The sequence below is a fragment of the Magallana gigas genome, chromosome 1 (genome assembly GCF_963853765.1).
Source record: "Magallana gigas chromosome 1, xbMagGiga1.1, whole genome shotgun sequence".
NCBI classification, from domain to species: Eukaryota; Metazoa; Mollusca; class Bivalvia; order Ostreida; family Ostreidae; genus Magallana; species Magallana gigas.
This window is the reverse complement of record NC_088853.1, coordinates 25,736,923-25,809,011: the sequence shown is the minus strand read 5'-3', so window position 1 is coordinate 25,809,011 and position 72,089 is coordinate 25,736,923. Positions and strand designations below refer to the sequence as shown.

The 72,089-nt window shown below is 32.0% G+C and overlaps 6 protein-coding genes and 1 long non-coding RNA gene across 9 annotated transcripts in view; 3 read left to right on the top strand and 4 right to left on the bottom strand.

The window, feature by feature from the left end:
- The window catches only part of LOC117685115 (uncharacterized), a 7,857-nt gene extending 3,713 nt beyond the window's left edge, over positions 1–4,144 (bottom strand). Inside the window, exons 1-8 of one of the 2 annotated variants that reach the window (XM_066089247.1) lie at positions 3,754–4,144; positions 2,856–2,936; positions 2,122–2,234; positions 1,699–1,879; positions 1,310–1,400; positions 663–757; positions 448–550; positions 38–253 (exon numbers count right to left, since the gene is read on the bottom strand). In XM_066089247.1, coding sequence (XP_065945319.1) covers positions 38–253; positions 448–550; positions 663–757; positions 1,310–1,400; positions 1,699–1,879; positions 2,122–2,234; positions 2,856–2,918 — 862 coding nt within the window. In that variant the 5' untranslated portion in view covers positions 2,919–2,936; positions 3,754–4,144. Of the gene's footprint in view, positions 1–37; positions 254–447; positions 551–662; positions 758–1,309; positions 1,401–1,698; positions 1,880–2,121; positions 2,235–2,855; positions 3,006–3,753 lie in introns of those variants that run through there. The other variant, XM_066089246.1, reaches the window with a different exon arrangement.
- LOC136276653 (uncharacterized) overlaps positions 1–8,118 on the top strand; it is a 15,278-nt gene extending 7,160 nt beyond the window's left edge. The window contains exons 3-4 of the mRNA XM_066089251.1: positions 5,952–6,206; positions 6,601–8,118. Of these exons, the coding sequence (XP_065945323.1) occupies positions 5,952–6,206; positions 6,601–6,830 (485 nt within the window). The 3' untranslated portion in view covers positions 6,831–8,118. The remainder of the gene's footprint in view (positions 1–5,951; positions 6,207–6,600) is intronic.
- An 8,001-nt stretch (positions 8,119–16,119) lies between these two features.
- LOC136273577 (uncharacterized) lies at positions 16,120–19,551 on the bottom strand. Its single transcript, XR_010711747.1, has 4 exons — positions 19,131–19,551; positions 17,011–17,101; positions 16,592–16,771; positions 16,120–16,285 (listed from the first exon to the last, which is right to left on the bottom strand). It is a non-coding gene; the product is annotated as an uncharacterized lncRNA (long non-coding RNA).
- Positions 19,552–26,534: 6,983 nt separating this feature from the next.
- LOC117687105 (uncharacterized) lies at positions 26,535–28,438 on the bottom strand. Of its 2 annotated transcripts, none has more exons than XM_066078295.1 (3): positions 28,337–28,438; positions 27,496–27,652; positions 26,535–27,308 (listed from the first exon to the last, which is right to left on the bottom strand). In XM_066078295.1, exons 1-3 carry the CDS (start codon positions 28,400–28,402, stop codon positions 26,773–26,775), a joined length of 759 nt encoding a protein of 252 aa, XP_065934367.1. In that variant the 5' UTR covers positions 28,403–28,438; the 3' UTR covers positions 26,535–26,772. The 2 variants fall into 2 exon arrangements, with proteins under 2 accessions (XP_065934367.1, XP_034319175.2); XM_034463284.2 differs by having other exon boundaries at positions 26,546–27,311.
- Positions 28,439–35,721: 7,283 nt separating this feature from the next.
- On the bottom strand, positions 35,722–38,182 carry LOC117687773 (uncharacterized). The gene is made up of 3 exons (XM_034464895.2): positions 37,939–38,182; positions 36,479–36,638; positions 35,722–36,297 (listed from the first exon to the last, which is right to left on the bottom strand). Exons 1-3 carry the CDS (start codon positions 38,077–38,079, stop codon positions 35,750–35,752), a joined length of 849 nt encoding a protein of 282 aa, XP_034320786.2. The 5' UTR covers positions 38,080–38,182; the 3' UTR covers positions 35,722–35,749.
- Positions 38,183–54,679: 16,497 nt separating this feature from the next.
- Positions 54,680–57,313, top strand: LOC105320222 (uncharacterized). Its single transcript, XM_011418082.3, has 3 exons — positions 54,680–54,777; positions 56,367–56,523; positions 56,699–57,313. The coding sequence occupies exons 1-3, from the start codon at positions 54,712–54,714 to the stop codon at positions 57,241–57,243; spliced, it is 768 nt and encodes a 255-aa protein (XP_011416384.3). The 5' UTR covers positions 54,680–54,711; the 3' UTR covers positions 57,244–57,313.
- A 10,606-nt stretch (positions 57,314–67,919) lies between these two features.
- On the top strand, positions 67,920–69,849 carry LOC105320221 (uncharacterized). The gene is made up of 3 exons (XM_011418080.4): positions 67,920–68,052; positions 68,324–68,483; positions 69,161–69,849. The coding sequence occupies exons 1-3, from the start codon at positions 67,987–67,989 to the stop codon at positions 69,706–69,708; spliced, it is 774 nt and encodes a 257-aa protein (XP_011416382.3). The 5' UTR covers positions 67,920–67,986; the 3' UTR covers positions 69,709–69,849.
- The last annotated feature ends 2,240 nt before the right edge of the window (positions 69,850–72,089 follow it).

Genomic DNA, 72,089 nt, shown 5'->3' with positions numbered 1-72,089 from the left:
ATAAAATCAACCTTTTGTCACACAGATGTATACTTACTCATCAAAGAAATTATGTTTCTGCTAGCATCAGAAATGATTTCCCATATAACAAGAGGAGAGGCAGTGAGTAGATGTTGTAGTCCTCTGTCAATGAGAAGCCTTTCCATCTTGGAACTGTGCCTGTCAACTTCCCTGGAATCGCCTACTTCCATGTGTATTATGGCCTTGGTGTTAGAATCCATAAATACTGCAGTTGATCTACTTGCACAAAATCCTGAAAGCATAATAATGGACACATTTGTTTGGGATTTAAAATTCTATCATTTGGAATTTATTGGGAAATACCTGATCAAAAATTATTAAACACAGTTTCTCAAAAATTTAAAAATGTACAACAGGCAGACATTAGTTTGGCACTTCATCCTAAGTTGTTGTAAATGTTTGTAATTTATAATTTTAAAAATTTACCAGGTGAGTCAAATCGTACATCTACAGCCACACTAAGTGGTAAACCTCCCAACTTCTTGTACACCTCTGAAATGTGCTTCTGGAACTTCTCCTCTATTGCAGTCTGTAAAAAGCATGTATAAAGGATTTCTTTGTTTATCTGTTTAGATGTATCATTTTATTCTATTAACTTCAAGATCAATACTAAATTTATTATATCGGTAGTTAATATTTACCCTATACTGAAGTTGCATCTTGTAAAATTGGCGAGAAGATCCAACAACAAGGTTTATAAATTTTGCACCTAAGGCAAATTTTTCCCAAGAAGCACCTAAAAAATATTCACAAAGAACTGTGAAAAAAAACCGGTATTATTATCCATAAAGTAATCAAGGATACCCTGACAGACACTGTGCATATTCTTTATTCCTTATTGACAAAAGGAGCCATGTGACTCATAGGTACATGCATATTAACAGTAGAATGGCAGAGGATTCAACATGGTATATATATCATATGGGCTAACAGTGTACAATATCATTGATTTATAATATATATGTAAATAAACATGACAGATATCATAAGGAATTAACCATATTAAATTCTCTCTCAGCTTCAAAGCTTTTAATAAATATTGACAAAGTTTCTGATTAGATTTGAAGTTATCATGAGTTCACAACTGTATATAATGGCCTGTCTGATTTATGCATCTGCAAATATGGTAATAAACACACATTAGGCAATTAGAAATTGTAATGGTAAAAAATGGTTATTAGATCCTATTTCATAATAAGTTTTCTAACACAAATCTCATATGAAACCAATGTCAAAATTTAAAGCACAATCAAGAACATATACATATTAATATTAATTAGCTCCCTACCCGTAAGAAGCACCATGAGTTGGAGTAAAATACTAATGAAGCTTCTGCCTCCATAAAATGGTGTGGAAATCCATTTTCCTGGATGGCCATTCTAAAAATTAATATACATAAGGATAAACATGTACATGTGGTGTCTGAACATAAATAATTAGACATTTATTCATAGAGTAAAAAATTTCATCATCAAAACCTCCAAACCATGATAAATACGAAGACTATCAAGTCATAAAAAACTTTTAGAAACTTTTGTATACCACAACTATATTTAATTGTGCATTGATACATTTTGTATCAATTCAAACAAAATCAAAGAAATGAGTATGACAATTCAGTTAATGTAATCAACAAATATTAGAATTTTATCAATAAGGAGTATTATGTAATCTTACACAGCAAATGAATTTGTACTTCACTCCTGCTGGTATCTTTTCTCCTTCGACATCTGTTGATGGGTCTATGGGCTCCCCACACTGCTCACATGTTGTCCTCTTGATGAGACTCAAGAGAGCACCCTCACCAACAACAAATCTCCTCTCTCTCAGAAGAGAGTATTCATCTTCATAGTTTTCTCTAGAAATACATGTATTGATACAGTTTTATATAATCACATGTAACTTATGATATTTTAGAAAAAAAACATGTACTATTACACAACTTACTGAATCATGTTATAATGGGTTCATTTATGGTAATTTTAGCATACATTGTAGCAAAATAAATATTTCTATATGTAAACAAATATCAAGTACATATGAATGCTAAGTCCAGGTTATTATATCTTCTATTTTTGTATATTGATACATAGTTTATACCGTGTCTCATTCCACATTTCATTTCCATCTTCATACTCCTCCTCATGCTCCTCTTCCAATGATTCTTCATCACCAAATATCTCTCTTATCAATTCATTGACTTCATCCTCCTCCTAGGGGGAATATACATATAACATAACAGCATCTCCTAATAGCCTATTGCACAGAAACTAATTTTCAAAGATCTTATATTGGTTAACTATATTATCAAAATTTGATAAATTTCATTGAGCCAACTAAAAACCTAATTAGGCATTCTGAGATTTGTACATGTATTACGATTTATTTTTGTTTGAATAAAAAGGGTATATTCCCTATGAGAGAGGAACAGGCACATTCATATAACAGAAGCATCATCACGCATGAAGTATATCACATGTAAATTTGCCTTTTTGTACTATTAAATTTGTAAATTCGAAAAGATTTCAATACTATAAAAGTAAGATGGAAATATCATGACAGACGAGACCAGGACTAGAACCTGGGACCCTGAATCTACTGGTCATGTGATCTACCAATTGAGCTTTCTGGTGTGTGCAACGGTAGTAGTCTAACCAGAGATATAAATAACATTCATGTTATTTATGTCTCTGGTCTAACCATCACACTCTGCAAAAACGCATCATAATTAAAAAATATATAAATATTCAATTCTGTTATTCACATGCTGTATAAATACATTGTTAAATGGCTTTTGGCACTAACCATCTTCATTTAAATTTAATAATATATACCTCTGAGCTATAATTACATGTATCTTCATCTATCTCCATATTCTCCACAAGTTGGTCTTCCATGTTCAAAAGATGAGAAACCTGCAAAAAATTTCTAAATCGGGTATATGATGTCCGGATAAAAGTCATTATAAATATACTAGCATAGGCTAATAACAACAATTTCTCACCAGTGCACCAGTGCATTGTAACACAACTATTACTCATAAAATAACGTGCTGGAGTGAACCTATAGCTACAACCTAAATACAAACAAAAACTAATTGTACATGTAACCATGTGGTATAAGGTCAGTTTGATCCCCTTCTCCTACATGCGACTATACATGTATAGGTGAAGGACTGATCCAAGGCCAGTATATATAGTTTTAAAAAGTATGCTTCGAGATCGTAAAAATAATATAGAATTAGTAAACATAGCTTAATCAAAGCTCACGTTGTAAGTAACAGCATTCATTTAAAATTAAATGCATAGTCAAGACGGCAATGAATGCACAGCGCAAAACATGACAGATATCATATAACTTATAAGCAACATTACAAATTACATGTGAATCGCGTAAATTGAGGTGGGATAACATAAATCTTATATATTATTTCAAAAGCAAATAATAAGAAAAGATGTTATTTTATTGATTGTGCATTGGATTTCACGCTAATAATACATAAAACAATTATATGTAACTTATCTTTTTGCGTTTGGGACTTCAAAGAAATTTCCCTGTTTATAAATTACTTCTCCCCTATTCGAACTTTCGGTTTCAGAATACCGGTCTTGCGCAGTGTTCACTTTATAGCAGTTCGACCACGGATAATGGCTGCATGACGAGTTAGTTTTTATAAACTAATAAACATGTGGAAATTGTTTAGTAATAGTGTCGGAAACACTTCTTACTTACTTTGTATCGTATTCGGATGCTGCAACTATACTCGCTATCTTTTGTATCGCCAGGAATCCACGCAATGTACTTTCTTCTATAATTCGTCTACCTGTGAACGCGACCGTGTTCGAAAGAAGGAGAAATGGCCAGTGTATCTCTTTATATACACTATGTCTGCACGAAATTCATGTTATTTTGTGGGTAAGAGTGGTACTTGTTAATTTTTTGCTATTCAGTTCGGAATTCCCCTTTCTTTACTTTTGACACGTACTCCCCGAGATGTTTACATCTCGACCACACTCGCCTAAAATCAGTCACGCATATCGAACCTTTAGAGTAACCCCCGATTTTAGGACTCTAAGCGGTATTGAATGTTCTAACTGGCTATTTAAATCGCGGCGCTTCAGCTTTAAGGATGACGTTTACTCAGAATGAAAAAAAATCCACTGATGATAATGAAAAACCAACTATTGTGTGTTATAGACCTTTTATTGTAGTGTTATTTTTCATTTTCAAGAAAGTAGGTCAATGACCTACTTTTTGAGTTAATGTCCATTGTATATTTTTGGAAAATTAAAGGAAAATCACTGAAAATTTTATACTATGATTGAGATTTTCTTAATTGTGAAAATTATACAAATTGCTCAACACTTTTGAAAATGAAATACAATTTATGAATGGCTGTGACACTAAATACATACAAAGCATTAAGTTTTCCTTCACAATTTTTATAAATATTCCAGTCCGAATTTCCTCTATCACTTTTCAAATTCCTACCCGGTTTTGATCCAATTTTACAAAAAATTAAATGATAATAATACAAAAACATTTATAGTATTAAACTACTTATATTGATCTTATTCTGTTGGCATATAATTTATATGAGGTCAATGATCAAAATTTTGAGATATGGTGTCTTTTCTCGTTTTTAAGCATATTTCAATATTTTTTTAATTCATGCCATACGGTAATTATAATGAATAAATGAGGTAAACCTACCAGAAAATATGCAAAATTATATAGACTAAAATATAAAATCTTAGCTTTTAATATAAGAGTACTTCCTAAAATGTTTTAGCAGAAAACAAAATCTGCAAAATTTAGTCCGAATTTCCTCTGTTTGGCTAAAAGTCTATTTTTGTTCTGGCATAATTCCATAATATAGTAGAAATATCGAATGTTTTGTCAATAATAATTCATTTCACAGATACTTTTTTGTGTTTAGAACAAATTTTACTCATGACATTGAACTTTATAACAATCTGAATTCGAGAACTCAAACCCTGAGTAAACAACACCCTTAAGGTAAATGAATTGATATAAACTGAGTAAAATGTTATATAAATACTAAACCAAACTTATGCAAGCGGAATGTGTGCGCACGTGGAAGCATTTGCCCGATGCCTCATATCGACACAATAGTGATCGGCCGAAGCCGATCACAAAAATTATAGAGAAAAAGAAAGAAATAACAATAAGGTCTTCCGTTGAAACGGAAGACCTGAATTAGGAATACAATCATGAACTATAGGTGTAAATGAAAGCACAGCAGACACAATTCAATTCATGGCACCAAAGTCCTGCTTTACAAGGACGACAACTTTACATGACATTGGAACTTTTCTTTAATGCAAACTGTTTGTAAGACATTGTTTTCCTCGCATTATCGCCGATGTGAGATCGGTTTGTTCTGTGTGAGACAGCAGCGTGTGATTTTTCTGTCTTACAGTGTATATTACTACGCCGCTGTAAAATGTAACAAATATCGTATGCTGTAAAGATATGATAAATGATGAAATGATCTAATCTATAAATCATTGTTTTGTTTAGTTGACTACATTAAACATATTTTCATTGATTTGTTTTTTATTGTAGGCTCTCTTCCTCACTTGCACTATTTGTAGCATGATTTATATAGGGACAAACCGAAAGTAAAGTTTCAAAGTCGAAATAGAAAGTTGTCCGACAGTATATGTTTTAGACCCGTAGGACGTTTTTTATGTAAAATGATGCCAGTATAATAATCAGTCATCACACATGCTCGTTTGGGATAGTGAAAGTCCGACTCGGGGTCAAAATTTACGGTCTAGAACTCGGCAGAGCCTCGTCCAAGATTGGTCTCCTCTTTAGAATTTCACTATCCCACATTCGTTATAATATTCTATTATCCCAGCTGCATAAGTACTTCCATTTAAATAATTTTAATTTTCTTTCAGGTTCTTCTAATTACCTCACAAAGTTCGTTCTAGGATTCTCGGTGTACGTCTCCAATACAACAGACAGACTACAGGGAAGACTGTGTTACAAGGACGACAACTTTACACGAGAGACAATACCTGCTGTCTTCACCACCATCTGTCCTGTACATGGACAGTACGTCATCTACTACATCGAAAGGCTACCAGGAGTTACCCATCCTGACGTTTACTCTGAATACGCTGCCAGTTTACTCTGTGAAGTGGAGGTGTATGGTGGGTGCTATATTATACTTTTTTCAACTTCTGACGAGATATTAGTAAGAATACAGTAAGTGATACATCAATTGAAAATTGATTAATTTTTATGACATCAGTCACGTGTATTTGTTTATGATGGCCTCACTGATTGAATTTTTCTCCCGCCTGATAAGGATTAAATCGAAATTGAAAAACAAATATCGTGCATTAAAGTATGCAAATGACGATCGTTTTATATGACTGCACGTTGTGATCTCGCACATTAATTAATAAACCATTTAAAAATAGATTACTTTATAGCGTATAACCTGTTCAACATAATTAATTTGTATCATTTAACAAAAAAAGTAATAGAGGTAAATCACATTACCAGGGATATACTATTCAGAACTACTGATTTATATTATAGGCTGTCCTGCTACCGGATATTTTGGGTCCAACTGTTCCATATCCTGTCCAGACGTTAACTGTCAGTACTGTCATATAGAGACGGGCACCTGTCAGGGCTGTAAACATGGGTACCAAGGTCACCGATGTAAACTAGGTAAGTTGCACATCTGTAAATCTGTAATTCTAATGAAAACAAATATATTAAAATTGTACGTTACAATTTCTTGCACACCGCAACCTTACAAGTGATGATGTGAAACGTGTAATTCAATATCGTTATAGAATGTGTAATTTAATATCTTTATAAAATACTTCTACAAAATTGGAACTTAAACAAATATAATATGGGAGTTTCCTAGGTTTTCTTTTCGATATGTTGCAGACAAAGTATAAGATACAGTCATGGCTTTTAAGTAGTTTAGATAAAAAGATTAATGAGTCATTAAATTGTTTTTATACTTTAAAAATTACCAATAATGCTATGGTCATCTATTTCCGTGGCGTCTGCTTTGTTTGTAAACATTCTGCCAAAATGACAGAAGCCGGAATTCAGACGAAATCAGTGAGAAAAGGGGATGGGATTTGTATAACAGCGAATTCAAATTACTTACAGACTTTGTAGAAATAGATATAGATAAAATTAACAGTAAATAAACGAATACAGTCACGAACGAGAAAAAGAAGAAAGGGAAAACATCACTTTGTAGGTTAATTCTTTGGAAAATGCAAATCGGTCTATAAAATAAAACAAAACACTTTTTACCTTGCGCAAAGCCACTATTGGTAGTGAGGGAGAAGATCGTCGATTTCTACAAAGACTCGCCTGTATTTAATAGGTTAAATGGATTTGAGACACGGTCAGCTGCCACTTGTAAGTAAAACCTGACGCATTATTTAAATAAAATTGAAGTAAGAATTTGTTTCTTTTTCCAAACGCATTAACATAATTGTTAAGATATAAGTAACGTAAACCTTATAAGTAGATCTCATTGAAGCAGTAAGAAAGAAGCAGCTATAAATCGTTAATTTATCAGTAACAATACATGCAACTCCGGGAACAATTACATCGAATTTTTGTATCATATACTAATTGACCAAATGAATTCAAACAAAAACGAGTGTTCCCCTCTGTGAAAAATTTGTTTACAGCAGTAGAAGACACAACATTATATTTTCATGCCGCTTCTATGTTGAATCATAATCACTTTTCTGGTCCAAAAAATTTAAATATCCTCTACACGTCCCTGAATACCCTTTTTCAACTTTTAAAATCCATTAATTTATAAATCATTTAACATCCGATCCGAACATGTTAAACTATATTCATTTATGCATTCACAAAATGACGTCACGTATGAGACCACCACCTTGGGATTATACTTGTGGTGAATATCAAGGTGCCGATTTTAACATTTTTTTGCTATAAAACAAAAACATAAATAAATTTTACAAAGAAAATAGGTTAGATCACCCATGGTCGGAATATTTTAAATGAAAAAAAATATCATGCTATACATTCAGGTTGGGTTATGGTGCCCTGGTGTTCTCTCTCTCTCTCACCCCCCCCCCCCCAAGTTGCATTATAAATCATGTGCATTTCATATTTATTTATCTTAAATAACTGTAACAGTGCCTTTCTATTTGGTTTAAAAGACATTTTTAGTCTTAAATTCACTTGCATTTTCTGACTGTTAGTAATATACGTATTTTTAATATGCAGAATCTACGTAGACTATTTTAAAATACGAAATAAATTCGTAAACCATTACAGACGAGAGCAACATAGAGGTGATTAGCTGCCCTATCTTGTGTCAATTTTGACGGGATTGCTGATTTCAAGTGTTCAAGAACATAAAGAGAACCAGGTCATCGAATAATTTTGTGAGCAGGCGTACAATGACGAGAGTGTAGGCACTGTAATAACAGAAAATCTACTACATGTACTGTCAGTACAGCGAGACTAGTATGGAATCATGCATTGGGTAATAATAATTCTCGACATAGTCTTTGTATTACAAATATCATATATGCACAGTGTCAGCATAGTAAACAATTACCATACTTAATTTTCGATAAAGATATTTCTGCTCCCCCCTTCCCATTAAGTGAAACTAAACTAGAATAACAAAAAATTGTGTTTCACTTAATGGGAAAGGGGGGGGGGTAACAGCAGAAATAGCTTTATAAAGGCCTAACCAAAGTTCATTCAGATCACCTTTTGTCATTTGTTAAAATTCACCATATCAAAGGTGTCTTATTAATGCTTAGTTACACAAAAGTTAATGTAATAAATTACTATTTATCAGAGTTTGATTTCATTAAAAGTATTCATTATTAATAATCAAATTATTGATATATTGTAGGATTTCCAAATGTATCTGTGTGTATGGATGGGACTTTCATGAAGGTCCAAAACCCTTCTGAAAATGAGACAGATTATGCTAACAGAATATGATATTTTACTCTCTAAATGTCATGGTAAATGCTAATTCTGGTACATGCATGAGGCATTATATTTAAAATGAATATATTTCGATTAAAATCCAAGAAAACAAGTGACTTATATTGAAAACTCTCTATGTTGATGGTATATGTATAAATCTCTCGTTTTGATTTGGACAAGATTTGACAAAACAGGTGGTTTATCAATATCTAATACATAGAAAAAAAGGCTAATACGGGCTGTACGTGCTGCTTAATCCTATTCAATGAAAACTTAAGTTATATTGAATAAAACAATGTTTAAAAATAGAAAAAAAAAATCCAATATTTGCTTTTGTTTTTTGATGATATGTGACAACAATTTTTTAAATAACCAACTGTGTGGCGAAATGTCCATGACTAATGGGTATTCAGAGAAAGTACTTTATGTCATCAGTTTGAAAATAGTAGGACATTGTAATACAATAGTGTATCCCGCTGAACAAGTTACAAGTTAAAACGTTTGTGACCCATTTGATAGTCTATAGTTTTCAGTCAAACACCCAATGTCAGCAAGTCCTCATGGAATTCTTTTTGTCAGCAGAACTTGCGATCCTGTCAAATTGGTTAACTGCCTTCAAAATTCTTAGTAGATATGAAAAATTAAATACAAATGTGTATATATGGGCATACATGAAAAATATTCAGATGGGAATAAGGACTAAAATTACTTAATTACATAACTAACATGCATCACATAATTCATTTACTTCCTCACAGGTCAAAACATAATCATTCGTCCATTTGATTGATGAAGTTGTGGCATGATGAAAAAATATTTAAATTATGCATCCAGTACATATTATTTGAAATTTTTATTTCTTTAATTTGATATCAAGTAATTTTAGGTCAAGGTGATGAATTACTGCTAAGTGACTCTTGGTATGTTGCTAAACATATCTGATGACTCATTCCAACATCACCAAAAATATGAGATATCGGGAGAGATACAACACAGCCTTATGCCGTACACGGGTACTTGTAGAGCAGACATACGGAATCCTCAAAAGGAAGTTCCCCTGCTTTGCAGTTAGTTTGCGGACAGACCAAGGAATAGTATGCCAGTATGTTGTATCTTGCATGGTTCTGCATTGTGTTGGCACCCTGCGACATGACATTTTCACACTAAGCCTTGTTGACCTGACGATAGCCGGACCGGACATCCAGGACATTGCAGACCCAGCCAACAACAACGGCTTTTGTTACAGAAAGTTCATTGTCGGACAGTGTTTCGATCATTGAACTATTCTTATCAAAACATTTATCAGTGACAAAATAAACATGTTTCGATTTACTTGTATATTCAGAATTAAAAGATTTTTATTTTTACCCTGAATATATTTTCCCTTTGGTGCATTTGTGTTTCTTAGTAAAACACTGTTGCTCTTAGGCATGGATGTACATGCATTTAAAATATTACCCGTGATCTTTGGTTCACTATGACAAATAATCATTTAGTCCATTGTTTAATAGTTTCTTGCTGATATTACATAACGCTGAGACAATAAGTGAAGACCTGTCGTTTTTTCATTAGCCGTTAACATCAGTTTAGAGACTTTGGTAAATAGCCTACGTCTCTGCCTTTTTTCCCTAAAAGTAAAGTCCAGTCTCTCTGAATTCTCCGCTCAGCTGACATATCCTTTAATATATAACATAAGTTGTGATATATAATATATCTGTAATGTATTACATATCCTGTAAGATATAACATATTCTGAAATATATAACATATCTTGTTACAGTAAAACTCGGTTATAGCGAAGTCCTAGGGACCAATGGAATTACTTCGATATATCCGTAATTCGTTATATCCGTATAACGGATTCGTAATAATATCTACGGCGAATTCAATATATATGTTTTCTTTCATCAGACTATGAATTTGCTAATTGAGGCTTAAAATAGAAATTCATTACTCTGATACATTCAAAAATCGTATTGTGAATTGAAAAAATATATGAAAATAAACTCAATCAAATTATTTTATCAATTGGTAGCGCAAACTTTTTAAACTATAAAGAAATTCGTTATAAAGGTGTTAAATATCATTATTACTCACTTCTACGGAACTCAAAATCAGTTCGCTATATCCGTAAATTCGTTATATCCTAATTCGTTATAAACGTAAAATTTTGCAAAGATTTGTTAAGAATTGTTTTAGATTTATTTTACAGTCTATAGGTTTTAAAACTTTTTTTTCTTAAGGTATTTTGCAATGGAATGTGAATACAATGCAAAAATGTAATTTTTTAATGCAAAATAAATTGAAAGAGGAAAATGTATTGGTCTATTGAAATGACACCGAAAGGTGAATATCTTTCGTGAAAAGAACAGGTTCCGATTCTTTTCAAGACATTCCTAGTCCTGGATTCATCGACATAGCGACATCACAACGGAAAGAAGCTGCGCTACTGAAAAAGTCCTGCAGTCATTGTCGGCGGTGGCACGAAGATTTTTAACCCCCTATACATTTGTGTGAATTGATGCACTAGTCATCTTGAAGAACTGGGTGGTCATCGGGGAAAAGAGTTTCACTGCGACAGGTAGAATTGAAAAAAAAAACCTGCAGAGTTAGTCGGTGTGTGAAGAAAGGAATACCGTTCCCAAAACATTTCACCAGTCTGTTTCAGAGATGCTCAAATCCAAGAACTATTGGATATTCATTCAGCATTATATCATCAATCAGCTGCAACTATTGTGTAAAAAAACATTATTAGAGAAGATACGATCGACTATAAAAATTTATTTCGATTAGACTGGTTAAGATGTGGGCGATGGAACAAATGTTAAAGAAAAATAAATAAACAAAGATAAAACAAATCTTCACTAAAGATTTTCTTAATGATCCATCTTTTTCATTTTCACTAAAGCGTTCAGTTAATGGTTCTTTAATGATCCTAATTATATTTTTCTCGCTAAATACAGAGGGAGTAAAGCTATTTAAAATATAAACGGCGTCTTCGTGATCCGCTTACATTATAAATGATGAATTGCCAATATTCGAGAGAAAGCAGTATAGATTTTGAATATTTGAGATGAAAACCGGGACGGACTTAATTGACTTCATACCCATTATCAACTTCCATAATTTAATTAAATTCACGTTTATATATCTATTATAAGAAACGTATATTCTGACACTACATCAACTCTGGAAGATTGTGAGTTTTGATTCAGTCTCCATACTAGACCCAATGCATCTTACTTCTATCTTAAGCCGTCTGCCTGCCATCCTCCCCATACTTTAAGATTAGTAAAGGATTAAAAACATGAATCAGACGTATATGTTCTTCTGATGAAATCTTTGAAGAACAAAAAAAGATATTGTAACGTGTCTGCCTAAACACGGTATTTTATAAAACGTATGGAACGCCATAGCTGCCTTATGTGGCTATTTTATATGTAGATGGTGATTTATTATATTATGCTGTGGTTATTTCATGTGAAAATGGTGCTTTACTATATGAAGGTGGTGCCTTATTATATGAAGGTGGAGCTTTATTATATGAAGATGGTGCTTTTTTATGTGAAGATGGTGCTTTATTATATGAAGATGGTGCTTTATTATATGAAGATGGTGCTTTATTATATGAAGGTGGTGCCTTATTATATGAAGATGGTGCTTTATTATATGAAGATGGAGCTTTTTTATGTGATGATGCTTTTTTATGTGAAGGTGCTTTTTTATGTGAAGATGGTGCTTTATTATATGATGATGCTTTTTTATATGATGGTGCAAATCGCTGAACAATATCATACCCTCGAAGTTTTCTCTTCAGCGTCTACACTGCAAATTGCTGCAGACTCACGATATCTGCGTATTTATACCCCTTGATCACGTGATATGACATACTCGGAACAATCTGAGATTCAGGTGTTTGCGACTTCTGAGTGTTTCTTAGTACTCGCCAACCATTCTCATTTGCCATTTATGTTATAATATTGAAACCTCATCTGTGTTATTGAGGCTATACAGCACAGAGATTACAGTCTGAAATAGATAATGCTGTTTTCAATTGTCACTACCTATCGCCCACCCTTTGAAACCTTGTTATTGTTACATTTGTTTAGATCATAACTTATTACCTAATTGTCTACGGACATTTTCGTTTTTCCCGATTACGACAAAGAGCACACGGCGGGTGTGACCGGTCAGCAGAGGATGCTCACTCCTCCTAGGCACCTGATCCTACCTCTATCTATTGGGAGGTCCGTGTTGTTCTGATTTGAATTTGTATTTCGTTTTATGGATTTTCGAGATGGTTGACGTTTTGTTATTGTCATTTTTACCTTTTTACTATTTTTGAATTTGCTTTCTTATATTATTTTTTGCGTATGTGTATATTCTATGATAGTCACTGTACTGGAGAGGGCTACTGTCATGTACAAATTATGATTCTCAATAATCTAAATTTTTGTAAAGACCAGGTTATCGTGTCCAATTTTTCTTAATTTTTTCTTCTTCTAAATTTGTGTGCAATTTTCATTAATATACTCTCTCAGGGTTTGATTATGGTTATTGTCTAGGAAACGCTTCTGTTAATTTATATGTTGTTTAATTCTCAATTCCATGTAGTTGTATGCCTAATTTTATGATTGTAAAGCATCAAATGTCATAGGGATTCAGATATTTGAATTTTATCACCTGTCATCTTTAAACTGCTAGAATAACTCACAGGCTTTCAATTATTCAATGGGGATTAATTGGATATATAATTTACTAATTAGGGCTTAACTCGAGTGTTATGATCTTAGCTATTATATTATTATAATATCGTTTCACACATGTTACATAGTTTTTTTTATATACAGTTGAAATTCTTTTGTACATTAGTAGGAATCAGACAGACGTGCGGATATCGCTGATCTGTATTAAAATTTATGTAAAATCCTTAAAAATGTTGAAATGTTGATTTGTACTTTAGTCGGTTATTTCTACTATTATGTACGAGGGCTACCACTCGAGTGTCAATCGCGTTATAGTCCAGCCGAGTGTCGATCGTGTTGTACAGTAGTCCCATATTGAATGTGCAAATTGTATTGTCGGTTATTGTCCCAAACCTCTTAGACTGGATATTGTCGGCAAAATCCTTCTGGAAATTCCAGAAAGAAAATTTCTTGTTGATATCCTTGGGATCTTGACCGATGAAGATGTTCTCGACAAGGCTGGTACAATGCAGTATGGGCGTTGCTGGCGGTTTTTTCGCACATCCTCACGCATATCCTGTAATGCATTTAAAAGAGAAAGTTTAAAGATTCCTGCACCGTCGGGGTGGTCGTTCGGCGTCGCTTTGCCATGTTCCTCAGGTCCTCCACCGTCTGGAGGTCCGCCTCGATTACTTCTGCGCTTAGGTCTGGTTTCAGGCCATTCATAAAGACGGTGATGTCCATCCCTGGTCCAGTGTCCTTTCTGTTGTTAGGGAGGTCACTCGATGGACGAAGTCATCAACACATTCAGCATCTTTCTGTTTGACATCCATAAGTTGTACGTTGTGGCGTGTGGATGGCGTGAATCGGTTGAAGGTGGCCTGTCGTATAGATTCATAGGAAGATTTGATATTAGCAATAAGGGAGAAAAACCAACTCTCATCTGCACCTGTTTAACAAAATGGCAGTGTGTCAATGGCAACTGCTTCAGATAATTTTTGTTACGATAAGAAAGTCATGAATTTTCATCAGCTGGAGTCGGCATTATGTTCTTGTACCTCAAGTTATATCGTTGCATACATGGGTTTTAGGCTACCTCAACCAGTTGTCATTTGAAATTTTGGGAAATTTTCAATATTTGGAGTGAAGGACCTTTAGAAATCGGGTATCTAGTCTTAACGGTTCGGGATGACTGTTAAATATTAAACCAGTGAAAAAAATGAAATATTAATTTTAAAAGTCTTTCAGTTATAACTGTCAAAAGTGACATATATTATTTTAAAAAAAAATAATGTTTGGAATATGACTACTTTTGTCATATTGCAAATATTATTTGAAAAATAATATATGTCAGAGAGGACAATTCCAATTCCGTAGGATCTTTCTCATTCAGGTAGAACAAAAAATTCGTATATAATCAAAACCCAATAAAACATACCAAAATGTCTACCAGTGTTTTTTTGTCAGCAGCAATGACAGTTATCGCGAGGTTATAATTGATTTAAGCTTGATATCTATGTAAATAATCATTTTATGTCGTTATATCACTATAGCATCGTAAAGAAAAGAAAATAGTATATAAAATTCATATTAAATGCAATATTTATGTTTAAAAAAGAAGATTTTTATATACTCATTTCAAGACACGATCCTGCATTTTCATTGGCCGTCGCAAAATTTAAATGTAAGAAGTCAGTTCATATGGCAGAAAAATTCAACTTGTGTTGTTGACAAGCGCACAAAAAACTGATATATTGACTATAATTTTTTTTTTCAGATTAATTTATGCTTGATACATCAACAATCATTTTTTAAGTTCTGGTAAGAAAATTTTATAAAAATTTATATACGATTTGAGCCGGAATCGTTGCTGGAGTAAATCACTCGATCCCGCACTTCCACCATTACATAGATTCTATGAAGTTGTCCACCCACCCAATTCCGAAAATTTAAAAAAAATCTATCAATACAACTGGTTAGATGTAATCGATTTATCAGTAATTCACTGCAAGATGGATTTGTACACGGAATTTAATGACCATTAGCTAAAATCATCAAATATAATCTTGCTGTGATTTCACGCGTGCAAATCCCTACGATGAAACATTTTTTTGTATTACTTTCTCTTTTTTATTTAGATAACCATTTTACAAATGTTCAACAAAATAGCATGATGTGATCATTTATCCCCGAAAACAGACAACTGTGACTAAAATTAAATCATTTACAGTGTTTGAAATTAAATCACAATATACTTATTTGCAGATTCATTAACAGACGATAAGGGGTCTCTCAAAGACAGGTAAACTTTACATTCAAGTATTTATGTGTACCGGTACACGGGTCTCCACCTAAAGCAGAATTTGAAACAGTTATGCTACAATTTGGTTTTGCATCACATACACTTTTTACGATTGCCTCTGATTTTGTAGACCGACATTCAGTTGTTTCTATTTTTGTCGAATAACAGACAGTGCTGCCTTCTGTTCGTCCGTAGATGGCTTCCACGATGCTAATGTTTCCAGCTGCGCAATCTAGTTTCATCTCTTCTTTTTCACAAGCCGTTTTACTGAATACTTTAAAAAATGAAAAACAGGTTTAGATTTAACAAGAAACCAAAATTCAGCCTTGATTTAAAAGCTTTCAAAAGAACTTAACTTTTTAGGGCGAGAAATGCATGTCTTTCGAACATGTTAGTGTTTTTATTGAATTAAATGGCAGTTTTTAGAAATGCTGACCATAAATGCTTGGTTGAGAAAATCATTTCTTATTGAGATTTTTATGGTTTTATTTTAATCTATGTAAAGAAGTTCTATTCACGATATTAACATACAATTATTATATTTTTATAGAATTGATATATAAAAGGAGAAAAATCATACGATTATTGGTGCATTTCAAACTTGTTTTCCAGACACCGTCAGATTGACAAACAAGGAGTTCGGAACCTTCTTTGTTGTATCCGGCTGTACAAGTTACATGAATTCTCCTTGATATACCAATGGCATCGTTTTCTTGTACATTTTCCATTGAGTAGCCTTCATCATTAGGTACTCCGCAATCTAAATTGAAATACAAATATTATCATTTTCATCGGATTTTATTGATTATTTTTAATTTTAACATAAATAAACTAACGAACAGAGCTGTATATCAATGTACATTTCTAATTAATTAGTTATTTGCGTTTAATTTGGCATATAATTAAATTTTAAACTAATTGTTTTGTTACATTTAATCGTGCATTGATATATGTACATTGCAAATAAACCATTAAAACTGCTTGAAGCACAATTTAAACCTGAAAGAATGCAGGTGAACTGGTTCAAAGGTTTTGGAATGCACTTTTCGTTAATGGCACAGTCTGACTGCAAACAGGCTCCTGTAATCTCCTGAAAAAGTTTGCAAGGCATCAGGTGCAAAGAAAGAAACTGTATTTCTTACAGAAATTATTTGGTATGCACAGCTATAGAAACTGGAAAAACTGAAATCTCAAGATCCAGTTCTAACCAGCTCATCTAATACGTATGCAAGTGGAGGGAAACCACAGACAGCGTGAGGTTATCATGGTCATCACTTTATTAAATCATTTAAGAAGTAAATTCAACAACTTAAAGTTTTCTTTAATGATTTATAAAATTTTCGATCATTGCCAAAAAATAATACTAAAATAAGATGCTAACGTGGCTTAGTTTTTAATACAAAAGAATTCATTTGAAAGAGCAGTATACCGTTAATCTTGAAATTTTTACGTCAAAAAGTTTTTCAGAATCCTATTCATAATTCATAGATTAATTATAAGTTTAAAGCAATCCAATATTTAAGCTGACATGAATTCATAAAAGCATTTGGTCGCCTTACTAGTTTCGATCGCTCCTCTACTGCCACAGGGGTATATATTCTTACGGTCGGTTGCTTTTCGATCGAGTCCCTCAGGTTAAGCGGACTTAAAAATGCATGAACTACACATTGTATTAAAATGTTTGTAATAAAGAATAAAGGAAACTACAATCAATAAAACACAAAATCTTTTTATTCTTTGAAAGAATTTTCAAGATATCCGTATTATTTTGCTCAGATAATACTGCTTAACTTCGCATGCACATCAAACACGTGTGTCGTTCATATGGAGTGCCTAACGTCTGCATCTTTTTAAAAACCCCTGGCGGCATTACATCCAACACAGTAATAGTAAATCGAGGAAAGCAACAACGGTACAGAGTTTTCGCCAGTTTCTACCAAAAAGCTCCGTTTTTAAAATCCATGTGATCAGTGACATTGCTCGATCTACCACAGTGTGCAGATGCGATGTGAAAACGTACACAGGAATACGGTTTACAGATATCGAGGATTTTTTAAGTATGTGTGCCTGGATTTCAGTCTGTCTTTTCTAAGAGTTTGTACGGGTATTTTCTTTCAATATAACGTGTATGGGTGTATGAATTACCTGAATGCGGTGTACATGAATAGTGCTCTCAGCCTTTTATAAGGGGGGGGGGGGGGGGTAGCAATGAGAAGAACGATATAAATAGGCAATCAATATGGCGGTAGTCGGAGATAAAAGGGAAATAATGCGTATTTATGAATTCATGTCAGCTTTAAGTGTCACACAATTGAAATGCACAATGTTAGCTAACGTTTGGATATCGTACATTACAGCCGCTTCTAGAAATACTGTAACTAGAATTCAATTTGATCTCTAGGCATGATCGATGGTCGGTTTTTGACAAAGCAACGAAGGTGCAGAAAATACTTTTGTGAATAAATTGACTCTTGTATCGAGGTGGTAGCATTAACTTTCACAACAATTCCGATTCATTTGATATTATATGGAGTATATAAACAGAATTTTTAAATGAATCCTTCGTACGGACACCTGTTCATATACTATGGAGTTGAAACCAGCATTCAGAAAACTTTTTATTTACACTTCTTTTTGATTGTTGATGACTTTTTAAGGAAAAATAATTCCGAATGTAGAGCACACTCAAATTTGCTAAATAAAATCTAGGGTAAATATTTCAAGATAAACGGTTGTTAAATCTAAGTTTTATGATTTTCCTTAGATTTTAAGAGTAAATAGCTACTACAACTTGAACTTGCATTTTTGATAGGCTAGAAAATAAAGCCAATTACATTAAAACATTTGAATGATGAAGATTAAAACTCTGTATAACGGGCAACAGTTGACATTTTAATAGCTTTTTATTGTTTTGATATTATTAAAATGATTTTAAAAATAAGCTCATTTTTCTTCTCCTTCAAACTAATTTTATATCTAACCAGCTATATATATATATTAAAGAAAACGACAACAAGAAAATGGGTTCAACAATGTAAATCAATAATAAAATAGGATAGGTACATGTATAAACCGAATTAAACAAGCTCATGTATTTAGGACTATATCTATATTTTTACCCTGTCCCAGTTGTCTATATCACTGTATATCCAGCCAGAATTCTCTGTGTAGAGATCAGGTTCATTTGTCCAGTTTTCAAAGTTGGTCTGACAGAAGTGGGCTCCCTGGTGGTAGTTGACGGACCGACATCGTGTTGTTCTCAGACAATCCTCCACACAATCAAGAATACTGTAATTAATATACGACGATATCATCCTTTTTTCGAGTTTTCGTCCATATTGTAGCATCGAATAGCTATGTCCGAGTTCGGACTTACACAGATGGATATTCAGAAAAAAAATTAAAATAAACCGTAAACTGTAGAATCCAGTAAATGACATATGTATGTTTGTTTCAAGCACGGGTAATAAATAACCTGTGTAATTCATTTCATGTTCAAAATAGCGCTCTAAGATCTTCAATCTTTTACTATCAATTTTACTTATTCAAGGACTTGTCTTATGAGAGAAAACATGAACAAATATTTTGCAACGTTTTGTAATCATCAATCTTCTGATCAATAAGTAGAGTCACCAGAGCTGGAAAAAAATCATTAATTTCACGCTCTCTGCAAGCAGGTCGCGCTATACAAAGTGCATTCATTAATCGTAATCATGCATTATTCAGACTTGAATTATTTCTGTATCAGACGGTTTTTAACTTTGAGAGAACGGCTCATCGATGGAAATAAATAGCAAGACGCTTATAGGCCACATTGGTCCTCTGAGCAACAATAGTCATAAAAAAATAAGTTTTATGGAGTCTTATAAAATATCTAAATAACAAAGCTGAACGGATTCCTTAAAAGATAGGACTTTTATCATGATATTTTAATAATAAACATTGAGTTTCTTAGGTAACAGAATGATATTATTATAGTAACGTCACATACTGAGTATTGCAGTTCTCAAAATCTCTAACAACTGTTAATATAAAAAAACCTACATTTTTAAAAGAGTTGTGCCTCATGAACTTTAAAAAAAGAAGAAGAAATTCTCACTTTTGACAGGATACATAAACAAAGCTGACATTTCATATGTAGGCTTTTTACAAGAAATACTGTTTGCATTCGAATTTAGTTATATTCACGAAAATTCGTACTTTATTTCTTCATTCACGATAACCTTTAATTCTACTCTACTAACAGCCCAGTATTTCTACAGATCGTTTCTCCTTTTGAGATACCATCTAGGTCATTTTGACGGCTGTTCCGTGTAACCAATATGGATTTGTTAGTAATGTTTACATAAGTATCGATCGAAGTAATCACTTCCACCCGACATAATTTTTCTTCGGATTTTCTAATACTCCTCACTAATTCATAACATATCTTTGAATCATATTCTAATTAATATTTTAAGGGCAATTTAATACGATTTTTACTACTAAACGTTATACATTTCATCTAAAAACACGCAGTTAAAATGTGGTACGGAGTCATAGGAACAGCCGCATTGATTTCTTTAAAATAAACATTTGAGGCAATACACATTAATTTGACTGGAACAAACTCTTGAAATTGATATATTTATAAAACTTTTTACGGTTTGAAGTTGTACTTTCATGATCAGTGCGAGACAAATAAGTATTTCTGATTTGATAATTTACTGATTATGTTCGAGGTATATTGGAGAATAATGTCCGTGGCATCTATTTGATCTCGGCAATAACTGTAGTAGAATAGAAAATACAGGTCTAGTCTCAACTTGGTTCCAGTCCAATGATTTTTGACAGTTATGCCTCTTGAACTGAAGAAAGAATTAGTAATTTTGAGGGATTTATAACTTTTTTGCTGTCAGGAAATTGTTATTCTGATTTTGGCATTTAAAAATTTTGATCGCATTCGAGGCGTTTCGACATATATAGTTTTTTCCTATCTTAAACTGTGACTTACCAGTGTGGCCGAAACCTCCCCTTATAATCACGGTTCTAAACAAATTGAATACACACTATCTAAGGTTGTTTTCACTAGATTGCCATTACTTCTTACTATTGGTGTTAAAAATGATTTTCAAAGACTTTTTAGCTCACCTGAGCTGAAAGCTCAAATGAGCTATTCTGATCACATTTTGTCCGTCGTCTGTCTGTCCGACCGTCTGTCTGTCCGTCTGTAAACTTTTCACATTTTGAACTTCTTCTCTAAAACCGCTTATCCAATTTCAACCAAATTTGGCACAAAGCATCCTTATGGGAGGGCGAATATAAATTGCAGAAATAAAAGTCCGATCTTTATTCAAAGCGGAGAAAACATTGAAACTGTAGAAAAGGGGGGGTGCATTTTTAAAAATCTTCTTCTCAAGAACTAATTAGTTCAATTCAACGTAGTTTAGCATAAATTATCCTTATGGGAAGGAAAATATAAATTGCAAAAATTAAGTGCTAATTCTGATTCAGATCTGAGTTATTACGAAAAAAATAATAAAGGAAAGGCGTGTTTCAATCAGTTTAATAGCTTCGGGCTCGGCATACGGTAAAATGGGTAGGCAAGACTTGGCCTGAGCAAAACAAAAGATTGGCAGGTATTAATTTGCCAATCTCATTAAAATTTCAGGATGATGGATGGATTTTGATGGACCAGTATATTTGTATTCGCTGTAAATATTGCTGCAAAATAATGCGTATTTGGAATTGACGTTTGCCGATCTGCCCCGGCTTTTATTTTGCCACGGCCCGGGTTTGCATACCCATTTTACCAAGACTCGTATTCCATACTTCTAAAACGAGGTTCTTTGTTTAAAGCAGCCATGACATTATACGAAAAAGGGTCGATCTGACTATGATGAATTTGCTTGCTATGCAACCGTTCGCGTATGAAGGGACATTTTTGAAACATGCAAAATATACTGGTGCCGATTTTGTGAAGTAAATTAAGGCTAAATATTTCAATGCATTGACAGTTTTCACACATGACGTTGGTGTTAGCTTGTTCTGATTTTCGTTTCGTTTTCATTATTTATGCTTTGTAACCTGGAAACTATCGTCTGTATTTCGTGATTTTTACGTATCAAATCAAACAGAGACTTCGGTAAATCAAACAGTTAACTGTTTACCTGCGCAAATTAAGCAAAATCTGATGTAGGGGTACTGAAATACAATTCATTCTATCGGTAATTCGGCATTATCTTTTGCGTAATGGTAGATTAATGCAATAGGTTTTGTTGAGATGCTCGGCATTTTCTCGAGTTTATTCAGTTTAAATAGAGTTTGATATCGCTGACGGAAATATGTAGGTATAAACATGTATATATATGATTCATTTCGAAAACATAAATTGTGTTCTTTATTTGTTGTAGTGCATGTTTCTTGTGTTTAATTGTTACCATACAATTTCTATTTACTAACCATATTTGAGTGTTAAGCTTCGAATTATAAGCAAGATAAAGATATTTGCTCACAATTCTATGTTTGTACACAGATCTTAAAAGCTAAAGATTATAAAAGTAAAAAAAATTGTCAATATTTATTACTAAAATTTTCAAAGTCGGTTCTTCCAGAAACCAACGTATTGAATTGTAAACTTAACCTTTTTAGCTCACCTGAGGGTGGGGCCACAATGGGGGGTCGAAGTTTAACAAATGAATATATAGAGTAAATCTTTAAAAATCTTCTTCTCAGAAACTAATCGGCCAGGAAAGCTGAAACTTGTGTGGAAGCATCTTCAGGTAGTGAAGATTCAAAGTTGTAAAAATCATGACCCCCGGGGTAGGGTGGGGCCACAATGGGTGGTCGAAGTTTAACATATGAATATAAAAAGTAAATCTTTAAAAATCTTCTTCTTAGAAACTAATCGGCCAGGAAAGCTGAGACTTGTGTGGAAGCATCCTCAGGTAGTGTAGATTCAAAGTTGCGAAAATAATGATCCCCAGGGGTAGGGTGGGGCCACAATGGGGGGGGGGGAGGTCAAAGTTTAACAAAGGAATATATAGGGTAAATCTTTAAAAATCTTCTCAGAAACTAATCGGCCAGATGATTCTTTATAATTGTTAAGACTTTGGCCCCAGGACAATTCTTTGGCCTCACGAGAAGGTTCAGAGTTTGATGTACGTTTATATCCCATATATAAACTATTGTTAGGGATCTTTTTGAGAACTGCAATACTCAACATATGATATGACTATAAAATCATCCTGTTAGAATAGGGACTATTGATTATAAACATAAGAATGTCCAGGGGAAAATGGATTTTATTTATACAGGATCTACATGTATTATTGTACATTGTCCAAGTAGTTTGTATTATGACTCCATTTAGCTGATTTTATCATACCTATTGTTCCTCAGGTGAGCGATGTGGCCCATGGGCCTCTTGTTCTCTTTACATTCCTAAGTAAAACATTGAGACCCAATATACCCCAGCAATTAAATAATACAAGAGTAGATAAACGGGAGAAAAATACTGATAATTTTACCGATGTACATGTACCTATATATCGATTAAAGATCTTGTCATGTTTTTCTTGATAGTAAATGAATATATTGATTTACATAACCTTTTTACAATTTGGGCAATAACAAGCCGCGAAAAAAGATTTTGAAGGTGATTTTATTTTCTAGCGACAAAGCTAAATGCATATTATTTGCGTTAAATTTCATATACGGTTCTAACATGTCTACCTCTTATAGCAAATGAAGAGAACCAGTAAATTTAATAAAGATAATTAATATGAATTGTAGCATGTTTAATCAATTTACAGGGTCATTGTTTAATTATAAATGTTATGAATATTTTCCCCTGATTTCCTATTGTGTGATACAAGAACATAAATTATAACATAAGGAATTCAACATTGAAAGTTGATACACAACTATTTACGTACATCTTCAGTTGGAGATTGACATGATTGTCTCCCACTTATCAGTGTATCGTAAATAAAACTGATGTGTTCATGCTGCAAGTATATAAAATCGAAGGGGAAAACTCCAAATTTCAAACATTCCAGAACAATTTAATTTTGTACCTTTCATTATTACATGGTTAAACAACCTCGTGTATTTATTTTTGCCACCGGTGAATTGTATTTGCCCATAAAAGATGAAGTAGAAGTTTGGTCGTGTAAGTAAATAAATGTCCTACAATATTGCTTATTTATTGGCCACTTAGCTTTAGATGCTGCAAGAATAAATGACGCTTTTCCAAATGAATTAATGAAACGATCAGTTGTAATCATCATGTCTTGATATATCTTAATCAACTATTGCTAATATTGTTATTGTTTTTTTGCAGATTCCTGGAACACATTGCAACATGTTAAACTAACATTTTGAAGAGACTTGACATAAAAGAAACATAGAAACATAAGCCATTAGAGTTAGACGACTTATAACATGATAGTACTTACTTATTACAGGGGTTGTCAGTTCAATGAACAAAAAATAAAAGTCAGCATCATGCGTGAAGTATTTTTCAGCTGGAAGAATATCATTAGATGATTTGCGAACTACCTTTAAAACCGATAAAGGAAATATCTCCATTCGCTCTTTAATTTCGCTACCAAAAAAAAAAAATGTAAACGACTCTAATGTCAAATGAAATGCCATATCTTAGCCAATGATAGAGTTATTGAAAAAAGGATGCGTGATTATTGTCAAAATTTAATATTTAATTTAATATCGCAAAAATAGTTTGACTGGGAGTATTTCTTAAAATCTATGTTACATTTATTGACACCGATGTTAAACATTATATTTGATGCATTTTGTGACGCCATATGTTCTTTGTAATCACGTGACGGGTAATATTGCAAATGTTCTATTTAAACCGCATCGGCGTAGGTGATGAATGGCATTAAATCATACATATTTTTAAGAAAAATCCTTTGTTAGGTCATATGCTTGAATGTTCTTGCTTGGGAAAGAAATAGATATTGTGGAATCATTAAATTTCGTGGGGGCCAATTCTCGTGGATTGCTTAAATTTTACAGGTTGGAGGGGACGTAATTTCGTGTATTTTCGTATACATACAAAAAGATGATGACTTTATAGCCCTAGTTTATTAGTTTATTAGTTCGTGCGGGTGTATATTCGTGGATGAAAGGTAGCCACGAATTCCACGAAAATTGAGCCACCACGAAATCTAATGATTCCACAGTATTTCCTTTATGGAAGATATTGTTGAAACATTCCAGAAAATCATCAAAATAATGCACGTTTTTACTAATGAAAAGCGATTTACAAAACATGGGGTGAATCCGTAGGTTTCCAAAGCACTATTCACATTGGTACTTATTTTCTCCAATTTTACGTAAATTATTCTAAAATTGTGTTGATCTTTCACCTGCGACAAGCTGGTTTTACATGCATTAAAATTTCTTCATTTAGTTGTTTACACGTAGCAGGGAGTCTCCAAACCACTAGTTTATAAAGTCTTTTATTTAAAACGAAGCTTTAAAACTGCCGATTATTCAATACTGGTTTTAAATATGAGTGAATTCTGAACGTCTAGCATTAACGGCAGCATTTATGTAAAGGAAACATGCAATTTTATAGTGGTTTGATATAATTCACTTTTAACGTTAAGATACTTTCCTTGAGAACTATTGACAGGAATGCAGATCGTGACGTCAAACTTAATTAGGACGCCATATCGTATGAAGTACAGACAAGTGACTTTCTACACATCGTTGTAAAATCCATCGGAAAGCCTTAGCATGCCTGCGAATTTAATTTCTGTAATTATGCCCCATTCTAAGGAGGAATAACTTTTTGCCTTGCTGTTGTCCATCCGTCTATATGTCTTTTTGTCTGTCAATCAGTTGTTTCACCAAAAGATTCCGTTCTTTTTCTTCGTAAAGCTTGAAATATTAAAATGAAATTTGGTAAAAAGTTATATCATAGGAATAACTGGGTGAAATTCAGTTTTGTGTTCGATCAAGCAATTTTGGAAAGAGTCATGCCCCTTACAGTTAGAACAGTTTCTTTTTTTGCAATTTTGTAATATAATTTGGTACACAGATTTATCATAATAATATCTATCAAGCAAGATTTGACAGATTTTTCCCCTTGGACTTAAAAACATAAACATATTTGCATTATACGTTCATTTTCTTTGCAAAGATTACACATATTGAAACATCTCTTGTATTACTTTAGTTGTCAATTATTGTTTTAAAGAACAAATGTTTACATTTCAAATACGTTGTCATCTTAGGGCTTTTTAAAATATTTTACTTCGAAAATTTACAAACTTTTAATTATACGGAAGCGGTACTGTTAAAGTTTCATAGCATATCATAGAATACCATATCATTAAGCCTTACACTAAATTTCTCATAGCAAAGCTTCAAAATCTCCCAGTGTTGAATACGATAATCATTAAAAGTGCATTCCACATCATTAATTAAATTGTAAAATATACATGTACATTGTATGCATGAGATATCTCTACCGATCTGTGCGCATTCTTTAGCGTGTGTCGACGTGATCCAATATGTCTACACCTTTTTCATTTTCCAAAGTGCGTTGTAACATACCATTATTACAGGCATTACAATTTTTGGACTTTCTATGTAAAGTATATATTTTAGAATAAATGAAAAAAAAAATGATCTGAATCAATAAACTATATATACTAATACAAGAGAAAAAAACAATGTTCTGAAGCATTATTTTGTTTATTTCAAAACTGATAGGTATTGACATTAAACAGCTTTCAAATTATGCGTTTAGACGATCTGATAATACCAACTGCGATTTATCGTTATGTCGTTTCCATAATAATCATAGCTTGAAACATTCACAACAAAGCCGAAACTTTCGACAGTGATACCATCCGCTTCGATTGCGGGATAGTTCAGAATGGCAAAGTACTCAGGTCTGTCAGTTTTAATTCCTGAATAGTGAAAGTGGACGTATTTGTAATAACTTACATTTTCAGTTTCATTCGGATGGCGTGTCGTTCGTTGTACAAGGGCACCTGATTTATCGCGTAGGTATGCAATAAAATACTTGGACACATTCTCCAAGTCCTCTTTGTCTGCAAATGATAATACTGTAGCTCTATATTTTATGAGTTCGGTCATTGCATCCTTTTCTATCTGGACGTAGCAGGTGTTTTCAATAAAGCTTGTTTTAGTAAATAAGTTGTAGTTAAAGTTTGGGTACATTGTAATGGTTTCTCCTTTTGATTTCGACTTTAAGGTTATCATTCTATCCATGTTGTCATTATTGTTCACCATTAAGGCTTCAAATTCATCCCCATCTTCTAAAACAATAATAAAAAAAGTCTATAAAATGTTGATAAAATAGTCATGCTCTAACATTGTTTGGCTTTGGATAAAAAATATAAATGTTTGTCATTTTCCAGAATAGTAATTAGAAAAACATAGTTCTGAATAATTTGTCAACAGTTAGTATTATTTTAACTGACTTCGAATTCAGACAAATACCTTTGGTGACTTCCAGGGTGTCGCCGTTGAATTCAACCTCTGTATCGGAAGGTCCAAGGAAAACCAGAACACACGCAGAGAAGCTTTCATTCAAAGGTTTAACAGTCAGTGACAGCGTTTGTATTGATGGTTGCTGGCGCTTGCGAACAATTTCAATCTAAAATAAGGAAATATGTTTAGTTTTGAACTATTATCACCAAAGGGAAAGTAATTTAAACAAGAAATTATTTATTTCAATCAGTTACTACCCTCTTTACCCAAACTATCTGAGCATTATCTTTGTTTTTATTTCTTATATTGACTGTCACAGATACACGTCTCTTATAATGGAAACATTTAATGTTACATGTTTATGTTGTCAATTTCTTTCTTTTTTTCTCTAAAATTTGACATAATTTTTAATACAGAAATCAAGCATAAAAACATGTTTATTGTTAATACATTGTACATACAAAATATCGTTCCCTGTAATTTGTGTTTACCTTTTGTAGAGCTTTATCTAAGTAATCATTGTACAATATATGTATATATATAACAATGTCCTTTAAGATTTACCAATTTGGAACCATAATGAATAATACTTTACTAATAGTAATTTAAAAACCAAATTTGCTTAGCGGTGGAATCTTGATTACAAGGGTAAACAAAATCAAATTTAGGGTTACTAGCTAACTTTCACCATGATTTTAACGAAAATCAATGTTTCAAATCAAATTACTTTACACTACACATACAAACTCGCTTTATAAAATGTGCGGCTGATCCATGACTAGATCAACTACGAACATTTAAAACTGAATAAAATTGTAGATAACGAATTGTAAAAATATAAGAAACTTACACAGCTGTAGTTAGCAGACAACATGACCACTGCTACTATGGCGACATAAAACCATTTTAATGCCATCTTCGTTTGCTGTGTCTTCAAACAATGTAGACAACTTTACACGGTTAAACATGCCTTTTATATAAGCCAAATCATTTTATCTCATTATCCAATGACACTCAAATTATGGAATATTAACTACTGTCATTATTGCTATCTAAATGGTCATTTTGACGAGTTTCTCTCGCAATTTGAAAACTAAATAGGTGATTTATGATTTAAACATAGGATTTGACCTAATATAAAAATATCGGCTGTTTAGACAGACAGATAGTTAAACGATAGGAGTAATTATTTAGAATCTGAAATGTCAAAGGATGGATGCTATTTCCAAATGCATTATTTAATTTCAATAATTAGCAGGCAATTTTTAACTTAAACGCGGTGTTAGAGGTCAGCACACCGCGATGATATAGCTCTCAGTCATCAAATATCATACTAATCAAGTATGTTATATGAGCCTACGTGTACAGTATGATGTCGAATTTTAACAACTCATTCATTTCATTAATAAATTTCATATGTAGGTTTTTAACAAGAAAATACTGATTGCATTGGAATTTAGTTCCAGTTGAATGATATTTGACAAAGTCATGCCTCTCCAGTTTAGGAAATAATGGACAATTCTAAGTTCCGCTCTCTAACTTTTGAAGTGATCCTTATGTAAAAACGATGCTTCAAAATAGGTTTATCTATTTAAGAAATAAAGTACGAATTTTTGTGAATGTTGCAGAATACTCTCCGAGGTCGAGAAATGTTGTTTTGAAATATGTTAGCCGAGGCGTTCATATTTCAAAGAACATTTCGAGACTGATGAGGTTATCCTGCAACATTCACGATAACAAGAACTTTATTTCTACTTTACTAACATATTTCTATAGATCGTTTCTCCTATATAAAGATAAAAGGTCATTTTGACGGCCGTTCCGTGTAACCTCAATAGTTTTGTTAGTAATGTTTATCGATCAAAGGAATCACTTGCAGACGACAGAATTTTTCTTCGAATTTTCTAACACTCTTTACTAATTTATAAAATATCTTTGAATCATATCCTAATATTTGAAAGGCATTTTAATACGATTATTACTACTACACGTTATATATTTAATGAAAAGCCACGCAGTTAAAATGTGATAGGGAGGTCCTAAGAACAGCCGCAATTATCTCTTTAAAATAAACATTTGAGGCAATACACATCGTTTTGACTGGAACTAACTCGTGAAATTGACGGTGTCTTCCCACTTAGCTAAAATTCTGATTTTTTTTTATGGGTGACTGATTTAAGCTAATTGGGAATGGTGCACAGGTAAGGGTGTCAAGGAACAAAAGAAATTAATTACAGGTGAACTATAGTCTGTTCAATTATTGACCTTGAGTAAATGTTTAATTAAATATAAAAAGAATAACAGGCAATTTTTTTTTCAAATTATGTTTAAAATTTAAAAAAGGATAAATACATTCATAGTAGTAAATTTTAATAATTAAAAAAGGGTTTGTTTTATGATTGATGGTACCTTAATTTATTGTATGTGAAATTACTCAATATTCATCACAAGGTTGCATTAAAGATTATTTTAAATACATGTACAATCATAGTAAAAAAAAAACCCTGTTTAGTAGTTATAACTTATTTTGAATATCATATACATGTACATACACATTTTAGCATGTTAGATAGTTATAGTTTACTTTTTAGTGTAAATATGCTGGGGTGGATTGAAGCTAAAAATTGCCTGTCGTCGATATATTTCCGATAGAAATTAACAAAGAGAGCATTTAGAAGGTTTTTCATGTACTTAAAAAACTATACATGCTAGGAAAATTGTTATTGAATTAGAAAATCTCAAATGTTTATGAATTACATGGTCTCTTCATACCATTGTAAAGTGGTTTTGAGATTGAAAGTAATGAATCTGGGATACCACAAGGCTCAGTAGCAGTGCTTGACCCTTTTTTGATATATATTAATGACATTGCTGATTGCATATCAAATAACATTAGATTATTTGCTGATGATACAATATCCCTGTTTCCCATTGTGATAATGACATTATTACACCTTCTATGTCCCTTATTGAGGATCTTGAAAAAATAAAAATTATATGATCCCAATTTTGGGGTGTTGATTCTAATTGTGTAAAAACGATTAATGTTAAATTGACATGAAAGCAGAGAAATTATCACATCATACAGCATTCAATTTGGCAACGATGGTGGTTATATAAAAAAATCAAATGCTCATGTATATTTAGGAATACATTTTCAGGTTGATTTTGACTTATCATATATTTTAGTAACAAATATACATGAAAAGGCTTGTAAGAGGCTGAATATATTTAAAATACTGAAACATGTCATAGATAGAAATTCGTTTAAAAAATCTATTTTTGTTTTAATGTTTCAAAAAGGTACAGGTAGAAGTTGCAGGAATTATTACTGGACTTATAGTTGATTCATTAGGGGGGGGGGGGGTGAAGTAAACGATAGGCTATGTATTATATGTTCTGTAGAAGCAATAGAAGACGAATTTCATTTTTTATTATATTGTAGATCTTATTCAAAACTTCGAACCGATTTCTTTACTAGTATTGGCTTTAATAATCGATTACTAAACTTGTTAGACTCAGACTGCATTGGTTTTCTCTTATCTAACTTTCCTAGACAAACTGCAAAATGTGTATATTCAGCTTTTATAAGCAGACAATCTACCCTGAATAAAAATAACAATGCGTAAACTTACTATGTGTATACTCATGTTTATAAAGAAACAAATATGTCCGTTAGGCCGGGTGTTTATTCATTAAGGTATTATATCATATACATGTATCTTTTTTGTTTATGAAACACATGTCACTATGATAAATCATTTACTTACTTACTTACTTATCTAGATCATGTTTTATGATGGACTGGGCTGGGAACCTTTACATCTTAGAAGAACACAACATAAACTACATTTAATGTACATGTATAAGATAGTTAAATGAAATTTAATGCAATTAAATCAAACATTAGTTTGATTGAAGTTTCGTATGATCTTATTAAGCCATATCAATTTCTTTGGGGTGTTGTTTATCTAAGCAATTGCTTGCCAGTCCTAATAATTTATTTTATAATTTTATTTGTTCTTAAATTTTATTTTATTTATTCATACATTTATTCATACATTTATGTAACTCTATATCACAGATGATAATTATACAGGTAGTTCACACCTAAAACATACTACACTCAATGCTCACTCAGGTGTGAAAATCACAATTTTAGCTAAGTGGGAATAAGAATTTCAGAATTTTAGCTACGTGGGAATAAACCCAAATTGACATAGTTTTAAAACTTTTGACGGTTTGAAGTTGTACTTTCATGATCAATGCGATACATATTTGTATTACTGATTTGATAATTGTGATAAGGTGTCCAGGTAGCGTAGTGGACAATGCACTCGCTTTTCACCGCTGCGACCCGAGTTCGATCCCCGTGATCGACAGAGGTAGTATGTGATAGGGTATGGCGGTCGCCCGCTTGGACACGTGGGTTCTCTCCGGGTACTCCGGCTTCTTCCCACACCAATGACCCCCTCGCGCTAACATCCGTGCCAACGAGAGATATTAATATAAGTTGTAGAACTTGTTTATCAATCGTTGTAAAATAAATAAAGTTAAGTTTTTTTTTTTTTTTGTTTTTTTTATTTGATAATTTACTGATTATGTTCAAGGTCTATTGGAGAATAATGTCCGTGGCATCTCTTTGATCTCGGCAATAACTGTAGTAGAATAGAAATTACATGTCAAGTTTCAACTTGGATCCAGTCCAATGATTTTTGACAGTTATGCCTCTGAAGAGAAAATGAGTAATTTTGAGGGATTTATAAAAAAAAAATTGATAATTTATAATTTTTTGCAGTAAGGAAACTGTTATTTTAAATTTGGCATTTAAAAATATTGATTGCATTCGTGGCGTTACGACATATTAAGTTTTTTTTTCCTATCTTAAACTGTGACCTACCAGTGTGGCCGAAACCTCCCCTTATAGTCACGGTTCTCTACCAATTTAATACTCACTATCTAAGGTTGTTTTCACTAGATTGACAGCACTTCTTCCTATTGGTCTTAAAATGAAGATTTTTAAAAATTTCTTCTCTTTACATTCTTAAGTAAAACATTGAGACCCAATATGATCCCAATATGCCCCAGGGGTCAAGGTTTCCAGCTCGAGTAAGCTAAAAGCATTTGAATAAAACAAGAGTAGATTAACGGGAGAAAAATACTGATAATTTTACCGATGTACCTACAGATCGATCACAAATCTTGTTTTGTTTTTCTTTATAGTAAATATAAATATATATATATATATATATATATATATATATATATATATATATATATATAGGTAAATCCAGAAAAAATTCACAGTGGTCGGATAAGATATAGAAAACTTAAATGAATAAAAACACAAAGTCCGAGTAAAACATAAGCGCTTTCATTTTCATCTTCAGATGTTTTACAACTGTATATATATATTGTACAACTGTATATATATATTGATTTACATAACCATTTTATTTTCTAGTGACAAAGCTAAATGTATATTATTTGCGTTAAATTTCATATACAGTTCTATCATGTCTTCCTCTTATAGCAAAGGAATAGTACCAGTAAATTTAATAAAGATAATTAATATGAATTGTAGCATGTTAAACTAATTTACAGGGTCATTGTTTAATTATAAATGTTATGAATATTTTCCCCTGATTTCCCATTGTGTGATACAAGTACATAAATTATAACTTAAGGAATTCAACATTGAAAGTTGTAAAACACAATTGATACACTAAGTACATCTTCAGTTAGAGATTGACATGCCTCCCACTTATCAGTGTATCGTTAATAAAACTGATGTGTTCATGCTGCAAGTAAATAAAATCGAGGGGAAAAATTCCAAATTACATACATTACAGGAGAAAAATAATGTTGTACCTTTAAGTATGACATGGTGTAACAACCTGTTGTATTTTTTTTTTGCCACCGGTGAATAGTATTTGCCCATGTAAAATAAAGTCGAAATTTTGTCATGTAAGTAAATAAATGTTCTGAAATATTGTTGGCCACTTAGCTTGAGATGCTACAAGAATAACAAGCGCTTTTCCAAATAGATTGATACATTGATACATTAGTACCGAGCAATAGTCATCACCATGTTTAAATATATATTTATCAACTACTGTTCGTTTTGTTATTTTCTTTGAAGATTGCTGGAGCACTGTGCAACATTTTAAACTAGCATTTTGAAGAAACTGGACTGGAACGAAACATAAGCCATTAGAGATACTCAGCTATGTTAAGGAAGGTATCAGAATTCTACCACGTGAGATTTAGAAAAATTTGCATAAGCCCCGCCCTTTATCCATGAGAGTTTGCGAGATATGGGTATTTTGGTAATTAACAAACATTTACAAAAATGAACATGATTAATTGTAGGGTAAGATTGTTTCAAGAAAGGTGTACTAAAATAAAAACATCAACTTTTCTTTATATCTTGCGAAATCATGAAATTGCTAAGTCGTCTGATGAAGTGTCGAGGTTGACTAGGTCACATCGGCGCTTGCAGCTGTGATCAGAATAAACATGTGGACTTCAGTGATATATCTAGGAATTTAACTCATTTATAACCAACGTGGACGGAAATCGGCATAGGATTCAACAAAACAAGGTAAGATTTATTTATACTTTCCTAGATATTGTTTTATATCATTTAATACTGTTGGATGAAACAGAAACGAAGCGAAATTCCTCGGCTTCGATTTTGTTTACTTGTTTACATTTGTTTTTCATGTAATATTGTCTTTAAACATCAGTTTGGTGACTCGATCAGGCAAAGTAAATGTTTTGCGTTTCGCTAATTTTGATCATATGGAGTACTGAGGCTCATTATAGTATTTTACTGGTCTCATGTCGCGATAATATTATAGCTCGCCATGTTCAAAGAAAATGTAAAAAATGGAAAGTCCAAACCTTGTATGTACTACATGTAGCACTACAAAGATTACTGTGAGGATCTGGATTGAATATATAGCCCTACAAGACTGTATTGTTGTTTTATATGTGAATCGAAATGCGTTATTTCATTTAGCCTTATCTTATGAAGATTACATGTATGAATAGATAAAATTAAAGTGTTGTTCAAACAGAATTTCCACACATGTTAAAGAATAGACATTTGATTATACCTGTTGTGATATTAACGAAATTAAAACTGCTATTTGTATGCACAATACATGTAATTGAGTAATTTTCCATCTTCATGTTATGTTTAGCACAATAGTTTGCAAATGATGACATACAGAATGTATCATTCATTTTCAGGGTAATTTAGGCAGTAAATGGTCCACTGGAGACTTTTTGAGGGGATGTTGATAAAAAAGTAGGAACTCTATAAATATTTCTTTTACTCACTAACTTCTTGTATATTTGGTTGTTTTATAAAACCATATTACTATTGCATTGGGAAGTAGAGAGCTCAGGTCTGCTCAAGTAGGATTTTAATATTTGTTTTTATTCATATAATTATATACATCATACTAAACATTGATACTTGAGCCAGCCTCGGTTCGATGTTTCCAAGTCGAAACATCCATATTTTTTTCAAAACATAAATATAAAGGAATAAGACTAATTTCATTATGCAATTTTCTACATTATGATGTCACTCTGGTGATAACGTTTAACACACTTATCAAGTACCTTCCTCTTTTTTTAAAAGCTTTTTGATAGATTTTAAATTTGCGGGCGAAAAATGCATAATACTGCACATTGCCCTTTGAGATTTATCTCAAAAATATCTAAATCAAGTTCTACTTTGGGTACGATCATGCAATTTTCGACAGGGTAATGAGCCACGTGTATACTAGGGAAAACCTAACACATTGTCATCTAATTTAATGCAGAACATAAAATCGTATAACTAATTAAAATTTCAGCTCAGCTGAAATTTTTAGGTCTTTCATATTTTTGCGTAAATAATTCATAGGGATGTCATTTCGTGATATTTTTCTACCACATTTTATAAGGAAATAATCACACACACAAAGTCATTTTGTTTGACACAAAACATAAAAAGTATATCATTTATATAAAGTTTTAGGTCATTCAGGTCTTTAGTATTTCAGGTCTTTAGTATGTCCCGGTCCAAACACATTTCAGTACCGGTTTGCCAGAGTAATTTCATAGGAGAGCTGATTAAAATCAACTCCCGAAAAAGATCTGAATCAATATACTACTACGAGAGAAAAACACATAGTGATCTGAAGTATCATTTTGTTTATTCAAAAACGTATAGGTATTGGTATTAAACAACTTTTAAATTATGCTTTTAGATGATCTTATAATACCAACTGCGATTTATCGTCATGTCGTTTCCATAATAATCTGAGCTTGAAACATACAAAACAAAGCCAAAACTTTGGACAGTGATACCATTTGCTTCGATTGCGGGATAGTTCAGAATGGCATAGTACTCATTGTATATGTCAGTTTTACCTCCTGAATGGTAAGTGTCGAGGTATTTGTAATAACTGACAATATTTCCATTTTCAATTTCATTCAGATGGCGTGTCGTTAGTTCTACAATGGCGCCTGTTTTATCGCGTAAGTATGCAATAAAATACTTGGACAAATTATCCAAGTCCTCTCTGTCTGCAAATGATGACACTGTAGCTGTATATTTTGTGCGTTCTCCCATAGCATCCTTTTCTATCTGGACGTAGCAAGTGTTTTCAATAAAGCTTGTTTTAGTACGGAGGTTGTAGTTAAAGTTTGGGTACATTGTAATGGTTTCCCCTTTTGATTTCGACCTTAAGGTTATCCTCCTGTTCATGTTGTCGTTATTATTCACCATTAAGGATTCAAATTCATCTACATCTTTTAAAACAATAATAAAAAGAAGTCTATAAAAATGTTGATAATATAGTCATGATCCAACATTGTTTGGCTTTGAAAAAAAATTAATGTTTGTTATTTTCCAGAACAGTAATAAGAAAAAAAATAGTTCTGAATAAATTGTCAACAGTTAGTATTATTTTAACTGACTTCAAACAAATACCTTTAGTGACTTCCAAGGTGTTGCCGTTGAATTCAACCTCTGTATCGGAAGGTCCACGGAAAACCAGAACATACGCAGAGAAGCTTTCATTCAAAGGTTTAACAGTCAGTGCCAGCGTTTGTATTGATGGCTGCAGGGGCATGCGAACAATTTCGGCAATCTAAAATAAGGAAATATGTTTAGTTTTGAATTTTAGCAATCTAAAATATAGAACCGTGTGATTGTTTGTAATTATCATCACAAAAGGCAAAGTAGTTTGAAAAAAAATATTTCAATCAGTGGTAGCAACGTTATTGTTGACAAACGACTCGCACAATTCTGATACACGAACGATCACGCACGATACACGGACGATCACTAACTTACTGAATCTTCACGATACATGAACAAAAACGATAAAACACCCAACCGAACGATTCTACACCACTAAACACAAAATCAATTTTTAAGATTAGAATTAAGGAAACGTATTACTTAAATTTGTATTGCTTTATGTTTGTGTGTTATTGAAAAGCGGCATGTACTTAAGTCATGCACTGTTTTGTAATTTTCGAGTTAACACTTTTACACATCCATACACAGATATAACGGATTCACACACAAATTAGTTTTTTGGTCTTTGAGAAAAGTCTTAGCTGAGTAATTCTAAAGACTTGAGTTGAGAATTTTTTTGAGAATTCTCAAAGTTTTATGGCGGCGGACCATTGTCTTTGTTTAAAGAATAAATCCTGGCATTCCGTAAAAAAAGATACAAAACGAAAATACCGCACGATCAGGCACGGTAATAAACGCAAACCAATTTTCCTGATACACGCACGATCCCGCACGTTACACGAACTATTTAACACGATTGGCTTGTCAACAATAACGTTGTTACCACTGTACCCTCTTAACCCAAACTATCTGAACATTATCTTTTTTATTATTTCTTAAATTGCCTGTCACAGATACACGTCTCTTATAATGGAGACATTTAATGTTACATGTTTATGTTGTCACTTTCTTTCTTTTTTTTTTCTCTAAAATATGACATAATTTTTAATACAGAAATCAAGCATAAAACATGTTGATTGTTACTAAATAAAACATATTGTTCCCTGTATTTTACGTGATCGTTCACCTTTGCAGAGGTGTCGATTTGTCGATATATATTATAACATTGTCCTTAAAAATTTACCAATTTAGTACCGTAATGAATAATACTTCACTAAAAGTAAATAAAAAACCAAATTTGCTTAACCGAGGAATCTTGATTGAAAGAGAAAAAATCAAATCTAGGGATACTGGCAAACGTTTACTATGATCTTAACAAAAATCAATGTTTCAAATCAAATTAATTTACATTGCACACACAAACTCGCTTTATAAAATGTGCAGCTGATCCATGACTAGATCAACTACAAACATTTAAAACTAAATAAAATTGTAGTTAACGAATTGTAAAACTATAAGAAACTTACACAGCTGTAGTTTGCAGACAACATGGCCACTGTTACTATGGCGACATAAAACCATTTTAATGCCATCTTCTTTTGCTGTGTCTTCCAAAACTTATACAACTTTACATGGTTAAACATGCCTTTATATATAAGCCAAATCATTTTATCTCATTATCCAATGATACTCAAAGTATGGAATTAACTACTATCATTATTGCTATCTAAACGGTCATTTTGACGAGTTTCTCTCGCAATTTGAAAACTAAATAGGTAATTTATAATTTAAATACAGGCTTTGACCTCAGATAAAAACTAGGTTCTAGAGATCAGCACACCGAAATGAAACAGCTCTCAGTCATCAACTATTCCACTAATCAAGTATGTTATAAGAGTCTACGTGTACAGTATGATGTCAAATTTTATGAACTCATTTATTTAATAAATATATTTGCATTGTGTATTGTGTATAAATAAGTTGTAGGCCCACGTTTTCATTGGTAACTTCTGTAAATTAGATATATGCATGCAAATCTCTTTAATTTAACTGTAGATTTAGGTCAAATCTACCCTTATGATACATAAAGGATGTTTGAAAATGAAAATAACATTTTTCTTGCTCAGTAAGTACTTTTCTCTCTTTTTGTATTGTTGCTGCAACAATGGTACAACTCCTTCTTAGGGCACGTCTTTCAGTACTCTCAGTACTTTGATTGTTCATTACATCCCAGATTTCTTTGTTTACCCTGGGAACTTTGAGGTAAGTACAATTCTCTGGCCTCCTATACGGTTTAAGTATTTCACCCAGGATTTCTCTGCTAGACTAAACAGAAACAGCTGCATTTACAGCCTTAGCCAAACCATTCCCTTTTTTTCAACAGAATTGACTTGCTCTGTGTTCCCAGTATTACTTGGAACTTCAAATGCATCTTTAAATGATATTTGGGGATCAACAGCTACATGGGATGAACTGTTAGGGAAGTCAAGATAACTAAAATCAAAACTATCTATTGCATAATCATTTGCATCGTCCTGATTAAGACTGAAAATATCATAATAGTTGCACTTGGTTGATTATAACTACAATTTTGTTCCATAGCATTTTCATTATTGCTAGAACTGCCCGCCATACATTGAACTACATTTGTCAATTTCTGAATTAAAAAATCTTGCATTGTCCCGTGCTATAAACCCGAACTCTCAGTTTAGCCGATAACTGGTCTTAGCCGATAACTGGTACAGTACCAGTACAGTCTTTTTTTTTATTACTTAAGATCAATTCTATGTAAGAATCAAAATTCGGTGGCCACGCATAGTCACGGATTTTTTTTTCATACTTGACAATTTGATAGACTTTGGTGAGTAAAAAAGCCTAACACAATTTGTTTGTTGTTACGTGGTCCTGTTGCCATGGTAACCGAGGGTAAAGATGTAAAAATGGCATTTTAATGCTTATTTGAGAAGATATTGTGAGTAATGTGTAGAACTTGGGGTTTCCAGGGTAGACTATATTATTAAAAATAGTCATTTTTCAAATAAAAGAAAAAAATTCATGGAGAAACGTGTATTTTTACAGCGTTTCCATGGTTACTAAACAGAAATTTTAAAATCTGTTTTCTTCATCTAATTTAAATAAAAACTGCAAATCTTGGATTTTTTGGTAAACACTGTTATGATTGTGGAATTAAAAATTTAAATATGAAAATTAAGAACCGTTGCTATGGTAACAAGCTTAAAAATGAGGAAAATTACAATATTTTTAGTTATCTTTAAATGAATATTATTCATGTCCAGGTAGCGTAGTGGACAATGCACTCGCTTTTCATCGCTGCGACCCGAGTTCGATCCCCGTGATCGACAGAGGTCGTATGTGATAGGGTATGGCGGTCGCCCGCTTGGACGCGTAGGTTCTCTCCGGGTACTCCGGCTTCTTCCCACACCAATGACCCTCTCGCGCTAACATCCGGGCCAACGAGAGATAGTAATATAAGTTGTAAAACTTGTTTATCAATCGTTGTAAAATAAATAAAGTTCAATATTATTCACTATTAATGAAAAAAAAATATAAAATCAAATGGTGAGAAAAAATTAGTATGTCCTTAACTTTAATGACACTAAAAAAAATCTGAAATTTTCTAAAGAATAACTGCCGTTGCTATGGACTTTTCAAAAAGTTAGAATTTGTGTATAATGAAAATTTAGATATATTTTTACAAGTTCCAACTAAAACAATTGCAAATAAATTCTAAAATCAGGAATGAAAGCATATCAAAATAATCTTCAATTTCTCAGTTTTTCTTAATTTTTGGCCTTGTTACCATAGCAACGGATGTCAATTTATATGATAAAATATATGTTGCAATGACATTGATATGGATGCAAACATTTAACAGTTTCCCATTTGGCCTTATCAAAAAACCGCAGAAAACTGATTTCAAAAATTTGTAACGGTTTCCATGGTAACATTTTAGAAGTATTGGTTTCTCCATCAATGTTCTTATATAATTCAATAATTGAAAATAGGACAAAGGCTGTTTTATGTCTTTGATAGTTTACATTAGAGGGCAAAACCTTTTAATATGGCTTCAAAGTAGGTAGGTTTTGCTATTTTCCCATCTTTAGCCTCGATTACCATGGCAACGGTTACCCCCAGCAACCAACTATAGTGGTTTTTTGCGTTTTACACCTAGGTGTGACTATATATAAAATATAAGGAAAATTGGTGACTATGCGTGGCCAGACCCTTTTATAAATCATTGATTCTTTCATAGAATTGATCTTAAATACATAATAACCAAAATACAAATATCTTTTCAATATAAACTACTATCCCTGTAAGATATCACAAAAAATAACACAATTATATCTAAAGATATTTCAACTATGAACAATTGTTCTTTATTCAGAGTCATCAATAAGAGAAAATAAAGACATTTCAAACGATATTAAACACTGGGAAAGCCGGTAGTTTTGACATAGGGAAATCTTCCTCGTTGGTGGTTTGTTTAGGACTGGCCAGCTCCGGTCTGGATATTCCCTAATATACATTCTGTAGCACAAGCTGATACATACAGTTATCTCCTGCAAGCATTCCTTTTCCCGTGGGCAACGCCCTTGGTGTCCAAAACACGGGGCGTTCCACAACTTGTTGTCGGAGAGCATTGAGACCGTTGAAGAATGACAACTTCGGAGCATCTGGTGTAATGACGAACAACCCCTGTCAGCCAGACATCATTTCCCTGTCAATTGTAGCATCAAGCTGATCAATATCAAGACAAATAAGCATAAGTAAGAATGAAAATCATTTAAAAGTACCTATGTGCTAGGAAAACTTAAACACAATTATATGTTGTAGCTGATTGCGTTACGGAAATATATTTTGCTTTTAAAACTAACTTTAGGTTTTAATTGACACAGATTGTCTTGTAGGAATAAATGGTTTATGTGGTTAATCAAAGAGTACAAATAGAAAACGTACGATGTTCATGCTTGATTTATAATATTCTAAACCGATATCGATATGTGCACGTTTGACTATGAACAAAAAAAAAACTTGTTTAGAAGTGTACTTCAATCACTCAAAATAAACATGATATTAAACGTGATAAACCGCAAGAAAACTATTGAGCATATATTTTCAAAACTCTTCATTGCAAAACATTACCAGAAGATTTTATAACATTATTGGCACCCAATGGCAACTTTGCTTATGAACTTCACTATATACAAAATCTTCAAAGCTTTAAAATAAAAGAGTGAACTGTTAACTCAATCATTTTTACAAAGTCATAAATAAGGTAAATGCGTTGCTTTTTCATTAAACAACGTAACATGTGTTAGTGACAATTTATCATCTATTTTTATTTCGAAATCATGGAATTGTCTGTGCTTCCCAATTTTCAGCACATTGTTGTTAATATATTTTCAGTGAAGTTTATCTGTGCAATTAACCTGTCTTAATTAATGAACTGCATATATTTGTGGTAATTTTCACATTGTGAAGCTGTTTTCATTTCAGAAAGTCATAAAGCTACATAATGGAGGCGAACCATTTCTTTATACAGCTTTTTCTAGTTCTTGCACTTGCTGCAAACCATAAATCTGTAAGTTGCCATACAAACAGTAATTATATATGCATCCATTTTTTCATATAAGGAGTATAGTTGAACATACGCATGATTTTATATGTTCATGTCTTATTCGTTTCTTTTTCATTTTCGTGTATAATAACATTCTGTCATTAGTTTCCATTTTTGGGGGGGGGGGGGGGGGGGGTTGTCGTTTATTTTTATTTTTTATATTTTTTGTGGATTATGATAAAAAACATATATTATTAAATTGAAAAATGTAAACGTCTTTTTTTTCGGTTTAAAACTAAACACCGCTCGTAAATAGTCAACGTTATACAGGTATCTAGTACATCTAATACTTTTGACATTTTAAGGCCAAATTAATCATTGTTCAAAAAATGATAGTAAACTAAATTAAAGACATTTTCTCTGAAAGAATTAACCCTTTAGTGATTTAAAACTCATGATTATCTTATCATAAATACGGGTTACATATTCTCTAAATAATATTCCAAACCGATCAATATTGATGGGTCATTATTGATGGGTCAATATTTTCGGACGAGCTAATATTACATAATTATATTGACCTTTTGTCGAAATAGTTATATATATTGAGAATAATACTTCTAAATAGAGCAGACAAAAATACATTTTTGTATAAAACACCATATACGGAAATACAATAAATCATACGTTCCTCATTAATTCCTTCTATTGATCGAAGTCATTGTCAGTTGTAAATGTACTGAAGATATACATGTGTATACTTTATACATAATAATTTATGTCATGAATTCAACGTGTGAAATCTAAATACAGCTGCAAGCTCCGATGTGACGCAGTCAATTTTGACAGGTCACCAGACACGAGATATAATAATTATGTCGTGATTTTATTTATTTTATTGCACTGTCCTTAATACAATATTCCTTTATGATTTTCTGTGTGTGTGTACATGTTTAGTAATTTTGGAAATCCAGCATCTCTTGAATAATGGACAGAGCTAATTCAATTTTTCCAAAAAGTATATGGGCTTAAATTTAAATTACGGTCCCCCAGAAGGTGGTCATTAAATTTATAACAATTTAGATACTTTAACTGTTTTTCTACGGGATAGGTTTTTTTGATAGAATTAATATCATGTTTATTCTTCTAAATTCAAAGTTAGTTTGCATGTAGAAACATGTTTTATGCCTTTAAAAAATTACATAAGTTTTTGTCATACTCATTAATGTAAAGTAGGTCATAGACTTTAATCTATCTAAAATTTCGGAGTTTTTCAATCTTTTCAAACAATGTATCGGGATCGGTATACGGGACATACTACAGACCTGAAACACTTAGACCTGAATGACATGGATTTTTTTTATAAATGATTAATTTATATTTTTATGTTCTGCGTAAAAAATTACTTTGTGTGTGTATTTATTTAAGAAATAAACAACGTTATTTAGTGAATATGGCGTTATGAATAGCAATTGCTCTGCTGGCATATTCCATGATGCTTGCTAGTATTTTTTTTTACTTCACATAGACTTGTTAACAAAATCAATGATGTGTTTTAACAGTAATTCCTTTAAAATGTTAATATACATGTAAGACATGTTTTAAATACATCAAATTTAGGGAGTTGGAGAAAAACACATGATGTATCGAATAGTGGTTTAAATCTATAAAGTCATTGAAAAGTATATGACTTCACACCTTTATGACGTCATAGTTCGCCAACAGTAAGGTACTGAAATCATGGTATCGTTAGGAAGAGTTATATTTCCTTATACATTGAATTTTGTACATGAGAATATAAAAATCAAAAACTTACGTTTTATTTAGGCACATTTTTATTATGCAATAATAAATAACATTTGTAATTGATTTAAATTAAATATGAATAAAACTAAAATACCTTGTATTTTATTTTAAACTTTAGATAATTTATATTAAACACCACATATATTTTTTTATTAGAAATATTTACTATATATATAAATAAAAATCATTACATATTTTATGAGAATTCGTTACCTGAAAGTATATGCGGGCAATTGCGCATGCAGACTGCAGCTCCTCGGTATGGGCATACAGTGGGAAAGAACAATGGTTATGCAAATATTATATTTTCATGTGAAATGTGGTAGAGAAATATAATGAAATACATCCATATCAATTATTAAAAAAAAATAGAAATGACCTGAAAATGTGGGATGACCCGATTTATCATAAATTCTTTTAATAACAATATTCAATTAAATAACCCTCTTTATAAACTGAAGTGTTGATAAGATTTATAACTCCATTTAAGAAAAAATATAATATATTTTACCTTTAAAATTCTGCAGTTTTTACCGGCTGAGCATGACCTTACATGCATATTGTACCTTGAAAATAATCCATTTCTATTTTATTATTACTTCATACCATGACAATGATCATACAATAAGCGTTAGAAATGCTTACAGTAACGAACTTCAATCTTACTGATAATAGTAAAATGTTAAACAGTAAAACGTGTTGCTGAAAATATATTAAAATATACCATCAAAATAAGTACAACCAACTCGTTTTTCCTAAATCTACAGTTAAATTAAAGAGATTTGCATGCATACATCTATGTTACACTAGTTACCTATGAAAACATAGGCCTACAGCTTATTTATACACTATGCAAATTTATTAATGAAAAAAATGACTTGTTAAAATTCGACATCATACTGTACACGTAGACTCATATAACATACTTGATTAGTGTAATATTTAATGACTGAGAGCTGTATCATCGCGGTGTGCTGACCTCTAAAAACCGAGTTCAAGTTAAAATTTGTCTGCTATTTATGGAAATTAAATAATGCAATTGGCAATAGCATCCATCATTTGACATTTCAGGTTCTAAATAATTACTCCTATCGTTTAATTATCTCGTCTGTCTAAACAGCCGATATTTTAATCTGAGGTCAAAGCCTGTGTTTAAATTATAAATCACCTATTAAGTTTTCAAATTGCGAGAGAAACTCGTCAAAATGACCGTTTAGATAGCAATAATGGTTGAAGTTAATTCCATAATTTGAGAGTCATAGGATAATGAGATAAAATGATTTGGCTTATATAAAAAGGCATGTTTAACCATGTAAAGTTGTCTACATTGTTTGAAGACACAGAAAAAGAAGATGGCATTAAAATGGTTTTATGTGGCCATAGTAACAGTGGCCATGTTGTCTGCTAACTACAGCTGTGTAAGTTTCTTATATTTTTACAATTCGTTATCTACAATTTTATTCAGTTTTAAATGTTCGTAGTTGATCTAGTCATGGATCAGCCGCACATTTTATAAAGCGGGTTTGTATGTGCAATGTAACATAATTTGATTTGAAACATCGATTCTCTTTAAGATCATGATAAAAGTTTGTCAGTAACCCTAAATTTGATTTTTACCCTTTCAATCAAGATTCCACCACTAAGCAAATTTGATTTTTAAATTACTATTAGTGAAGTATTATTCATTACAGTTCCAAATTGGTAAATTTCAAAGGACAATGTTACAATATATATCGACAAATCGGCACCTCTGCAAAGGTGAACGATCACGTAAAATACAGGGAACAATATGTATTATTTAGTAACAATCAACATGTTTTATGCTTGATTTCTGTATTAAAAATTATGTCATATTTTAGAGAAAAAAAGAAAGAAAGTGACAACGTAAACATGTAACATTAAATGTCTCCATCATAAGAGACGTGTATCTGTGACAGGCAATTTAAGAAATAATAAAAAAGATAATGTTCAGATAGTTTGGGTTAAGAGGGTACAGTGGTAACAAAGTTATTCTTGACAAGCTAATCGTGTTAAATAGTTCGTGTAACGTGGGTGTTCGTTGGTGTAACGTGCGGGATCGTGCGTGTATCAGGAAAATTGGTTTGCGTTTATTACCGTGCCTGATCGTGCGGTATTTTCGTTTTGTATCTTTTTTTACGGAATGCCAGGATTTATTCTTAAAACAAAGACAAGGGTCCGCCGCCATAAAACTTTGAGAATTCTCAAAAAAATTCTCAACTCAAGTCTTGAGAATTACTCAGCTAAGACTATTCTCAAAACCACCGCCATAAAGCTTCTTGAGAATATTCTAAGCTGAGTAATTCTCAAGACTTGAGTTGAGAATTAAAAAACAGTCAACTCGTATGTAAATAATTACGTGTAGTTTATGCATTATCTTTATTTCTATTACACGTAATTTTCTATAACTTATGATAGAAGTTAATATTTGTTATGGAGACCAAAAAACTAATTTGTGTGTGAATCCGTTATATCTGTGTATGGATGTGTAAAAGTGTTAACTTACAAAATAGTGCATGACTTAAGTACATGCCGCTTTTCAATAACACACAAACATAAAGCAATACAAATATTAGTAATACGTTTCCTTAATTCTAATCTTAAAAATTAATTTTGTGTTTAATGGTGTAGAATCGTTCGGTTGGGTGTTTTATCGTTTTTGTTCATGTATCGTGAAGATTCAGTAAGTTAGTGATCGTCCGTGTATCGTGCGTGATCGCTCGTGTATCGTGCGTGATCGTTCGTGTATCAGAATTGCGCGAGTCGTTTGTCAACAATAACGTTGCTACCACTGAAGTCATTGATTGAAATATTTTTTTTTTCAAACTACTTTGCCTTTTGTGATAATAATTACAAACAATCATACGGTTCTATATTTTAGATTGCTAAAATTCAAAACTAAACATATTTCCTTATTTTAGATTGCCGAAATTGTTCGCATGCCCGTGCAGCCATCAATACAAACGCTGGCACTGAATGTTTAACCCTTAAATGAAAGCTTCTCTGCGTATGTTCTGGTTTTCCGTGGACCTTCCGATACAGAGGTTGAATTCAACGGCAACACCTTGGAAGTCACTAAAGGTATTTGTTTGAAGTCAGTTAAAATAATACTAACTGTTGACAATTTATTCAGAACTATTTTTTTCCTTATTACTGTTCTGGAAAATGACAAACATGATTTTTTTTTCAAAGCCAAACAATGTTGGATCATGACTATTTTATCAACATTTTTATAGACTTCTTTTTATTATTGTTTTAAAAGATGTAGATGAATTTGAAGCCTTAATGGTGAATAATAACGACAACATGAACAGGAGGATAATCTTAAAGTCGAAATCAAAAGGGGAAACCATTTCAATGTACCCAAACTTTAATACAACCTCCTTACTAAAACAAGCTTTATTGAAAACACCTGCTACGTCCAGAGAGAAAAGGATGCAATGGGAGAACGCACAAAATATACATCTACAGTGTCATCATTTGCAGACAGAGAGGACTTGAATAATTTGTCCAAGTATTTTATTGTATACATACGCGATAAAACAGGCGCCATTGTAGAACTAACGACACGCCATCTGAATGAAATTGAAAATGAAAATATTGTCAGTTATTACAAATACCTCGACACTTACCATTCAGGAAGTAAAACTGACATATACAATGAGTACTATGCCATTCTGAACTATCCCGCAATCGAAGCAAATGGTATCACTGTCCAAAGTTTTGGCTTTGTTTTGTATGTTTCAAGCTCAGATTATTATGGAAACGACATGACGATAAATCGCAGTTGGTATTATAAGATCATCTTAAAGCATAATTTAAAAGTTGTTTAATACCAATACCTATACGTTTTTAAATAAACAAAATGATATTTCAGATCACTGTGTGTTTTTCTCTCGTAGTAGTATATTGATTCAGATCTTTTTTGGGAGTTGATTTTAATCAACTCTCCTATGAAGTTACTATGGCAAACCGGAAGTGAAATGTGTTTGGACCGGGAAATACTAAAGACCTGAAATACTAAAGACCTGAATGGCCTAAAACTTTATATAAATGATATACTTTTATGTTTTGTGTCAAACAAAATTACTTTGTGTGTGTGATTATTTCCTTATAAAATGTGGTAGAAAAATATCACGAAATTACATCCCTATGAATTATTTACACAAAAATATAAAAGACCTGAAAATTTCAGCTGAGCTGAAATTTTAATTAATTATACGATTTTATGTTCTGCATTAAATTAGATGACAATGTGTAAGGTTTTCCCTAGTATACACGTGGCTCATTACCCTGTCGAAAATTGCATGATCGTACCCAAAGTAGAACTTGATTTAGATATTTTTGAGATAAATCTCAAAGGGCAATGTGCAGTATTATGCATTTCTCGCCCGCAAATTTAAAATCTATCAAAAAGCTTTTAAAATAAAGAGGAAGGTACTTGATAAGTTTGTTAAACGTTATCACCAGAGTGACATCAAAATGTAGAAAATTGTGTCATTAAATTAGTCTTATTCCCTTATATTTATGTTTTGAAAAAAAATATGGATGTTTCGACTTGGAAACATCGAACCGAGGTTGGCTCAAGTATCAATGTTTAGTATGATGTATATAATTATATGAATAAAAAAAATATTAAAATCCTACTTGAGCAGACCTGAGCTCTCTACTTCCCAATGCAATAGTAATATGGTTTTATAAAACAACCAAATATACAAGAAGTTAGTGAGTAAAAGAAATATTTATAGAGTTCCTACTTTTTTATCAACATCCCCTCAAAAAGTCTCCAGTGGACCATTTACTGCTTAAATTACCCTGAAAATGAATGATACATTCTGTATGTCATCATTTGCAAACTATTGTGCTAAACATAACATGAAGATGGAAAATTACTCAATAACATGTATTGTGCATACAAATAGCAGTTTTAATTTCGTTAATATCACAACAGGTATAATCAAATGTCTATTCTTTAAAATGTGTGGAAATTCTGTTTGAACAACACTTTAATTTTATCTATTCATACATGTAATCTTCATAAGATAAGGCTAAATGAAATAACGCATTTCGATTCACAGGTAAAACAACAATACAGTCTTGTAGGGCTTTATATTCAATCCAGATCCTCACATTTATCTTTGTAGTGCTACTTGTAGTACATACAGTGTTTGGACTTTCCATTGTTTACATTTTCTTTGAACACGGCGAGCTATAATATTATCGCGACATGAGACCAGTAAAATACTATAATGAGCCTCAGTACTCCATATGATCAAAATTAGCGAAACGCAAAACATTTACTTTGCCTGATCGAGTCACCAAACTGATGTTTAAAGACAATATTACATGAAAAACAAATGAAAACAAGTAAACAAAATCGAAGCTAAGCCGATGAATTTCGCTTCGTTTCTGTTTCATCCAACAGTATTAAATGATATAAAACAATATCTAGGAAAGTATATATAAATCTTACCTTGTGTTGTTGAATCCTATGCCGATTTCCGTCCACGTTGGTTGTAAATGAGTTAAATTCCTAGATATATCACTGAAGTCCACATGTTTATTCTGATCACAGCTGCAAGCGCCGATGTGACCTAGTCAATCTCGACACTTCATCAGACGACCTAGGAATTTCATGATTTCGCAAGATATAAAGAAAAGTTGATGTTTTTATTTTAGTACACCTTTCTTGAAACAATCTAACCCTATAATTAATCATATTCATTTTGGTAAATGTTTGTTAATTACCAAAATACCCAAACTCTCATGAATAAAGGGCGGGGCTTATGCAAATTTTTCTAAATCTCACGTGGTAGAATTCTGATACCTTCCTTAACATAGCTGAGTATCTCTAATGGCTTATGTTTCGTTCCAGTCCAGTCTTTTCAAAATGCTAGTTTAAAATGTTGCACAGTGCTCCAGCAATCTTCGAAGAAAATAACAAAACGAACAGTAGTTGATAAATATATATTTTAACATGGTGATGACGATTGCTCAGTATATTGTATCAATCTATTTGGAAAAGCGCTAGTTTTTCTTGTAGCATCTCAAGCTAAGTTGCCAACAATATTTCAGAACATTTATTTACTTACATGACAAAATTTCGACTTTATTTTACATGGGCAAATACTATTAACTGGTGGCAAAAAAAAAAATACAACAGGTTGTTACACCATGTCATACTTAAAGGTACAAAATTAATTTCTCCTGTAATTAATGTAATTTGGAATTTTTCCCCTCGATTTTATTTACTCGCAGCATGAACACATCAGTTTCATTAACGATACACTGATAAGTGGGAGGCATGTCAATCTCTAACTGAAGATGTACTTAGTGTATCAATTGTGTTTTACAACTTTCAATGTTGAATTCCTTAAGTTATAATTTATGTACATGTATCACACAATGGGAAATCAGGGGAAAATATTCATAACATTTATAATTAAACAATGACCCTGTAAATTGATTTAACATGCTACAATTCATTTTAATTATCTTTATTAAATTTACTGGTACTCTTCCTTTGCTATAAGAGGAAGACATGATAGAACCGTATATGAAATTTAACGCAAATAATATACATTTAGCTTTGTCACTAGAAAATAAAATCACCTCCAACGTCATTTTTCGCAGCTTGTCATTGCCCATAATGTAAAATGGTTATGTGAATCAATATATATATATATATATATATATATATATATATATATATATATATATATATATATATATATATATATATATATATATACTATAAAGAAAAAACAAAACAAGATTTGTCATCGATCTGTATGTACATCGGTAAAATTATCAGTATTTTTCTCCCGTTAATCTACTCTTGTATTATTCAAATGCTTTTAGCTTACTCGAGCTGGAAACCTTGACCCCTGGGGTAAATTTGGATCATATTGGGTCTCAATGTTTTACTTAAGAATGAAAAGAGAAGAAATTTTTAAAAATCTTCATTGTAAGACCAATGGGAAGAAGTGCTGTCAATCTAGTGAAAACAACCTTAGATAGTGAGTATTAAATTGGTAGAGAACCGTGACTATAAGGGGAGGTTTCGGCCACACTGGTATGTCACAGTTTAAGATAGGAAAAAAAACTTAATATGTCGTAACGCCACGAATGCAATCAAAATTTTTAAATGCCAAATTTAAAATAACAGTTTCCTTACTGCAAAGAATTTTAAATTATCAATTTTTTTTTTATATATCCCTCAAAATTACTCATTTTCTCTTCAAAGGCATAACTGTCAAAAATCATTGGACTGGAACCAAGTTGAAACTTGACATGTAATTTCTATTCTACTACGGTTATTGCCGAGATCAAAGAGATGCCACGGACATTATTCTCCAATATACCTCGAACATCATCAGAAAAATATCAAATCAGAAATACAAATATGTATCGCATTGATCATGAAAGTGCAACTTCAAACCGTCAAAAGTTTTAAAACTATGTCAATTCGGGTTTATTCCCACGTAGCTAAAATTCTGAAATTCTTATTCCCACTTAGCTAAAATTGTGATTTTCACACCTGAGTGAGCATTGAGTGTAGTCTGTTTTAGGTGTAAACTATCTGTATAATTATCATCTGTGATATAGAGTTACATGAATGTATTCTTGACAATATGGAACTACAGTGTTATAAAAATAAAATTATTGAAAGATTTAATATTTATAAATTGAATAAATAAAATAAAATTTAAGAAAAAATAAAATTATAAAACAAATTTAATAGGCCTGTGAAGCAATTGCTTAGATAAACAACACACCAAAGAAATTGATATGGCTTAAAAAGATCATATAAAACTTCAATCAAACTAATGTTTGATTTAATTGCCATTAAGTTTCATTTAACTATCTTATACATGTACATTAAATGTAGTTTATGTTGTGTTCCTCTAAGATGTAAAGGTTCCCAGCCCAGTCCATCATAAAACATGATCTAGATAAGTAGGTAAGAAAGTAAATGATTTATTATAGTGACATGTGTTTTATAAACAAATAAAGATACATGTATATGATATAATACCTTAATGAATAAACAATGATATGCCATCAGCAATGTCATTAATATATATCAAAAAAGGGTCAAGCACTGATACCGACCCCTGTGGTATCCAAGATTCATTAATTTCAATCTCAAAACCACTTTACAATGGTATGAAGAGACCATGTAATTCCTAAACATTTGAGATTTTCTAATTCAATAACAAATTTCCTAGCATGTATAGTTTTTTAAGTAGATGAAAAACCTTCTAAATGCACTCTTTGTTAATTTCTATCGGAAATATATCGACGACAGGCAATGTTTAGCTTCAATCAACCCCAGAATATTTACACTAAACAGTTAACTATAACTATCTAACATGCTAAAATATTTATGTACATGTATATGATATTCAAATATGTTATAACTACTAAACAGGGTTTATTATGGACTATGATTGTACATGTATTTAAAATAATCTTTAATGCAACCCTGTGATGAATATTTAGTAATTTCACATACAATAAAATTAAGCTACTATCAATCATAAAACAAACCCTTTTTAATTATTAAAATTTACTACTATTATATGTATTTATCTTTTTTTAAATTTTAAACATAATTTTAAAAAATTGCCTGTTTTTTTATATTTAATTTAAGGGTGTTGTTTACTCAGGGTTTGAGTTCTCGAATTCGGATTGTTATAAAGTTCAATGTCATGAGTAAAATTTGTTCTAAACACAAAAAGTATCTGTGAAATGAATTATTATTGACATAACATTCGATATTTCTCCTAAATTATGGAATTATGCCAAAACAAAAATAGACTTTTAGCCAAACAGAGGAAATTCGGACTAAATTTTGCAGATTTTGTTTTCTGCTAAAACATTTTTGGAAGTACTCTGATATTAAAAGTTAATATTTTATATTTTAGTCTATATAATTATGCATATTTTCTGGTAGTTTTACCTCATTTATTCATTGTAATAACCGTATGGCATGAATTTAAAGAATATTGAAATATGCTTAAAAACAAGAAAAGACACCATATCTCAAAATTTTGATCATTGACCTCATATAAATTATATGCCAACAGAATAAGATCAATATAAGTGGTTTAATACTATAAATGTTTTTATATTATCATCATTCATTTTTTTGTAAAATTGGATCAAAAATGGGTAGGAATTTGAAAAGTGATAGAGGAAATTCGGACTGGAATATTTATAAAAATTGTGAAGGAAAACTTAATGCTTTGTATGTATTTAGTGTCACTGCCATTCATTAATTGTATTTCATTTTCAAAAGTGTTGAGCAATTTGTATTATTTTCACAATTAAGAAAATCTCAATCATAGTGTAAAATTTTAAGTGATTTTTCTTTCATTTTCCAAAAATATACAATGGCCATTAACTCAAAAAGTAGGTCATTGACCTACTTTTTTGAAAATGAAAAATAACACTACAATAAAAGGTATATAACACACAATAGTTGGTTTTTCATTGTCATCAGTGGATTTTTTTTCATTCTGAGTAAACGTCATCCTTAACATTTACTTAAGGTCAATAATTGAACAGACTATAGTTCACCTGTAATTAATTTCTGTTGTTCCTTGACACCCTAACATGTGCACCATTCCCATATAGTTTAAATCAGTCACCCATAAAAAAATTCAGGATTTTAGCTAAGTGGGAAGACACCGTCAATTTCATGAGTTAGTTCCAGTCAAAAAGATGTGTATTGCCTCAATTGTTTATTTTAAAGAGATAATTGCGGCTGTTCTTAGGACCTCCCTATCACATTTTAACTGCGTGTTTTTACATAAAATATATAACGTGTAGTAGTAATAATCGTATTAAACTGCCCGTAACATATAAGGATATGATTCAAAGATATTTTATAAATTAGTAAAGAGTATTAGAAAATTCGAAGAAAAATTCTGTCGTCTGCAAGTGATTCCTTTGATCGATAAACATTACTAACAAAACTATTGAGCTTACACGGAACGGCCGTCAAAATGACCTTTTATCTTTATATAGGAGAAACGATCTGTAGAAATACTGTTAGTTAAGTAGAAATAAAGTTCTTGTTATCGTGAATGTTGCAGGATAACCTCATCAGTCTCAAAATGTTCTTTGAAATATGAATGCCTCGGCTAACATATTTCAAAACAACATTTCTCGACCTCGGAGAGTATTTCACGAAAATTCGTACTTTATTTCTGAAATAGATAAACCTATTTTGAAGTATCGTTTTTACATAAGCATCACTTCAAAAGTTAGAGAGCGGAACTTAAAATTGTCCATTATTTCCAAAACTGGAGAGGCATGACTTTGTTAAATATCATTCAACTGGAACTAAATTCGAATGCAATCAGTATTTTCTTGTTAAAAACCTACAAATGAAATTTATTAATAAAATGAATGAGTTGTTAAAATTCGACATCATACTGTACACGTAGACTCATATAACATACCTGATAAGTGTGATATTTGATGACTGAGAGCTGTATCATCGCGGTGTACTGACCTCTAAAACCGAGTTCAAGTGAAAAATTGTCTGTTATTTATTGAAATTAAATAATGCATTTGGAAATAGCATTTATCCTTTGACATTTCAGATTCTAAATAATTACTCCTATCGTTTAACTATATGTCTGTCTAAACAGCCGATATTTCTATATTAGGTCAAACCCTATGTTTAAATTATAAATCACCTATTTAGTGTTCAAATTGCGAGAGAAACGACCAAAATGACCGTTTAGATAGCAGTAATGATAGTAGTTAATTCCATAATTTGAGTGTCATTGGATAATGAGATAAAATGATTTGGCTTATATAAAAGGCATGTTTAACCGTGTAAAATTTTCTACATTGTTTGAAGACACAGCAAACGAAGATGGCATTAAAATGGTTTTATGTCGCCATAGTAACAGTGGCCATGTTGTCTGCAAACCACAGCTGTGTAAGTTTCTTATAATTTTACAATTCGTTATCTACGATTTTATTTAGTTTTAAATGTTCATGGTTGAAATAGTAATGGATCATCCGCACATTTTATAAAAAGAGTTTGTATGTGCAATGTAAAACAATTTGATTTGGTGAAAGTTTGCCAGTAACCCTAAATTTGATTTTTTCCCCCCTTGTAATCAAGATTCCGCCGCTAAGCAAATTTGGTTTTTGAATTACCATTAGTGAAGTATTATTCATTACGGTTCCAAATTGGTAAATTTTAAAGAACATTGTTATATATACATATATTGTACAATGATTACTTAAATATAGCTCTTCAAAAGGTAAACACGAAAAATACAGGGAACGGTATCTTTTATGTAGTAACAATAAACATGTTTTTATGCTTATTTCTGTATTAAAAATTATGTCATATTTTAGAGAAAGAAATTGACAACATAAACATGTAATATTAAATGTTTCCATTATAAGAGACGTGTATCTGTAACAGTCGATATAAAAATAAGAACACAGAAAATGCTCAGATAGTTTGGGTAAAGAGGGTGCGCGGGGGTATTAAGAAAGCATATGGGCAATTTCGTGTCTTAGTTTGACTGTTATAGTCAAAATCGTGAAATTGAATAATTATTTTGAATAAGATCAAAAACTTAGTATTATCCTTTAAAATAGATGGCAATGCAATGAAATCAGGAAGTACATTACTGCCACATCGGTGCATTATCACGTGAAAACTATAAATAGCTTACGTATATTCCTTAACATAAAATGTGATAGAACAACACTACCCCGCGGTTTCCAAAATAAAATAAACATACCAATTGAAGGCAAAACATCTCAGTTTAATTAAAACCGCTGCTAGAATTCTATTTTCTACTTAATTGAATAGTTATTCATCTGGCTCTCGTAAAACCTTACCAACTTTTATAAAGTTTGCACGGAAAATGGTATGTTGCATCAAAACCACACAAAACATGGGATTGTAGCAGCACTTTTCAATTTAAGCATTTACCAGACTAACGATAGGTATATAATTTCATGTTCAATATATACGGGGTAGTGTTGTTCTAGTCGGATTTTTATATCGTAAACAACGACAGAGGAAAGCCTGGCCGAGAAATGAAAGCAAATTTACATACCTTTTAGCGAATGATTGATAAAACTAACATCTCTCCCAATATTCTTATGGCCAATTCTCAATAAATCACACCACAATACTATATTAAAGTTCTTAGATTAGTTATATTTTGAATATGTTTACAATGCTTTCCGATCAAATTCACACGGCATCAACTTTTAGTCGTGACGTCATCAATGTGTAAATCTACGTAATACAAACTAATTTCTGAAAAAAATTGTCTTCAGTACTTTTTATTTGTTTTTGGTCTACATTTCGTTGCTTAGATATTTGAATATGTACATGATAACTAAGATTTGTGATTTCACGGAATTACATGTAACTCAGATTCCATATGCTTCCGTAACAACCCCGCGTAGTAACTGATTGAGATATATAATTTCTTTTTTAAACTACTTTGCCTTTGGAGATAATAGTTCAAAACTACACATATTTCCTTTTTTTAGATTGAAATTGTTCGCAAGCGCCAGCGACCATCAATACAAACGCTGGCACTGACTGTTAAACCTTTGAATGAAAGCTTCTCTGCGTATGTTCTGGTTTTTCTTGGACCTTCTGATACAGAGGTTGAATTTAACGGCGACACCCTGGAAGTCACCAAAGGTATTTGTCTAAAGTCAGTTAAAATAATACTAACTGTTGGCAAATTATTCAGAACTATTTTTTTTTCTAATTACTGTTCTGGAAAATGACATTTATATTTTTTATCCAAAGCCAAACGATGTTGGAGCATGACTATTTTATTAACATTTTATAGACTCCCTTTTTATTGTTTTAGAAGATGGAGATAAATTTGAAGCCTTAATCGTGAACAATAATGACAACATGGATAGAAGGATAACCTTAAAGTCGAAATCAAAAGGAGAAACTATTACAATGTACCCAAACTTTAACTACAACTTCCTTACTAAAACACGCTTCATTGAAAACACCTGCCAAGTCATGATAGAAAAGGATGCAATGGGAGAACACACAAAATATACAGCTTCAGTATTATCATTTGCAGACAGAGAGGACTTGGAGAATTTGTCCAAGTATTTTATTGCAAACATACGCGATAAATCAGGTGCTCTTGTACAACTAACGACACGCCATCCGAATCAAACTGAAAATGTTGGAACTTATTACAAATACCTCAATACTAACTATTCAGGAAGGAAAACTGACAGTAGAACTTACTACTCTGCCACTCTGCACCATCCCGAAATCGAAGCGGATGGTATCACTGTCGAAAGTCTCGGCTTTGTTTTGTATGTTTCAAGCTCAGATTATTATGGAAAGGACATGACGATAAATCGCAGTTGGTATTATCAAATCGTGTAAAACCATAATTTGAAAGCTGTTTAATGCCAATACCTATAAGTTTTGAAATAAACAAAATAATACTTCAGAACTTTGTGTTTTTTCTCTTGTACTAGTATATATAGTTTATTGATTCAGATCATTTTTTCATCTATTCTAAAATATATACTTGATATAGAAAGTCCAAAACATGTTAATGCCTGTAATAAGGGTATGTTACAACGCACTTTGGAAAATGAAAAAGGTGTAGACATATTGGATCACGTCGACACACGCTAAAGAATGTGCACAGATCGGTAGAGATATCTCATGCATACATGTATATTTTACAATTTAAGTAATGATGTGGAATGCAATTTCAATGATTATCGTATCCAACACTGGGAGATTTGGAAGCTTTGCTATGAGCAATTTAGGGTAAGGCTTAATGATATGGTATTCTATGATATACTATGAAACTTAAACAGTACCGCTTCCGTATAATTAAAAGTTTCTAAATTTTCGAAGTAAAATATTTTAAAAAGCCCAAAGATGACAACGTATTTGAAATGTTAACATTTGTTCTTTAAAACAATAATTGACAACTAAAGTAAAACAAGAGATGTTTGAATATATGTAATCTTTGCAAAGAAAATGAACGTATAATGCACATATGTTTATTTTTTTAAGTCCAAGGGGAATAATCTGTCAAATCTTGCTTGATCGAACCTGGAATAAAACTTGATGAGATATTATTATGATAAATCTGTGTACCAAATGCTACTGCAAAAAAAAAACAAAAAACTTTTCTAACTGTAAGGGGCAAGACTCTTTCCAAAATTGCTTTAACGAACACAAAACTGAATTTCACCCAGTTATTCCTATGATATATAGAGGTTATCTATATTGTGTGATTTTAAATTTGCTTTATCCAACGAGTTAAAATGGTGTATATATTCGCGAGGCTTGCCGAGCGAATATCACCATTTCAACGAGTTGGATAAAGCAAATATAAAATCACACAATTATTAATGTTCTATTTATCTCATACAATTTGTGTTATATTATGAAGCTTTTGAGACAGTCCCTTATGTGACCCGAGTTGTTTTTATTTCAAATATTAAAAACGATGATGCAACGTTGTGTTTTGCGGCTATTGTGCGCAATACAATTTAGTTCGTCATTCCTGAGATAAATCTAACTGTTTTAATGTAAAGTTTCACTGAATTAAACTTTAAAATAATTTTTTTGCTCTAAATAATATTTCTTAGAGCTTATTCACTTGATTAAATGGAAATTCCGATTAGAAGAAGTTTGTTGACATACACAAAGTTGCATATGCTCGTTAGTTTTCTCGAACGAGGAACAGTTGTTGATGTTTAATAAAACAAACACTAGGCCAGCCTTATGATTCGAAATTGAAAATAGTGAATACGGATGCTTACTGGTGGTGGAATAAAAGTCTTATGAAACATTATTTCGGTAAGTTCTTGTAGGCCTATATAAGCGCTCTGTTTTCATCGCGTCGTCAGGATGAACTCCTTGATAGTTAACGTAATTTGCTGTTTTATAAACTTCAGAAAGCAAATTGAAAGGTGGAAGTGGGCTAAACTTATCAAAAATCTTGACAAACAAGAAAAAAGGGTCTTGTGGTTACGGTTATGAATAACTTTGCAAAAAAGGTGTGTAGGGGGGGGGGCTAATTTAACAACCTCCCCCCCCCCAACTCACAATAGCCCCCCGGTTCCGACGCCTGTGCTTCGCCGTTATGCGTTTTCGTTCATATTTGTAATTTAAATCTTTGACAAAATCAATTTTATATCAATTTTTGTAGTAGATATAGTTATGTTGAAAGTACTAGCAAATCTTCGAAAATAGGTCACTAAAGCGTTGAAGCGAGGAGTTGTGTCAAAAATAGTTCGGACCGGAAGTATTTGATAAAGTATCACCCGTTTGATATAGTAAAGGTTTATCACACGGGTAATATACACCACACGTATGAGATAAAACTGTTTACCAAAATTTCATTTTAATATTTGCAAGCTTTACGAAGAAAAAGAACGGAATCTTTTGGTGAAACAACTGATTGACAGACAAATAGACATAAAGACGGATGGACAACAGCAAAGCAATAAGTTATTCCTCCTTAGAATGGGGCATAATTACGGAAATTAAATTCGCAGGCATTCCGATGGATTTTACAACAATGTGTAGAAAGTCACTTGTCTGTACTTCATACGATATGACGTCATAATTAAGTTTGACGTCACGATCTGCATTCCTGTCAATAGTTCTCAAGGAAAGTATCTTAATGTTAAAAGTGAATTATATCAAACCACTATAAAATTGCATGTTTCCTTTACATAAATGCTGCCGTTAATGCAAGACGTTCAGAATTCACTCATATTTTAAAAAAACCAATATTAAATAATCGGCAGTTTTAAAGCTTCGTTTTAAATAAAAGACTCTTTATAAACTAGTGGTTTGGAGACTCCCTGCTACGTGTAAACAACTGAATGAAGAAATTTTAATGCATGTAAAACCAACTTGGTTCAGGTGAAAGATCAACACAATTTTAGAATATTTTACGTAAAATTGGAGAAAATAAGTACCAATGTGAATCGTGCTTGGGAAACCTACGGATTCACCCGATATTTTGTAAACGCTTTTCATTAGTAAAATGTGCATTATGTTGATGATTTTGTGGAATGTTTCAACAATATCTTCCATAAAGGAAATACTGATGAATCATTAGATTTCGTGGTGGCTCAATTCACGGGAGGCCTTAACATTGCTGCATTTGTCTTTATATGCTTAGAATTACGAAGTTTTCAATGAGCAACATTAAATTTTGACAATAATCTCGCATCCTTTTTTCAATAACTCGATTATTGGCTAAAATATGGCATTTCATTTGACATAAAAGTCGTTTACATTAAATAAAAGAGCGAATGGAGATATTTCCTTTATCGGTTTTAAAGGTAGCTCTGCAAATCATTTGATGATATTGTTGCAGCTGAAAAATACTTCACGCATGATGCTGACCTTGTTTTGGTTAATTGAACTGACAACTCCTGTAATACGTAAGTACTATCATGTTATAAGTCGTCTAACTCGAATGGCCTATGTTTCTATGTTTCTTCTATGTCATGTTAGTTTAACATGTTGCAGAGTGTTCCAGGAATCTGCAAAGAACACAATAACACGATTAGCAATAGTTGATTAAGATATATATAGACGTGATGATTACAACTGATCGTTTCATCAATTCATTTGGAAAAGCGTCAGTTATTCTTGCAGCATCTAAAGCTAAGTGACCAATAAATAAATAATATTGCAGGACATTTATTTACTTACACGACCAAACTTCGACTTCATCTTATATGGGCAAATACAAATCACCGGTGGCAAACAAAATATAACAGGTTGTTACACCATGTCATAGTTTAAGGTAAACAAATAATTTGTCCTGGAATGTGTGTAATTCGGAGTTTTTTCCCTCGATTTTATATACTGTGGAATCACTAGATTTCGTGATGGCTCAATTTTCGTGGATTTCGTTGGTACCTCTTATCCACGAAATAACATCTTCCACGAATTGATAAATTAGGGTAATAAAGTCATATTTCCTTTTGTAGATATAAAAGAATACACGAAATTACGTCCACACGAACCTGTAAAATTTAAGCCTCCCACGAAAATTGGCTGCCACGAAATTTAATGATTCCACAGTACGTGCAGCACAAAAACACATCAGTTTTATTTACGATACACTGATAAGTGGGAGGCATGTCAATCTCTAACTAAAGTGTATTAATTATGTTTTACAACGTTTAATATTAAATCATTTACGTTATATGTAGATGTATCATACAATGGAAAATAAGTTCAAACGGGGAGCAATATGTATAACATTCCTACCAAAAAGTTTTAAGTTAAACAATGGCCCTGTAAATTGATTTAACATGCTACAATTCATATTAATTATCTTTATTAAATTAACTGGCATTCTTTCTTTGCTATAACAGGAAGATATGTTAGAACCGTATATAAAATTTAACGCAAAAATATGCATTTAGCTTTGTCACTAGAAAATAAAATCATCTTCAAAATCATTTTTCGGGGCTTGTTATTGCCCAAAATATAAAAGAGTTATGTAAATCAATAAATTTATTTACTAAAAAAAAACATGATACGATTTGTCATAGATCTGTAGGTACATCGGTAAAATTATCAGTATTTTTCTCCCGTTAATCTACTCTTGTATTATTTAATTGCTTTTCGCTTACTCGAGCTGGAAACCATGACCCCTAGGGTATATTGGGATCATATTGGGGCTCAATTTTTACTTAAGAATATAAAGAAAAAAAACATCTTTAAAAATCTTCCTTTTACATGTAAGACCAATAGGAAGAAGTGCTGTCAATCTAGTGAAAACAACCTTAGATAGTGTGTATTCAATTGGTAGAGAACCGTGACTATAAGGGGAGGTTTCGGCCACACTGGTAGGTTACAGTTTAAGATAGAAAAAAACTATATATGCCGTAACCCCACGAATGCGATCAAAATGTTCAAATGCCAAATTAAGAATTACCATTTCCTGACTGCAACCACAATTTTTCATGTAAATCCCTCATTCTATTACATATCGCATTTCGGCTCTGCGAGGGTATCATATAGCATTACTTTCCCGAGTTCAGCGAGGCATAACATTCAAGATCTCAATTCAAAGATTTTAACAATAGAATATAATCTTGTGACAACACTGTGTATACCACCCCTATACAAACCGATGTGCCTCATGCGGCATCATTTTCCTGAGCGGGAATAACGTAAATTTCACTCAGACCTGTGTACCACATACAGGTGTTATAATATCTTGTTTCTAGGACGAAGTCAAGAAATTGAAACTTATTTTGTGTATACCAAGAACGTAATTGTGGTTCTCTTTCCTGTATTATTTTACAGGTACATTGTATTCTCTACAGTCACGTTGACACTTCGGTTGTTAAACAGCCGGTAGAATTATGTCGGATATGGATGATATTTTGTCACTAGGGGAGAACACGGATGATAATTTTGACAGCGATGTTATCTCCGATAATGCCGACAAAATGCAAACTAGATCCGAGAGTTCGAGGGGTAAATCCCGTGTACGGTCTGGAGTTAAAAGAAAAACATCTAAGGCGAGCTCGAAACCGTCTAAAAAACGCCATGTTACAAAAAAGACAGCGGAAAACGAACCCTGTCTTGATATTGACTCATTAAAATCAACATTGGGTATAGACTCGATTTTAAAATTTTTTTTCGTGTTTATCTGAATCTGTTAAGAAATTGACAACTGTAGGTCAATGTATGGCGGGCAGTTCTAGCAATAATGAAAACGCTATGGAACAAAGTTGTAGTTATAATCAACCAAGTGCAACTATTACGAGACCTACAGAGTTTGTTAGTTTTAATCAGGATGATGCAAATGATTATGCTATAGATAGTTTTGATTTTAGTTATCTAGATTACCCTAACAGTTCATCCCATGTAGGTGTTGAACGCCAAATAGCATTTAAAGATGCATTTGAAGTTTCAAGTAATACTGGGAACACAGAGCAAGTCAATTCTGTTGATGATTTGGATGTCCCACAATGAACTCCAGAGGAGGCTAATAGTCTAAAAAAGGGGACTGGTTTGGCTAAGGCTGTAAATGCAGCTGTTTCTGTTAAGTCTAGCAAAGAAACCATGGGTGAAATAGCTAAACGGTATGATATGCCAGATAATTGTACTTACCTCTAAGTTCTCAGGGTAAACAAAGAAATCTGGGATGCAATGAACAAAAATGCAAATTCATTCGACCTTGCCTTACGCAAAATACAAAAATATATGGCTCATGGGTTAATTCCAATTGTTGCCCTAGCAGATCAGCTGGCAAATAACAAGGATTTAGATGTTCAGAAAACAAAGTACATGCTGTCTGACTCCATTAGTCTGTTAGGATATGGGTTTTACAATTTATCAATGAAACGCAGAAATGAATTAAAGAATTGGTTAAATTCTCGGTACAGGACAATCTGCAGTTCAGATATTCCTGTTACAGAACAATTGTTTTGAGATAATTGTACGACCAAGCTGAAAGAAATGGGTGACATGAACAAACATTATTTAAATTCTCTCAAGGGTCAAAGTTCATTCAATTCCTACAAGGGCAGGTCAAATTCTTTAAACTTCCGGGGTGCTGTTGGACAAGGTTACCAACAGCAAAACCAATACCAAGGTTACCAAGGGTATCAACCTCGTGGAGGCAGACCAAATTACAAACATATTATCCCAACTAGACTCTTGGTGCTATAGCAACAAAAAGGTCTTCCGTTCCTCATGTATGAATCTGTTTAAAAATCTATTTCTCTTGTAAACAGAAAATTGATATAATATATACTGTACAGGAATTCCCTAGAAATAAACAAAACAAAAAGACAAAATGTCAATTTTTGAGAATTGTTTGTGACAATCGGAAGTTACTCCTGAACAGAACATAGTAAACAAATCTTCATACATTGTTTTCCCTCAAAGTTTGGATGTTCAATTTTTTTTAGTTATAATATATCGTTGAGAAAAAGTTTTTGTCTGAGGACCGGAAACGAACAAACGGAAGTGATTTCAGAAATTGAAAGTACGTATTTTAGTTTATTCACCTAGGGTACGTTACTATTAATCAAATTGAATAAAATGTTTTAAAAAAATCGAAAGGAAAAAACGGGAAAAAAAACCTATTGCCTTAACGCTTCGAGTGAGACCCGGAAGTGACGTACAACGAAATTAAACTCGTTAAACACACGTTCAATCAACTATCCATTATCCATATAAGTTCTGTGTCTTAATCGTTCACTGTTTCTGAGATCTTGTTGGTACTTTGTTTAAAAAAAAAAAGAAAAATACCTGAGATATTTGAGATATCTCACCGGAAATGAAACTTTTTTTTTGTTTTTTTTACCATGTGGTAATGACCTTTTGTTTTTGTTTTTTTTTAGCTTAAATGTTACTTTCATGATAAATAACCAAAATACAAAACCAAATTTGGGTGTACTTCCTGTGACAACCAGAAGTTACGCCGGATAAAACAAACTAGTGTTAATACATGTACATACATAGTTCTATCATCCCATAAAGTTTGGTTGGTTAGGTCGTTACCGTGTTTGAGATCTCGTCGAAATAAGGGTTTTTGTCTCGGTACAGGAAACGGATAAACGGAAGTGCTTAATGTAAATTATATTAGATATTTCTTGTATACTAGCCTCTTGTACATTATTGTTCATCGAGCTAACAATCGACCCCTGTCAATTGTAGCATCAAGCTGATCAATATCAAGACAAATAAGCATAAGTAAGATTAAAAATCATTGAAGAGTACATATGTGCTATGGAACACTTAAACGCAATTATATGTTGTAGCTGATTGTGTAACGGGAATATTTTTTGCTTTTAAAACTAACTTTTGATTTTAATTGACACATCTTTTTTTGTAGGAATAAGTGGTTTATGTGGTTAATCAAAGAGTACAAATAGAAAACGTACGATGTTCGTGCTTGATTTTTAGAGTATTCTAAACCGATATCGATATGTGAACGTTGAACTATGAAAACGTGTACTTTAATCACTCAAAATAAACATGAATGTTTTAATGGGGCATGGTCACGATTTTGGTCGAAAATTATTTTTCGATTTTAATGTTTACGATGCTTTAGTAAGGCATTTTTATTAGGCAACCAAAATTTGGGTGTCATTCGTTGAGTTATAAGCGAGTTACAGAACTTACAATTCTTCGCTATGTAAACAAAGCTTTTGTTTACATTTTGATTGTTGAAGTGAAAATTCCAGTTGAAGACCTCAAATGAATGTGTTAATCGTTAGAAACTGTTTATTTATGCTTAAAATTATTAAGATAGACAAATCAGCTTGAAAAAGATTTGTATCGGTATATTGAACCTATGTAAACAAAAACAGGGCACGAGCCTTGTTTACACTATGAAGAATTGTGAGCCCTGTATCTTGCTTAAAACTCATTGACTGGCACCCAAATTTCATTTGATCATTAGAAATGCATTCCTAAAGTATTGTAAATAATTTTTCCGGCTTAAAACTAAACACCGCTGGTAAATATCCAACGTCATACAGGTATCTGGTACATCTAATACTTTTGACATTTTAAGGCCAAATTAAAAAAGCAAACCTGTTTTCTGTCGCCCGACCGACCTTATATTTCATTCTTCGACCCTAATAGATTATTGGTGATAATGGTGGCTATTGATAACTTCGCCAGAATGTTCTAAGAAAGAGAAGTGAGTTAACAATCGTGTGAATTAACCTCATTGGCCAAAATTTGATAGTAAACTAAATTAAAGACATTTTCTCTGAAATAATTAACCCTTTAGTGATTTATAACTCATGATTATCTTATCTTCTGTGGTTATAAATACGGGTAACATATTCTCTAAATACTATTCCAAGCCGATCAATATTAATGGGTCAATATTGATGGGTCAGTATTTTCGGACGAGCTAATGTTACATAATTATATTGAATTGTTGTCTATATAGTTATATATATTGAGAATAATACTTCTGAATAGAACAGAAAATAATACATTTTTGTGTAAAACACCATATACGAAAATACAAATAAATCCTATGTTCCTCTTCGGTTCCTTCTATTGATCGAAGTCATTGTCAGTTGTAAATGTGCTACAGATATACATGTGCATACTTTATACATACCGGTAATAATTTATGTCATGAATTCAACGTGTGAAATTTAAATACAGCTGCAAGCGCCGATGTGACGCAGTAAATTGTGACAGGTCACCAGCCACGAGATAAAGTAGTATTGTTGTTATTTTATTTTATTTTATTACATTGTCCTTAATACAATATTCCTTCATAATGTTTGTGTATGAACATGTTTAGTAATTTTGGAAATCTAGCATCCCTTGAATAATGGACAGAGCGTATCCCGTTATTTGATATACATATAGATATTGTAACTGTGTTTCTGCGGGATAGGTATTTTTAATATATGCATTATCATACCTATTCTTATGACTTCAAAGTAATTTTACATGTAGAAATATGTTTTATGCCTTTAAAAATATTACATATTTTTTTGTCTTACTCGTAAATGTGAAGTAGGTCATAGACTTTAATCTATCTAAATTTTTGGAGTTTTTTTTAAAAATTCTTTTCAAAACAATGTATCAGGATCGGTATACAGGACATACTAAAGCCCTGAAACACTAAAGACCTGAATGACATGAACTTTTTTATAAATGATATATTTAAATTTTTATGTTCTGTGTCAAAACAAATGACTTTGTGTGTGAATTCATTATATTTCCATGTGAAATGTGGTAGAAAAATAGCATGATAAGACATCCATATCATTTATTTACGCAAACATTTGAAAGACCTGAACATTTTAAATGACCTGAAAATTTGAGTTAACCTAATTTTTTAAATTCTTTTCAGAACATTATACAATTTAATATCTATCTTTATAAAATGAAGTGTTGATAATATTTTTAAATCCATTTAGGAAAAATAAATATTTTTACCTTTAAAATTCTGCAGTTTGTACCGGCTGAGCATGATCTTACATGTACATTGTACCTTTGAAATAATCCATTTTTATTTTATTATGTGTTTACTTATAATCATATAAACTAATGCGTTAAGTTTTAATTCAATACAATGCAACAAAAAAAAACCAAAGAATAATGATGAGTTAAACTTTGCATTTAAATAATGTTCAAATTATATATATGTTCTCCATTACTCTATACTATGGCAATGCTCATACAGTTACCGTTAGTAATGCTTACAGTAACGAACCCTATTCTTAATAATAATAGTAAAATGTTAAACTTCAAAACGTGTTGCTGAAAATGTATTAAAATATACCATCTAAATTAGTACAGCCAACTCGTTATTTTCATCTTCGTGGTGTGCTGAGAGGGTAGTTTGATATAAGTATTATAAATACCACGTCATGTCAACTGTTTAACGTACTATAAACACACGCCCTAAGAAGGAGTTGTACTATTGCTGCAACAACAACAAAAAAGAGGAAAAAAGTATTTACTGAGCAAGAAAAATGGTATCTTCAATTTTTAAACATTCTTGGTGGATCATAAATGTAGATTTTACCTAAATCTACAGTTAAATTAAAGAGTTTTGCATGCATATATCTATGTTACACATGTTACCAATGAAAACGTATGCCTACAACTTATTTATACACAATACACAATGCAAATAGATGAATGAAATAAATGAGTAGTTAAAACCCGACATCATACTGCACACGTAGACTCTTATAACATACTTGATTAGTGTAATATTTGATGACTGAGAGCTTTATCATCGCGATGTGCTGACCACTAGAACCGAATTCAAGTTAAAATTGTCTGCTTTTCATTGAAATTAAATAAATGCATTTGGAAATCGCACCCATCCTCTGACATTTCAGATTCTAAATAATTACTCCTGCCGTTTACCTATCTCGTCTATCTAAATAGCCGATACTTTCATCGTAGGTCACAACCGGTGTTTATATGATTAATCACCTATTTATTTTGCAAAATGCGAGAAAAACTCGTCAAAATGACCATTTAGATAATCATAAAAGTAGTTAATTCAATAATTTGAAAGTCATTGAATAATGCGATTAAATGATTTGGCTTATATAAAAGGCAGGTTTGACCATGTAAAGTTGTCTACATTTTTTGAAGACACAGCAAAAGAGGATGGCATTAAAATGGTTTTATGTCGCCATAGTAACAGTGACCATGTTGTCTGCAAACCACAGCTGTGTAAGTTTCTTATATTTTCATAATTCGTTATCTACAACTTTATTCAAAGTTACATGTTCAAAGCTGATCATGATTATGAACTGAATTTTAATATTTGTTTACCTGTATCCCGCTGATGAATAATTTAATAATTGACACCCCGAGGAAACCATTGTCAACAGACGCGAATATTTGGATGTGTTTCGATACTAAAAAAATGAGCTACGTAGTGAGAACATGCATTTTTGATTATAATTCTATCTCTTATTAATTGAATTTAATTGTATTTTAGAAAGCGGAGATTGTGCGCAGACTTGAGAAACCCGCTCTGCAAATCTTGGCGTTGAGTGCTTCCTCAATTAACAAAACATTGACCGCCCGTACCGGAGTGTTTATCGGTCCATCCGATACACAGTTTCAATTCTCAGGCCAATCAATGGAGATTAATAAAGGTTTGTAAATTGTCATTTCTGTTTAGTTGTAAAATGAGTATGAGTCGGCCCCCTAAAATTTCTTTTCCAAATATATAAAGAACGTAAGCTAATTTCTATACACTTGTTGAACAAACTCAAAGTATCTTTATTTTGATATCAAGAAAAAGGGTCTGGCCTTTCAAATTAGGGACCAATATGGCTCTTTTTTATCCATACTTATTATACTTGAAACAAAAAAGTGCCTGATCATCTGAATGGAAGTAGCGCCCTCATTTTCAGATCATGTTTGGTTGTCAAAAACTAAAGTCGAGGTTTTATTTCACATTACAAAAAAAAATGCAAGACCTCATCGTTGCTTGCAATGAGATCGTGTCTAGTTTTTTTATGTCCTTTATCTAAATAGTTGGAAAACAGAGGAGGCTTTATCTTTTGTTAGTTTGTGTGTTTACATAACTATTACATTATACCCTGGTTTTGTTTCGGAAAGGAGTAAATATGATAAAACCAGTAACATGTTTATTGGATACAAAAAAATTACATTATAAAATAACAGAAAAGAAGTATACTGTTTCAAATAGTTATTTTAAGTGTAATTCTTGAAGAATAAATATCATCATTTGGCAAATATAAGTAAAATAAAGAACATTTACGAAGTATCTTGTAATTAACCTATTACTGATGCATGTGTATTTCAGAAGAAAACGACGTTTTCTCGGCCCGTCTAACAACCAGTGAGTTTAACTTGGAGGCCAACAGCCCGTATGGCTCCCGGATGTTAAAAATAAAGTCAAATTCAACAAAAGAAGCCATGGGGATTTTGTTCAATCTCAACTCAAAAGCCCGGACAGAAACTACATTTCCTCTAAATAACTGTGAAATTGAAATTGAAAAGCGTGAGAATGGTACACAAACAAAGTACAAAGCGAGAGTGGAGAATTGTGCAGATGAAGATGGATTTGATAAGTATTTTGTACTCGATCTTAACTTCAAATCAGGAGACGCATCCCAGATATATTCCAAAGATCTTAACGGTCCAGATATTCAACGAGTGAGCAAATATTTCAAATACGCAAAGACATATTATACCAGCACTGAAAGAGATACATATTACACCATCCTCAATAACCCTGCACTGGAAGCTGACGAAATTACTATTACAAACTTTTACTTCACTGTTTCATCTAGATCAAATCTTTTTAGTGATTATCTTCATTCTCTCTATTACTGGGATTACTATATCTGAATACAAATACCATTGTAAAAAGCATCTCAGCTCAGATAGGTAGTTTTACATGTATCTGGGAAATCCTCAATTGAACTTCAACTTTTTAAACATGTACAACAAAAATGCATTTATGGTTAAATAAAGAATTGATGCTTCCAACAGTTTGTTTGAGTCTCTTTAGATGTGCTGCAGCTTTATTGATATCGCTCAAGTGTTAATGTTCTAATCTTGATATGAACCATCCGAATGCTTCATGTCTATATCACACTGCTTCATTTTTAAGATTTGAATTATATTTACAGTCAATATAACATGCTATTTATAAACATACACTCTTCTATTCTTTCGGGCGTTATTACATAAACTCAGGTCATTCTCCAGATACAACCCATTTCATACATCAACCAGGTGGCAGCGTTTTTTTTAATGGGGGGGGGAGGTAGTCTCATTGAAAAATGTTGACATGCCGAAACAAAACAAAAAACAAAAAAACAACAAAATTGGAAATTCCAAAATTATGAAAATCCTTATCCGTGGGGACAGGGGGGGGGGGGGGAGGTATTTTACCTATAACTTAAATGTCTATCTTAATTTCGTTCTTTCATTTTAACATACTCCCAAAAACGGGGGAGGGGTGCAACTTTATGATAATTTACTTTTTAATAAATAAACTTTAAACTTTGCTGCAAGAAAAAGAAAAAAGTGCCCCCCTACCCCAATGCTACGTACCTGTACATAATTATGACAATCAAAGATAAAGCTGTTCCGTTCAGTAAAACGTCAAGCATTAAAAGGTGATCATCTTATAGAGATAAGTCATACAACACAATGACAAGTCAATGGTCTTGAAAAGTAATGACATGGAAGACAGAAATGCAGTCATACAACACAATGACAACTCAATGGTCTTGAAAAGTAATGACATGGAAGACAGAAATGCAGATACCGGTGATTTCACGTTTACTTAATATTCAAAATGCAAACTTATGCATAACATTTACAAATAATAATCAATCGGTCATTTCTCTTGAGAAGTAAGGAAATAAAAGGCAGAAGTGTAGAAAATTTTACTCTTACTCCTTCTGTACACCATGCAAATGATTATTAATGAATGATATTAATGAATGAGTCATTTGCTATTCCGAAGGCATTTTCTTGAGGTACTTATATTCTGTCTGAAAAAGTAAGGAAATAAAAAGTAGAAATATAAAAATTGACAATTATATTTTAAGATTTTCTTTTACAATATGCATTTACTTCATTTAAAAAGATTAATGAATTAATCATTTACTATCCCAAAGGCATTTACTTGAGGTACTTATATTTTGTTTTAATATGTGTTTAAATGCAAATGTTGTGGGAGAATTAAATGAAATGTAACTGTTTTTACGTTTATACATTTTGCCTTTGACGACTTAGATATAAAACAAAATTCTATACAAAAAAGCTTACTATGCTATGTTGGGTAAAATATGTTACGCTTTTAAATCAAAAATATGAATAGGAAACTCCTCTTCTCAGTAGAATTGACCTTTCTCTTCACAAAAGTAATTAAAAAATGAATAAGAAGCATAAATAGTTGAACTTTACTAAACTGTCGTTGTCGTAATTTTGGAGGGAAGAGAAATGTATTCCTATATTAATTAAAACCAGATATTCAGTACTTTAATGAACGCCTATTACGTCATCGATTGCTCTAAACGGTGTCTTCAAACGTAGCCAAAATTCTGAAACTTAGGATAAAATGATGTACTGTAGGAGAGGGAGAGAACCAAAAAATAATGACAGTTAACATAGCGTCAGCTATACCATGACTATAAATACTTTAGTAAAAATATGACATATATTCTGTGAATTTACTTTTCATAGCGTGTACCAAGCTACCACTTCAAGTTATCAAAGTTAAAACAATGATACTTTTTTAAGGTTTAAAAGGATTCATGTTTAACTTTGAGAGATCAAGAACTCCTAGGGACCGACGTTTGAGCCATTGAGTGTCACTTGTATATAAGAAAGGTACATTTTAGCATCAAGGAATAAATCTTGTAATCACTTTTTTTCTTGTTATGTCATTTCATAGAATGGTTTGAACACATAAAACTTCATTTGAAAATTATTACATCGTGAAACATACTAAATCACAAGGTTCGTCTTCGTTTACGCCTGCAGCTGTACCTATATATATATATATATATATATATATATATATATATATATATATATATATATATATATATATATATATATATTCAATTTTATTTACAACATGGTTTGTTTTGAACAAAAAGTAGTCTGTAAGTATAAAATAGTGCAATTATGTTTAAAAGTGATAAATAAAATACAATAACCATGTAAAAAGTATATCTATCGACTTTTTATTAACAATTTTTTTTTTTGGG

What these genes read in the sequence shown, in the direction of transcription:
- LOC105320221 (XM_011418080.4), top strand. Translation starts at nt 67,987, where the DNA reads ATGGCATTAAAATGGTTTTATGTCGCCATAGTAACAGTGACCATGTTG. An exon ending in TGTCTGCAAACCACAGCTGT is followed by an intron (nt 68,053 to 68,323) that starts GTAAGTTTCTTA and finishes ATTGTATTTTAG; the next exon opens with AAAGCGGAGATTGTGCGCAG. An exon ending in ATCAATGGAGATTAATAAAG is followed by an intron (nt 68,484 to 69,160) that starts GTTTGTAAATTG and finishes TGTGTATTTCAG; the next exon opens with AAGAAAACGACGTTTTCTCG.
- LOC105320222 (XM_011418082.3), top strand. Translation starts at nt 54,712, where the DNA reads ATGGCATTAAAATGGTTTTATGTCGCCATAGTAACAGTGGCCATGTTG. An exon ending in TGTCTGCAAACCACAGCTGT is followed by an intron (nt 54,778 to 56,366) that starts GTAAGTTTCTTA and finishes TCCTTTTTTTAG; the next exon opens with ATTGAAATTGTTCGCAAGCG. An exon ending in CACCCTGGAAGTCACCAAAG is followed by an intron (nt 56,524 to 56,698) that starts GTATTTGTCTAA and finishes TTATTGTTTTAG; the next exon opens with AAGATGGAGATAAATTTGAA.
- LOC117687773 (XM_034464895.2), bottom strand. Translation starts at nt 38,079, where the DNA reads ATGATTTGGCTTATATATAAAGGCATGTTTAACCATGTAAAGTTGTAT. An exon ending in TGTCTGCAAACTACAGCTGT is followed by an intron (nt 36,639 to 37,938) that starts GTAAGTTTCTTA and finishes TCCTTATTTTAG; the next exon opens with ATTGCCGAAATTGTTCGCAT. An exon ending in CACCTTGGAAGTCACTAAAG is followed by an intron (nt 36,298 to 36,478) that starts GTATTTGTTTGA and finishes TTGTTTTAAAAG; the next exon opens with ATGTAGATGAATTTGAATCC.
- LOC117687105 (XM_034463284.2), bottom strand. Translation starts at nt 28,402, where the DNA reads ATGGCATTAAAATGGTTTTATGTCGCCATAGTAGCAGTGGTCATGTTG. An exon ending in TGTCTGCTAACTACAGCTGT is followed by an intron (nt 27,653 to 28,336) that starts GTAAGTTTCTTA and finishes TCCTTATTTTAG; the next exon opens with ATTGAAATTGTTCGCAAGCG. An exon ending in CACCCTGGAAGTCACCAAAG is followed by an intron (nt 27,312 to 27,495) that starts GTATTTGTCTGA and finishes TTATTGTTTTAG; the next exon opens with AAGATGGGGATGAATTTGAA.